At 43.6% G+C, this 72,089-nt stretch overlaps 1 pseudogene; it reads right to left on the reverse strand.

Moving 5' to 3' along the window:
- Positions 1-15,598: 15,598 nt before the first annotated feature.
- LOC124723555 lies at positions 15,599-15,716 on the reverse strand (annotated as a pseudogene).
- Positions 15,717-72,089: the final 56,373 nt, after the last annotated feature.

Genomic DNA, 72,089 nt, shown 5'->3' on the forward strand with positions numbered 1-72,089 from the left:
CATGACTCCAGGCCTAACACCACTGCGCCTCTCCAAAACGTTGGAAGAATGGGACCTCTCTCCAGGTCGTTGGAATACTTGTTGACGATGGTCATCCGGGGCAATTCACAATCGTGATTCATCACTGAATACAATGCGACGCCATTCATCAGTAGTCCTAGCACTGCGATGATTGGTCACTTATTGAGTCTGGGCGTCCATGATCTGCCAAGTACAACAACGTCGGGTGAGTTGATTTGTGCAAACTACACCCCAATACTTTGATGCAACAAAGAGTAACTTCCTGCTGGAGTGGATGAAGACTCATAAACAGTGCAACGTAATTCTCTGTATTCAAAAGCAGAACTCGTGACCTTGCATACGCGTAACGATGTGAAAAGCGGCTACACTACAATGGGTGTGGAATTTATTTCAAACTACATGGCCGCTAATGGATCACATACTGCTACACTACACAAAGAGCTGATTCAGAAGCAATTGCACCAACAATACGCCGAAAGTCAGGTGGAAAATTTTGAAGAATTTCAAAATCATGAGTATGGACCTGATAACACGATTCCTCAGTTGAATCAAGCACTGTGTCGGTAACTAAGAAAATAAGACTGCATTCTAATGTTGTACAATGTCCCGGTGCAGCAGCTCATTTAGATATCTAGATAATAACAGGGCGGAATGTTACAATTTTTGTGCATTCTGCGGTGGGACAGATTGGTAATCGAATAGAACTGCCGACTACAAATATTAGTGTAACTTGGTAACACCATAGTTAATGGTGAGCGCCTCTTCTTTAAGTTGATAATAATTGCATTGATCTTTGTTGAGAATTTCCGAGGCAACCTCAGTGGGCCTATCAGATGAATTATTTCTGCGGTGGAGTACAGCTCTAGTCTTGTAGGAACATTCATCCACAGCTAAGAGAACAAGCTTAGCTGGGTCAAAATGAATCATACAACGATGACTGAGAAACGCGTCTTCAAACGCTGAAATGCGTCCTGACATTCTGGGGACCACACAAGGGGAACACCTTTCTGGCGCAGCAGGGTCAGTGGAGCAGCCGTTTGTGCAGTTTTTACATTAAACTTCATGTAATATGTCAACCTAGTCATGATGGCCTGTAGCTCCTTGATCTTACGAGACCCTGGCACATCTTTAATTGCAGACAAGTGCGAATAAGCAAGATGAGTATCCTGTGCATTTAAGACATGTCCCGCTAACATACTTCACATACGACCAGAATCTCTTTGGATTTTCTGCCAGGTTTCAAGACAAAGTTTCGTTGTGGAAACTGTAATAAGCATCTCCCATTGAAGTCCGCGCTAAATTTCGAGCTTCTGTAAAAGATCGCCAATCTTGGGGATTTTGCGTCTGTTTAAATTTGGCATGTTTGTTTCGTTGTTTCTGCAACGGTGTTCTAACCCGTTTTGTGTACCAAGGAGGATCAGCGCCGTCGTTTCTTAATTTATTTGGTATAAATCTCTCAATTGCTGCCGATACTATTTCCTTGAATTCAAGCCACATCTGGTCTACACTTATATTATTAATTTGGAACGAGTGGAGATGGTCTCTCAATAAGGCGTCAAGTGAATTTTTATCTGCTTTTTTGAATAGGTATATTTTTCGCTTATTTTTGGAGGATTTGGGGATTACAATACTCAATCTCGCTACGACAGCCCTGTGTTCAGTAATCCCAGTATCGGTTTTGATGCTCGTTATTAACTCAGGATTATTTGTTGCTAAGAGATCAAGTGTGTTTCCACAACTGTTTACTATTCGCGTGGGCTCATGAACTAACTGCTCGAAATAATTTTCAGAGCACAATTTCGCATGATATTTTATGCGTACCTCCGGAATTAAACATGTATTTTCGCCAACATATCGAGGGTAAATTAAAGTCACCACCAACTGTTATCGTATGAGTCGGGTACGTGTTTGAAATCAAACCTAAGTTATCTTTAAACCTTTCAGTAACTGTATCGTCTGAATTGGGAGGTCGGTAAAAGGATCCCATTATTATTTTATTCCGGTTGCCAACAATGACCTCTGCCCATACTAACTCACAGGGAGTATCTACTTCAATTTCGCGACAAGTTAAACTACTTCTAACAGCAACAAACACGCCACCGCCAACCGTGTTTAGCCTATCCTTTCGGAACACCGTTAGGATCTTCGCAAAAATTTCGGCTGAGCTTGTATCCGGCTTTAGCCAGTTTTCAGTGCCTATAACGATTTGAGTATCTGTACTTTCTACTAGCGCTTGGAGCTCTGGTACATGAAGGGACTTCGGCTGACAATTGTTTCAGGAAGGAGCTGGAGTACTTTAAAACGATAGGTTTTGGAGCTGGAACAATTCTACGTGCGTTTTTACCACAAAATATTACTTCGACTCTTCATACAGCGGTAACTGTAAGTATGCCTCACGTAAATCAATCTAGGAAAAGAATATGGCCTGTCCCAAATCTGTCTATAAATTCTTCTGGTGGTGGGAGAGGAAATGAATCCAAGACAGTTTGCGTATTTGCCGTGGCTTTTTGAGTAAGACCAAGGGGAATGGCCACTAACTTGCAAAAATTGGTTGTATCACCCCAATGTTTTCCCACTGTTAAGAGTTCCTGAGCAATATGCTCATGTATAGCTTGCGGAACAGGTCTAGCATGGCAAAATCATGGTTTTGCATTGTCGTTAACATTGTGTGCCTCAAAATCTTTAGCCCTTCCTAAACCTGATTCAAACATTCACTGTACTTATTACACGAGTCAGAAGCTTTAGTAGGAGGCACTGAAACACTTATTTCAAATACATTGTCTTGTATACACAGGTTGAACAAATCAAAGAAGTTTAAACCAAAAATTTTTGTATTGTTTCTAGAACATAGTACATGAAAGGAAACACTCTTTGTAACAACACGAAAAGTTGCTTGCATACTGTCCACCCCCAATGCTGCTATGTCGTGTCCATTATATTACTGCACTGCAATTGAAATGAAAGTCGGTCTCTCATGCCATGATGACCATGATGACACTGTTCACTTGAGTGATTTTATATATATAATGTAGAGACTGATGACATTGTAGTTTGGTCCCTTTATACCCCACCCACATATATATATATATATATATATATATATATATATATATATATATATATATATGTTGTTGTTGTGGTCTTCAGTCCTGAGACTGGTTTGATGCAGCTCTCCATGCTACTCTATCCTGTGCAAGCTTTTTCATCTCCCAGTACCTACTGCAACCTACATCCTTCTGAATCTGCTTAGCGTATTCATCTCTTGGTCTCCCTCTACGATTTTTACCCTCCACGCTGCCCTCCAATACTAAATTGGCGATCCCTTGATGCCTCAGAACATGTCCTACCAACCGATCCCTTCTTCTGGTCAAGTTGTGCCACAAACTTCTCTTCTCCCCAATCCTATTCAATACTTCCTCATTAGTTATGTGATCTACCCATCTAATCTTCAGCATTCTTCTGTAGCACCACATTTCGAAAGCTTCTATTCTCTTCTTGTCCAAACTATTTATCGTCCATGTTTCACTTCCATACATGGCTACACTCCATACGAATACTTTCAGAAATGACTTTCTGACACTTAAATCAATACTGGATGTTAACAAATTTCTCTTCTTCAGAAACGCTTTCCTTGCCATTGCCAGCCTACATTTTATATCCTCTCTACTTCGACCATCATCAGTTATTTTGCTCCCCAAATAGCAAAACTCCTTTACTACTTTAAGTGCCTCATTTCCTAATCTAATTCCCTCAGCATCACCCGACTTAATTAGACTACATTCCATTATCCTTGTTTTGCTTTTGTTGATGTTCATCTTATATCCTCCTTTCAAGACACTGTCCATTCCATTCAACTGCTCTTGCAAGTCCTTCGCTGTCTCTGACAGAATTACAATGTCATCGGCGAACCTCAAAGTTTTTATTTCTTCTCCATGAATTTTAATACCTACTCCGAATTTTTCTTTTGTTTCCTTTACTGCTTGCTCAATATACAGATTGAACAACATCGGGGAGAGGCTACAACCCTGTCTTACTCCCTTCCCAACCACTGCTTCCCTTTCATGTCCCTCGACTCTTATAACTGCCATCTGGTTTCTGTACAAATTGTAAATAGCCTTTCGCTCCCTGTATTTTACCCCTGCCACCTTTAGAATTTGAAAGAGAGTATTCCAGTCAACATTGTCAAAAGCTTTCTCTAAGTCTACAAATGCTAGAAACGTAGGTTTGCCTTTCCTTAATCTTTCTTCTAAGATAAGTCGTAAGGTCAGGATTGCCTCACGTGTTCCAGTGTTTCTACGGAATCCAAACTGATCTTCCCCGAGGTTGGCTTCTACTAGTTTTTCCATTCGTCTGTAAAGAATTCGTGTTAGTATTTTGCAGCTGTGACTTATTAAGCTGATAGTTCGGTAATTTTCACATCTGTCAACACCTGCTTTCTTTGGGATTGGAATTATTATATTCTTCTTGAAGTCTGAGGGTATTTCTCCTGTTTCATAGATCTTGCTCACCAGATGGTAGAGTTTTGTCAGGACTGGCTCTCCCATGGCCGTCAGTAGTTCCAATGGAATATTGTCTACTCCGGGGGCCTTGTTTCGACTCAGGTCTTTCAGTGCTCTGTCAAACTCTTCACGCAGTATCATATCTCCCATTTCATCTTCATCTACATCCTCTTCCATTTCCATAATATTGTCCTCAAGTACATCGCCCTTGTATAGACCCTCTATATACTCCTTCCACCTTTCTGCTTTCCCTTCTCTGCTTAGAACTGGGTTTCCATCTGAGCTCTTGATATTCATACAAGTCGTTCTCTTATCTCCAAAGGTCTCTTTAATTTTCCTGTAGGCGGTATCTATCTTACCCCTAGTGAGATAGGCCTCTACACCCTTACATTTGTCCTCTAGCCATCCCTGCTTAGCCATTTTGCACTTCCTGTCGATCTCATTTTTGAGATGTTTGTATTCCTTTTTGCCTGTTTCACTTACTGCATTTTTATATTTTCTCCTTTCATCAATTAAACTCAATATTTCTTCTGTTACCCAAGGATTTCTACTAGCCCTCGTCTTTTTACCTACCTGATCCTCTGCTGCCTTCACTACTTCATCCCTCAAAGCTACCCATTCTTCTTCTACTGTATTTATTTCCCCCATTCCTGTCAATTGCTCCCTTATGCTCTTCCTGAATCTCTGTACAACCTCTGGTTCTTTTAGTTTATCCAGGTCCCATCTCCTTAAATTCCCACCTTTTTGCAGTTTCTTCAGTTTTAATCTACAGGTCATAACCAATAGATTGTGGTCAGAGTCCACATCTGCCCCTGGAAATGTCTTACAATTTAAAACCTGGTTCCTAAATCTCTGTCTTACCATTATATAATCTATCTGATACCTTTTAGTATCTCCAGGGTTCTTCCATGTATACAACCTTCTTTCATGATCCTTAAACCAAGTGTTAGTTATGATTAGGTTGTGCTCTGTGCAAAATTCGACCAGGCGGCTTCCTCTTTCATTTCTGTCCCCCAATCCATATTCACCTACTATGTTTCCTTCTCTCCCTTTTCCTACACTCGAATTCCAGTCACCCATGACTATTAAATTTTCGTCTCCCTTCACAATATGAATAATTTCTTTTATTTCATCATACATTTCTTCAATTTCTTCGTCATCTGCAGAGCTAGTTGGCATATAAACTTGTACTACTGTAGTAGGCGTGGGCTTCGTATCTATCTTGGCCACAATAATGCGTTCACTATGCTGTTTGTAGTAGCTTACCCGCATTCCTATTTTCCTATTCATTATTAAACCTACTCCTGCATTACCCCTATTTGATTTTGTGTTTATAACCCTGTAGTCACCTGACCAGAAGTCTTGTTCCTCCTGCCACCGAACTTCACTAATTCCCACTATATCTAACTTCAACCTATCCATTTCCCTTTTTAAATTTTCTAACCTACCTGCCCGATTAAGGGATCTGACATTCCACGCTCCGATCCGTAGAATGCCAGTTTTCTTTCTCCTGATAACGACAACCTCTTGAGTAGTCCCCGCCCGGAGATCCGAATGGGGGACTATTTTACCTCCGGAATGTTTTACCCAAGAGGACGCCATCATCATGTAATTATACAGTAAAGCTGCATGCCCTCGGGAAAAATTACGGCTGTAGTTTCCCCTTGCTTTCAGCCGTTCGCAGTACCAGCACAGCAAGGCCGTTTTGGTTATTGTTACAAGGCCAGATCAGTCAATCATCCAGACTGTTGCCCTTGCAACTACTGAAAAGGCTGCTGCCCCTCTTCAGGAACCACACGTTTGTCTGGCCTCTCAACAGATACCCCTCCGTTGTGGTTGCACCTACGGTACGGCTATCTGTATCGCTGAGGCACGCAAGCCTCCCCACCAACGGCAAGGTCCATGGTTCATGGGAGGATATATATATATATATATATATATATATATATATATATATATATATATATATATATATATATATATGTGTGTGTGTGTGTGTGTGTGTGCGCATGCATATGTGTGTGGAATAGAGAGACAAAGTGTTTGTCATAGTTGTGTGTACTTGTGTGTATGCATCTAAATGACTACATACTATGTCTGCTTGCAAATTGTGCATTACTATATGTACTATGCACACATTTCTTCTTGCACAATATGTATGTTTGTATACATAAATGTGTGTATGTGTGATTCTTCAGCTGCCATTGCTAGTCACGATATACTATAAATATTTGACATAAAACATTTTAATAGTAGTTGATCAGTTATTGTTGTGTAAATGTTGTAAATAAGAATCATTCTCTTCACTCTTAGTATAATGTATCTCTGTCAGTCATGATAGTGTGTTATGCTGTAAATATTGCATATCAAAATCCATAGAAATTTATCAGTTACTATTATGTAATTACTGCATGCACCACGAGGAATTATCCAAATGCGATGGAATTTGGTACACATGATGTACGTGTGCGGACTAACAAATGATTACAATTTCAGAAAAATTGAATGATTTATTCAAGATAAAAAGCTTCACAGATTGAGCAAGTCAATAACGCATCGGTCCACCTCTGGTCCTTATGGTAGCATTTATTCGTCCTCGCATTGATAAAGTTGTTGGATGTCCACCTGAGGGATATTGTGCCAAATTCTGTCCTATTGGCGCGTTATACCATCAAAATTCCGACCTGGTTGGAGGGTCCTGACCATAATGTTTCAAAAATGATTCAAAAGGCTCTAAGCACTATGGGACTTAACATCTGAGGAGATCAGTCCCCTAGACTTAGAACTACTTAAACCTAACTAACCTAAGGACATCACACACATCCATGCCCGAGGCAGGATTCGAACTTGCGACCGTCGCAGCAGCGCGATTCCAGACTGAAGCGCCTAGAACCACTAACGTTCTCAATAAGGAAGACCTTGCTGTGTCAGTATGGGAACACTCATCGTGTGCAGGGGGTCTTACCTTGCTGAAATCTAAGCCCAGAATGACTTGCCGTGAAGGGTTACAAAACTGGTCATAGAATATCATCAATGTACCTCTGTGCTGTAAGAGTGCTGCGGATGACAACCACAGGGGTGCTGATATGAAATGAAATGAAACAAAAGACCATGACTTCAGGTTGTCGGGGCATATTCTGGGTAACAGTGATGTTGATATCCTACTGCTGTCTGAGGTGTCTTCAGACATGTATTCACTTTTCATTGGGGCTCAGTTCAAAGTGAGACTCAACAGTGAAGACAATTCCACTCGACTCAGTGAGATTCCCAGCCGAATATGCCTGACACCACTGCAAACGGGCATGTTTGTGTACTGAGACCAATTATAGTCGGTTCAGGGGGCTCCATGAGCTCGGTCCTCTTTCTGTGAGCCAACTGTTACTCTTTCTTGAGATCACTGAAGCTCCATTTGCACGTGGGATCGATGATAATGATGAATCCGGAGCTCTGAGTGTTCATTTGACAATTGCTCGGCCCTCATGTTGTGTCGCCTCTGTAGGTCGACCATTTCCTTTTTGACAGTGTGTTTGACCATGGTCCACCCATTCCTGCAACATCATCGAATAGTGGCATCACTCCAGTTCATATGTTGAGTGATTTGCCAATTAATCCAACCAGCTTCTTTTATAGCTGCTACATGAACTCTCTCAAATGCTGACATCTACATATGATCACACTGTTGTCTTTGAGGCATACGTTCCTTCCAACTGAGTACATGGAATGAAAGTGGCAAAGAATTTGTGCCCTGCTATCGAAATGTCATCTGTTTACTATCCTTTGCAACTGCATGGTGAAATTGTGCTGCAGCGTCACACATTCATCCATGGGCTGCGAAAGTTTACAATTTAGCATTTTCGGTCGATATCTTTATGAACATTAATTTGCGACTAATTTGTATAACTCATTCATGATGTGTCTTTTTTTGTCTTTCAGCGTATAACATCATTCTCCTCCCCACTTAGTATGACGTATCTCCGAAATCTTTTGTTTTTCAGAAATATATTGGTACTGATAATAAACTGTTATTTAATTTGCCGGCCGGTGTGGCCGTGCGGTTAACGGCGCTTCAGTCTGGAACCGCGTGACCGCTACGGTCTCAGGTTCGAATCCTGCCTGGGGCATGGATGTGTGTGATGTCCCTAGGTTAGTTAGGTTTAATTAGTTCTAAGTTCTAGGCGACTGATGACCTCAGAAGTTAAGACGCATAGTGCTCAGAGCCATTTGAACCATTTGTTATTTAATTTGCTATGTCTGTATTGCTAATAGACCTTCTCAGCATTGAAGTTATTATAGGATGGTAGCAGACACGAAAAATTCATTTTGTAGAACATTTTATGAGTTCACAGACGAACACACACACACACGCACGCACACACACACACACACACACACACACACACACACACACACACACACACACACAATTACACGGTTTTACAGTAATGGCTAAATAATTGTTTTCTATGTGACTTGAATTCGATCTGAATCGTATTCAGGCCTATAGGTGCAATTGTATACATGAGCATTCATTCACTAAATTCAACCTTCATAGATTTTATGGCACTTACACACTTTGGTACAGAGGGAATACAGACATTGATCCATTGATCCACTTCCTCTGTATTTACACTGTGGTATGGCAATGACACAATCTATCTGTTACAGTGCACATGGTAATATATAATACAGGTCTTCAAGTTCAATAACACTTGAGGTTTTAAATGTATAATGTGTCCCATGACGTTAATTATAGCATTCCCTCACCATTTATGTCAACTATAGACACTTTACAACCAGATATGTGAAAGTCAATAGCAGTTAAGATGGGTCAAAATCGTACATCATCTTCCTCTCTATATATTCCATCATACTGCACAGGTAGTCCCACTCACACCATGAATAGCGCACTTTAGCATCAAAACACAGTGCATTTTCTGCTTCTATAGCTACTCCAAAGTCATTGTCAGGCGCTAGGTCTTCATTCACGGTTTTTCATGGCTAAACAGTAGTTTGAGGTTCTCAGATGAATACTCGCAAGTCGACACACAGACAGCGAAATCAGTCCGAGTTAGTACGGACACTTCGATTGTCAAAATTTAGTCAGTAAACTGTCGAAGTATACGTAAAATTTTTTACAAATTTAGTGCCCTTCAGGAAACTTCTCATGCTCAAATTGTTCTCGGGGCCGAGAGCTGGATGGAACTCGATATAGAAATATTTCAGATATGTAACGAGTCGTGGAACATATATCAGAAAGACAGATTAGATGCCGTAGGAGGGGGCCCGTCCATTGCAGTTCATAAAAATATTCTCTCTATTGAGACGGAACTTGAGAATGACAGTGACTTAGAGAAAGCTTTTGACAATGTTGACTGGAATATTCTCTTTCAAATTCTTAAGGTGGCAGGGGTAAAATACAGGGGGCGAAAGGCTATTTACAATTTGTACATAAACCAGATGGTAGTTATAAGAATCGAGGGACATGAAAGGGAAGCAGTTGTTGGGAAGGGAGTAAGACAGGGTTGTTGCCTCTCGCCGATATTATTCAATCTGTATATTGAACAAGCAGTAAAGGGAACAAAAGAAAAATTCGGAGTAGGTATTGAAATCCATGGAGAAGAAATAAAAACTTTAAGGTTCGCCGATGACATTGCAATTCTGTCAGAGACAGCAAAGGACTTGGAAGAGCAGTTGAATGGAATGGATAGCGTCTTGAAAGGAGGATATAAGATGAACATCAACAAAAGCAAAACGAGGATAATGGAATATAGTCGAAATAAGTCGGGTGATGCTGAGGGAATTAGATTAGGAAATGAGACACTTAAAGTAGTAAAGGAGTTTTGATATTTGGGGAGTTAAATAACTGATGATGGTCGCAGTAGAGAGGATATAAAATGTAGACTGGCAATGGCAAGGAAAGCGTTTCTGAAGAAGAGAAATTTGTTAACATCGAGTATAGATTTAAGTGTCAGGAAGTCGTTTCTGAAAGTATTTGTATGGAGTGTAGCCATATATGGAAGTGAAACATGGACGATAAATAGTTTGGACAAGAAGAGAATAGAAGCTTTCGAAATATGGTGCTACAGAAGAATGCTGAAGATTAGGTGGGTAGATCACATAACTAATGAAGTATTGAATAGGATTGGGGAGAAGAGAAGTTTGTGGCACAGCTTGACCAGAAGGAGGGATCGGTTGGTAAGACATGTTCTGAGGCATCAAGGGATGACCAATTTAGTATTGGAGGGCAGCGTGGAGGGTACAAATCGTAGAGGGAGACCAAGAGATGAATACACTAAGCAGATTCAGAAGGATGTAGGTTGCAGTAGGTACTGGGAGATGAAGAAGCTTGCACAGGATAGAGTAGCATGGAGAGCTGCATCAAACCAGTCTCAGGACTGAAGACCACAACAACAACAGTGAAACTAGGTGGACGCATATAACAGGCCTAAGTGAAATCAAGTTGTATGTTTTTACCGGCCACCTGATTCCGCTGTAACAGTTTCAAAGTCATTCAAATAAATTCCTCGGTTGGCAGCGCGGAAATGCCCGACATGTCTACGGACGAATAGACGTGCAACTGTTTAGCATGTGATCGCTCAGATAAGTCAAGGGGCTGTCAACAGTGTCTCCTCAACGACCGTTCAGTGAACGTTGCTACGTATAGACCTCCGCAGCAGGCACCTGGTTTATGCACCCATCCACACTGCTGTTCGTCGGCGACGAAGGCTAGAAATCGCACGCCAGCGTCACAGCTGGACGTCCATTGAATGGCGATAGACGACCTTTTCAGATAAATCACGTTTTATGTTCCATCAGACAGATGGCATTTACATGTACAGCGTGAATCGACTGAAAACAAACACTCTACAACAATTCTTGGAAGGATCCAGGCCAAAGGACGGAGGGTTATGATCTGGGGAATGTTTCCGTGGCATTCCCTGGGCGATCTCGTTATTCTGAAAGGCAGAACCAATTAAAAGAAGAATGCATCTATCCTTGGAGACCATGTCCAACCCTATATTCAGTTTGGTTTCCCTCGGTACGATGGCGTCAACCACCAGGAGAATGAAACATATCTCACAGCTTATAGTGTACGTGCGTGGTTCGAAGAGCACCAGGATGAGTTTAAAGTACTCCTGTGCCCATTAAACTCCCCGGATTTAAACCCAATCAAGAATCTTTGGGACCAGCGCGATCGGCCTGTACATTCCATGGATCCTGAACCGAGAAACCTAGTGCTGCTGTACACGGAACTGCTGTCGGCATGGCTCCACATCCTCAGTGACTCTCTTCCTCCTCTCTTAGCGGTCTGCACTGGTTGTTCAAGCGTTTGGCAAATGGTTACATTAATGTGACTGGACGGTGTAATAATAGTCATCTCTGGCCTAGAGAAACAACTGAAAGAACTGAAAGCAAATAACTGACCAGGTCCGGATGTAACCCAAATTCGGTTTTACAAACAGTACACTACAGCATTGGCCCGTTACTTAACATGCATTTATCGCGAATCTCTCCCCAGTGCAAAGTTCCAAGCGAATGGAAAAAAGGGCAAGTGACTACTGTATATGAGAAGAGTAGAAGAAGCGGCCCGGACAATTTCAGACCAATACACTTAACATCGGTTTTATACAGAATTATTGAACATATTTTCAGTTCTAATATGATAAATTTCCTTGAGACGGAAAAGCTTGTGTCCACGAATGAGCGCGGTTTTAAAAAGCATAGCTCTTGCGAAGCTCAGTTTGCACTTTTCACATATGATATCCTTCGCACTACTAAATAATTGTCGTGTGACTAGGGTCTCCCGTCGTGTAGACCGTTCGCCGGGTACAAGTCTTTCGATCTGACGTCACTTCGGCGACTTGCGCGTCGATGGAGATGAAATGGTGATGATTAGGACAACACAACATCCAGTCCCTGAGCGGAGAAAATCTCCGACGCAGCCGGGAATCGAACCAGGGACCTTAGGATTGACATAATGTCGCGTTGACCACTCAGCTACTGGGGGCGGACTTCGCACTACTGATGTAGGGAATCATGCAGTTTCCATATTCCCAGATTTCTGACATGGCGCCCCTCTGCTGACTGTTAACTAAGGTACAAGTATGTGGAAGAGGTTCCCAGATATGTGACTGGATTGATGATTTCCTAAGTAATAGGGCACAATACGTTGTCCTCGAAGTCGAGTGTTACACAAAGAGTATCGTCAGCAGTGGTGCCCCACGGAAGTGTGACAGGAAAAAAATGTTCAAATGTGTGTGAAATCTTATGGGACTTAACTGCTAAGGTCATCAGTCTCTAAGCTTACACACTACTTAACCTAAATTATCCTACGGACAAACACACACATCCATGCCCGAGGGCGGACTCGAACCTCCGCCAGGACCAGCCGCACAGTCTATGACTGCAGCGCCTCAGACCCTTCGGCTAATCCCGCGCGGCGAAGTGTGATAGGACCGCTATTCTTCCCTATACACCTAACTGAACTGCTTTAGTAATGCGCTGCTTCGCACAATCACGACGGTTAAATATCTAGGCGTAACGGTAAAAGCGATATGAAATGGAACGAGTATGTAAGGGTCGTAGTTTTTAGGTGAGTGGTGGACTTCGGTTTATTGGGAGAATGTTAGGGAAATGTGGTTTATTTGCAAAGGAGTTCGTATATAGGACACTAATGCGACGAATCTTTGAGTAATGTTCAAGTATTTGGGATTCACACCAAGTCGGGTTAGAAGAAGACATCGAAGTAATTCAGAGGGGGCTGCTAGATTTGTTCCAGGTACGTTCGAACAACACGCAAGTAATACGGAGGTGCTTAAATAACTCAAATGAGAATCCCTGGAGGGAAGGTGACGTTCTTTCGAGGAGTATTATTGAGAAAATTTAGAGAATTGGCATTTGAAGGTGACTGCAGAAAGATTCTACTACCGCCAAAGTACCTTTTGGATAAGGATCACCGGCTTATCCCGGCGGAGTTTCGAGTCCTCCCTCCGGCATGGGTGTGTGTGTTTGTCCTTAGTATAATTCAGGTTAAGTAGTGTGTAAGACTAGGGACTGATGACCTTAGCACTTGTGTCCCATACGATTTCACACACATTTTTTTTATAAGGATCACGAATGTAAGATAAGAAAAATTAGGGCTCGTACGGAAGCATATAGGCAATCACATTTCCCTCGCGCTGTTTGCGAATGGAACAGGAAAGTAAATGACTCGTAGTTATACAAGGTACTCTCCACCATTCACCATAAGGTGACTTGCAGAGCATGTACATAGATGTAGATGCAGACGATGTTCGCAGGCCCACGTCAGTCGTTGAACTTTGTATCAATGTGTCAGCAAAGGGGCACGAGTGTCAGTTGCTGCTGAAGCCTGTGCTGTACACAGATTGCCGCGTCTGTAGTTTCCTGCGAGCGGATCAGAATGAGAGCTAGACGCTACGTCGAGTATTGAGGTGGCTCTTCCAACTGAAAGTCCTGGTGCTGGGAAACAAGCTGGAAATTCTTTGCAGATAAGGGAACTCGGTGCGATAAGGGACATATACTTCTGATGAAATAACTAGGACGAAACATGAGGTAGGATAAGACCACTGTCGAGCCCTAAGAGGCACCAACACATTGAATGTAAGTTGTGCAATCCTTCATATACACTGTGCAGCTAAGTGCCACGAGAAACTAAGTCCCGTCCCGAGGGCAGAGTAACTCAAGTACGCCGGTCGGTGTGGCCGTGCGGTTATAGGCGCTTCAGTCTGGAACCGCGTGACCGCTACGGTCGCAGGTTCGAATCCTGCCTCGGGCATGGATGTGTGATGTCCTTAGGTTAGTTAGGTTTAAGTAGTTCTAAGTTCTAGGGGACTGATGACCACGGATGTTAAGTCCCATAGTGCTCAGAGCCATTTGAACTCAGGTACGGCGTCTGAGGCAACTGTCGAAGGAATCCCTTAGCAATACCAGCGGCTCTGCTTATATAGGCTCGTCTGATGCAATCCTCCGCGGTCACGCGCGTCTCCCGTGTCCTGTCGTCCTTCCAGAACATTCTCTCGTAGCTGGTCACGTAGCTCCAGCGTCCCTTGCCACAAAAACGCAACCTCTCCTGCTTCCCAGCGCCCTGGCCGACGTTAGGTTGTTTTCCTACATGTTCATCTTATGCAATCTTATGCATTTCTACTCACATCCGCGACCCATTCGCGACACCTCCCTCCCCGAGGGAACATTTTGTAGTGTCTGTCCTCAGAGAGTGTAAACTTTTGCTATCAATGTGTTAGCTTATGCCTCTAGCATTCGACTTTTTTATTAAATTGTAAATTTACATACATACAATAATTCCTTTCTTTTCAATAGCGTTTAAAAATCATCTTCAAGTTTACACATAGTTATTCATCCTCCACATCACAATTATTTACTCTCTTTGTATATAATTCATAGGCACAATTTTTTTTTTTTTATTTTCAAGGAACATTTGAACATTACTATCACAAGGACATACACTTTATCTAGTCTTAATAGACTAGAAATTTCTACTTTCTGTACAATCATGGGCACATCATAATTTCTCTCTATTCAAGGGCACACGAATAATTACATCTTGAGGCACACACATAACACCATCTCCATTATTACTTTAATACCATCTTATTCTTTTACCTCTTGTCTGATCTTGACATTAACATTACTGATGATCGTCTTTAGATCTCTTCCTAATATTTTGTTGGTACTATCCTTCTTTCAAAACTCACATTGCCGCTATCTCTTGCCTCATATCTGATAGTCATGCCTTCTAAAATAATTTCTTCATTTTCTCCAACTTCCCTACGAGCAGGTTGGTACCTAACCATTGCTCTACTTGGATACTGATTTATAATTTTATTTCTTACACAGAACCACTCCGTCTACAGGCCACAAGTGGCCCATCGTGACCATACGACCGCCGTGTCATCCTCAGAGGAGGATGCGGACAGGAGGGGCGTGGGGTCAGCACACCGCTCTCCCGGTCGTTGTGATGGTATTCTTGACCGTAGCCGCTACTATTCCGTCGAGTAGCTACTCAATTCGCACCCCGCGGCTGAGTGCACCCCGAAAAATGACAACAGCGCATGGCGGCCTGGATGGTCACCCATCCAGGTGCCGACCACGCCCGACAGCGCTTAACTTCGGTGATCTCACGGGAACCGGTGTATCCACTGCGGCAAGGCCGTTGCCTTTATTTCTCATACAGAGCTTTTCACAATAATCATCTCTCATACTCTTCAACATAAATTTGTAGCAGTCTCTACAACATTTACAGTGTCTGCAAATACATAAAAGGATTATTACAATTACAACACTTGAGTCCATATAACTCCAGATGGACAAACTGCTTAGTGAAAATCCGCTAAAGGCGGTCCTTTGCCGATGTAGAATTTCATTCTCCAATTCATCTAACTTATGTCCAGCTGCATTTAAGTGATCTGTCTTACAACATGTTCGACTGGCAAAATTAAGGTACGCTCTGTTATATTTTGCTTTTCTTCTTTAACAATGCAACAATCTATCTCCATATTCAGTTTTGGAACAATATCATAATTTGTTACATATGTTCTAATTATGTGCTCAGATTGTATTAACATTTGAGCACCATAACCTTTACATTTTCCAAGAAATTTCAACTTGCCTGTACCATGAACAACTGCATCCCTGGGCTCATCACCACATAAAAATGTAAGACCTTCATCTTTAGGTGCTACAAATAACTATTCGTTACCTCTGATTTTCGTCCATACGCTTTCATTTAATACTATATACCTTTGGTTACAATCTTTTGGTATCTTGGTGACTGGTTGTAGCATTCTAGCCTCACACATCTCATGATCATAAGTAGACAAAAGAACAAGTATTTGCTTACATATTATCTGAGTTTGGTCTACTTTTTTACATAACAATTGCTCATAGTTTAACTTCACGTATTGTCTTTTCGCATCATCTATTAACAGTACCTCTTTGTCTGGAGATACATATGTAAACAACTGTTTCTTGGCGTCTACTTCAACTGGTATGGGCCATATTTTATACATGTCAAACATACTGCTGCCTACCAGCAGAATGTTTAATACATAACTTAATATGTTACCAGCTACAAAAACATCAAGGTCAGTTACCTTAAGTAACTGGTAACCATTGTGCCCTGTAAGTGCTATTGGGAATCTTTTGTCTTTTATATAATCTTTTATTAATTCCAAATACCTAACTACTTGCACAGGATTAATCAAATGCGGTTCTAAAATACCTTTCTGAGCGTTTACAATTGCTGTGATTAACAAATCATATTCCCGTTCTAGTTCATTGAAAATAGACAACGGCTGAATCAGCTGCTCATTAATGGTTATCAAAATAACTGCTCTCTGTAGCCGCTTATCAGCGCTATTTTCGAACTGTATAATGATCTGACTGAGCCTTTTCATTCCTTGAGTAATTACCTGTACATTTCTGGCTATTGAGCCGACAGTTTGATTAAATCTCGTTGACGTGGCCTTTACTATTGTGACTTGTTCTCGGCTTAATCTTAACAGCTGTTTCTGTTATCCCTCTAACACATCAATTTTTTACTTCAAATATGATGCGTCATCTTCATCTACAGTTCAAAATAAAGCTTTACTTATTTTTCCAACAAAATTTAATATGCCCCGTTTTCGTATTCTCACTTCATGGCGAGCTAACTGTCCGTTTAGATTTTGAGATTTTTCTATTTTTCCGATGTGCCATTCTAATGAATGTTTCACACTGGAACATTCTGAAGCACTCATATTAAGTAAAGCGAGTCTATTCTGACAGAATATCACAGCTCTGGTAGCTAATACTTCGGTGTTTTCAAATTTCTTTTGTAACTCTAGCAAGTTAAAATAACTTACAATTCTACATGTCACACTATATAGACTGACCTTCCCCTTGTCATAATACAGTCCTGGGGATGATTGGAATTTTGTAAGGTGAAGTGCCACAGTTTGGACTGAAGTAATCCAAAAGGCTAATATGCCCATTCCAATTATCAACCGTGTCATCGCCATTCAGTAATTAGAAAAATTCTTTCAGGCGATTGGCGTGTACCGTCAGGTACTTATTCTTTCTTATCTGTATGACCACATTTGGTCCTTTAGTTTCTTTTACTATGTATGGACCTCGCCAGTGACTATCTAATTTCCATGACCTTCCTCTTCCAACACTTTCATCATACAGGAGGACTCTATCTCTGAATTGGAACTCTTTCGGATGGTGGATTTTGTCATAATATTTTATTTTTATTTTATTTTATTTATTTATTTTTCCGTGGGACCACATTAAGGAGAAGTCTCCATGGTCATGGAACGAGTCAATACATAAAATTATAACACGATTGTAGAAACAGATAAAATGAAATATAAGAAACATATTCAGGCGACACGTCGTTAGTTTAAATAAAGAAAATCAAGAATGTAACACTGGAATTTGCTTAATTTTTTAGCTCTTCTAGGAGCTCCTCGACAGAATAGAAGGAGTGAGCCATGAGGAAACTCTTCAGTTTAGACTTAAAAGCGTTTGGGCTACTGCTAAGATTTTTGAGTTCTTGTGGTAGCTTATTGAAAATGGATGCACAGAATACTGCACTCCTTTCTGCACAAGAGTCAAGGAACTGCATTCCACATGCAGATTTGATTTCTGCCTAGTATTAACTGAGTGAAAGCTGCAAACTCTTGGGAATAAGCTAATATTGCTAACAACAAACGACATTAAAGAAAATATATACTGTGAGGGAAATGTCAAAATTCCCAGACCATTGAATAGGGGTCGACAAGAGGTTTTTGAACTTACACCACACATAGCCCGAACAGCCCGTTTTTGAGCCAAATATACCCTTTTTGAATCAGAAGAATTACCCCAAAAAATAATACCATATGACATAAGCGTATGAAAATATGCGAAGTAGACTACTTTTCGTGTTGAAATGTCACTTATTTCAGATACTGTTCTAATGGCAAATAAAGCGGCATTTAGTTTCTGAACAAGATCCTGAACATGGGCTTTCCACAACAGCTTACTATCTATCCGTACGCCTAGGAACTTGAACTGTTCCGTCTCGCTTATAACATGCCCATTCTGTCTGATTAAAATATCAGTTCTTGTTGAATTGTGAGTTAGAAACTGTAAAAACTGAGTCTTACTGTGATTTAGCATCAAATTATTTTCCACAAGCCACGAACTTATTTCATGAACTACATTATTTGATAATGTTTCAATATTACACACAAGATCCTTCACTACCAAGCTGGTGTCATCAGCAAACAGAAATATTTTTGAATCACCTGTAATACTAGAAGGCATATCATTTATATAAATAAGAAACAGCAGTGACCCCAGCACCGATCCTTGGGGAACGCCCCATTTAACGGTGCCCCATTGGGACTGAACATCATTACCACTCTCAATATTGCGGAGAATTACCTTCTGCTTTCTGTTCTTAAAGTAAGAGGCGAACCAATTGTAAGCTACTCCCCTTACTCCATAATGTTCCAACTTCTGCAGTAATATTTTGTGGTCAACACAGTCAAAAGCCTTCGTTAAATCAAAGAAAACACCTAATATACCTTGTTCTTTAATTTAATTTGGGCATTATAGCTTTGCGCACACTGGTGCATAGCTTGCATTCGCTATTTTAGTTCGAGCACGTAGTCGTCATAATTATACACTCCTGGAAATGGAAAAAAGAACACATTGACACCGGTGTGTCAGACCCACCATACTTGCTTCGGACACTGCGAGAGGGCTGTACAAGCAATGATCACACGCACGGCACAGCGGACACACCAGGAACCGCGGTGTTGGCCGTCGAATGGCGCTAGCTGCGCAGCATTTGTGCACCGCCGCCGTCAGTGTCAGCCAGTTTACCGTGGCATACGGAGCTCCATCGCAGTCTTTAACACTGGTAGCATGCCGCGACAGCGTGGACGTGAACCGTATGTGCAGTTGACGGACTTTGAGCGAGGGCGTATAGTGGGCATGCGGGAGGCCGAGTGGACGTACCGCCGAATTGCTCAACACGTGGGGCGTGAGGTCTCCACAGTACATCGATGTTGTCGCCAGTGGTCGGCGGAAGGTGCACGTGCCCATCGACCTGGGACCGGACCGCAGCGACGCACGGATGCACGCCAAGACCGTAGGATCCTACGCAGTGCCGTAGGGGACCGCACCGCCACTTCCCAGCAAATTAGGGACACTGTTGCTCCTGGGGTATCGGCGAGGACCATTCGCAACCGTCTCCATGAAGCTGGGCTACGGTCCCGCACACCGTTAGGCCGTCTTCCGCTCACGCCCCAACATCGTGCAGCCCGCCTCCAGTGGTGTCGCGACAGGCGTGAATGGAGGGACGAATGGAGACGTGTCGTCTTCAGCGACGAGAGTCGCTTCTGCCTTGGTGCCAATGATGGTCGTATGCGTGTTTGGCGCCGTGCAGGTGAGCGCCACAATCAGGACTGCATACGACCGAGGCACACAGGGCCAACACCCGGCATCATGGTGTGGGGAGCGATCTCCTACACTGGCCGTACACCACTGGTGATCGTCGAGGGGACACTGAATAGTGCACGGTACATCCAAACTGTCATCGAACCCATCGTTCTACCATTCCTAGACCGGCAAGGGAACTTGCTGTTCCAACAGGACAATGCACGTCCGCATGTATCCCGTGCCACCCAACGTGCTCTAGAAGGTGTAAGTCAACTACCCTGGCCAGCAAGATCTCCGGATCTGTCCCCCATTGAGCATGTTTGGGACTGGATGAAGCGTCGTCTCACGCGGTCTGCACGTCCAGCACGAACGCTGGTCCAACTGAGGCGCCAGGTGGAAATGGCATGGCAAGCCGTTCCACAGGACTACATCCAGCATCTCTACGATCGTCTCCATGGGAGAATAGCAGCCTGCATTGCTGCGAAAGGTGGATATACACTGTACTAGTGCCGACATTGTGCGTGCTCTGTGTGCCTGTGTCTATGTGCCTGTGGTTCTGTCAGTGTGATCATGTGATGTATCTGATCCCAGGAATGTGTCAATAAAGTTTCCCCTTCCTGGGACAATGAATTCACGGTGTTCTTATTTCAATTTCCAGGAGTGTATGTTACTTCTGCTGGGTTCTTTTGTAGTACTCCCGGCACATTACACAACCTCCAGAAAAACAACTCGTGACGTGTGTACCCAGCTGCACTATGCGGTGTAGTGTAGAATACAAAGACCGCATATGGGATGCATGTATCCCAGTCAGTTTGTGCTCGATCTATGTAATGTCAGAGCGTTTCAGTTCAAGTTCTATGTGTTCTTTCTAGCGCTCCATTAGTCTGCGGATGGTAGCAAGAGGTTTGAATTTTATCTATGCCCAACAATTTGCATACTCTTCGCATTGTTTCACTAACGAAGTTGCTGCCCATATCACTTAGTAATATGGATGGTATGCCGAACTTCAAAATGATCTTCTCTACTAGCACTCTTGCTACCGTTTCGGAGTCTTGTTTCTCAATAGGTTCCACGACTAGAAATTTTGTTAGTATGTCTTGAAAAGTAAGGATGTACTTTTTGCCTTTGTCTGTGGGGGTTATTGGACCAACAATATCAATGTCACACTTCTCAAACACATGCTTAGGGGTAGTCGTAATTTCCATGGGCATTTTAGTTATGTTATGTGTAATTTTATTCCTTTGGAAGCTTTCGCATTTGCGAATATACTGCTCTATATCGGCTTTGATGCCTTCCCATGTGGAATATTTTTTTATTCTTTCATAAGTTCTTCAAATGGTTCAAATTGCTCTGATCACTATGGGACTTAACATCTGAGGTCATCAGTCCCCTAGAACTTAGAACTACTTAAACCTAACTAAGCTAAGGTCATCACACACATCCATGCCCGAAGCAGGATTCGAACCCGCGCCTAGAACCGCTCGGTCACACTGGCCAGCTCATAGGTTCATCCTATCCCCTGATGACCACCAATTGGTGAATCATGAAACTGTTTAAGGATTGTATTCTTCTCCTCTAAACTCAAATTAGCGGCCGATTCCTGCACGGCTGCCTTTTTTGTGACGGCCTGTGTATCTTTGCTTTCCACATGGCCTGAGTGGTTAGCCACGCTTATTCCCTTTCTGCAGCTGGCTCTTTTACGTCACCACTTGCGACCTCAGAGACCGTTCTAAATTACTTCTCATCCCTGGTGTTCCAACTGTTCAGATTATCTGTTCCTGACTTCTTTCTGTCACGTATCTGTCGTCATCTGTCTCGGACGTTGCACTCAAATTTCGTATTCTGGCTTGGTCACCTGTTACCTGGTTTCGTTTACCACTTTTATACAGAATTTGGTAGTCATATTCTTCAACTTCCAGTCTGAATTTCGTTAACCTTGACGCTGCTTACCCACGTTAATGGCTTATGGTCTGTGCAAATTGTAAATTTCGACCAAACAAGTACGGTCAAAAATATTTCACTGCCCAACATACTGCTAACATTTCTCTCTCTATGGTGCTATGTGATCGCTCAGCCTTATTCACTGTTCTTGAAATATATGCTACAGGTAAATCATTACCTATTTTGCCTTGACTCAAAATGGCTCCAATTGAGCTTTGGCTAGCATCTGTGGTTACTGTAAATTCCTGCCCAAAATCTGGATACTGCAATATTGGGGGATTTATCAGTTTCTCCTTCAACTGATGAAATGCTTCCTCATGTTCAAATGGCTCAAATGGCTCTGAGCACTATGGGACTTAACATCTATGGTCATCAGTCCCCTAGAACTTAGAACTACTTTAACCTAACTAACCTAAGGACATCACACAACACCCAGTCATCACGACGCAGAGAAAATCCCTGACCCCGCCGGGAATCGAACCCGGGAACCATGGCGTGGGAAGCGAGAACGCTACCGCACGATCCTCCTGTTCCATTCCCCAATTATATACTACTCCGTTCTTCAACAGTTCGTAAAGGGGTTTCGCAATTTTACTATAATTGCTTATAAAACGCCTATAATATCCGCTGAGTCCGTGAAAACCTTTTAAATGTGTAGTAGTCTTTGGCTGTGGATATTGTCTCACTGCTTTGATGTTTTTTGGACCTGGCCTTAATCCTTCTGCTGTAAGAATATGCCCCAAAAATGTCACTTCTCTACGTAAGAACTCACACTTGTCAACTTGTAATTTTATATTATATTTCCTTAGTCTTTCAAATGTTTCTTCAAGTCAACTATTGTGTTCTTCCAATGAGGGTCCAAATATTACTACATCATCTAGGTATATAAATACCTTTTCTTCCTGCAGTCCCATTGACACTGAATTCATTTGTTTTTGAAACGTACTTGGGGCTGTCTTTAGACCCATTGGCATCCTCTTATACTCATAATGCCCATAGGGCGTACTAAACGCCGTTTTCTCTTGATCTCGCTCATTTAATAGCACTTGATGGTACCCTTTAGCTAAATCAAGTGTCGAGAAGTATTTTGCCTTTCCTAGTCCATCTAATATCTCGTCTATTCTTGGAAGAGGATACACATTTTTAATCGAGATCTCATTCAGGTGCCTATAATCGGCTACAATTCGCCATTTCTGTTTCCCACTAGCATCCATTTTCTTAGGAATCATCAATAATGGGAAATTCCATGCACTCTTGCTTGGAACTATAATATCGTCTTTGTTGAGTGGTACTTAAGATAGGTAAATAAATAGTGAAATCAATGTGAAGTGAAGTCGAAAAACTTAGTTTAGTTTAGAAGAGTTACACACTGACAAACAGCGTGCAGAGCAGCAGAGGCAATGACCGCTTGCAAGTCAGCACGTTCAGGAGAAGCCATCGCCCTCTCCACATAAGCGGAATCTGTCGAATCAGCCATCAGGGCATCGCCCGACCAGCTCACGTGTTTTGTGGTCAAAGGCCCTCGCCTACATTCCAAGAGCCAATGACCGACGTTAAGAAGATTCTTCCAGGAGATTTTCAATGTGACAGAAGAGGCAATGACCGTGAAGTCGTTCACCTCCAGTGAACTGAAGTAAATAAATACGCGAGACGCTGTGAGCCCGACAGTAGTTTTCAGTTCAGTTCCGGTGCTGAAGACCGTCATACAGGAAGAGACTACATCGTACACACAAGCACCAAGTCCGCCGCTGTAATGGAATAGCAAGCAGCAGCCTCGCCGCCAGAAGACAGAAGTTAGAAGGTATTTCAAGACTGATTTTTACGTACAAGGGTGACTCGTGAGGACGGGAAGGAGATGGCCTCACATCAGCAGTCACCTGTGAGCTGGTGATGAAGATCTGACAGCCGAAGACTGGCAAGCTGGAGTCGGTTGTTCGAGTCCAGGACACTGGCCTTCCCCCGATGCGCCGCTCCGCTGGCCGACGCACGCGGTCGCATAGAGAAGAGAAACACTGGGACGCCACATCCAAGGTATCACCATCCGATTCACGACTTCGTTCTCAATAATTAAACGGGCGCGTCTCCAGTCAACTGGGCGAAACAGCGACACGAGATGTACACCGCCAGTCGTAATCAGACGCCGCCGTTCACGCAGCAGAAGGCTTCGCAAACGACACAGCTGCCGCTCTCCCAGCCAGAACAATCCAGAAAGGAAACCATTGTACAAATCTTTCAATAAAAGTTGTCTTATGTAAAAATGCTGATTCATTCTGCCTCATACCCGAGCCAAGGAAGAACCTACCCTGCCCACATGTGGTTAGGAGAGAAAAAGTAATTTATTTAGTGTTTTTCACCCTGACATAATGCTTGAAAATCAAATGCCCCTTGGGGTAATGCTCATCCTGACAATTGACTAGCATCAAAAGAGAAAACCCAGTTACATCTTGCAACATTTTATCAATTCCTCTTGCAAGCCCTCTTTTTGCCTCTGCGTTATTCTGTAGGGCCTTGAACATATTATTCGGCCTTCTGCTTCCGGTATTAAATTAATTTCATGTTTTGTAATGCCTGTATACGTTAATTTAACTCCTGGCAAATGGAAGATATCACTATATGCCATGCATATTTCTAAAATGGCATTCCTTTCTTCACCATTTAAATGTTCAACCCTCAGGTTTTCCTTTAACTTACTAGGCCGTGACTTCATTTCAGTCTTTTATTTCTTCACTTGCTGTACATTATACACCTCCTAAGCTGGCACTTTCTCTGTCATTAATACCGGACACTTCGTAGATATTCTCTCATCCGTTGTGTATAGTACACTTGTACCAGCGCTACTGGTACATAAACTCCTGGATTTATTTCTTCGTTAGGAATAATCACCTCTGATTCATTCCTTACATTGACTTAGATTGTAAGAATTCTTTCTTCTCTAGGGCTCATTACTATTCTCTGCCCCTTTTGTTTCACTCTTGCGGTTTCCCATCCGCACTGACTTAACCTCTGTGCCACAGTACCAACCGTAACCGTATTTTCGCACTGTTTCGCACTTCCTGCTGCCATCGAACCGGCACCCCCCGTGTTCGACCCATCTTTTTCTTCTCTCGCGGCTCCAACCGTATCTGAACTGTTGACTCTCCAAATCGCAGATTCTGCCGCCTTCGAACCGGCCCCAACCGCGTTCGTTACATGCTTACTTCGATTCACAGTTCCGACCGCAAACGAACGTTTACACTTTTGTTTGGCCACTCCAACTGCCTTCTCACTACGACAGCTATCTCTCACGGCTACCGCCGCCATGGAATTGGCTCCAACCGTGTTCGATCTGACTTTTCTCGGTTTTGTGGCTGCGACCGCAACTGGACAAGTACATCTCTTTTCCGCGGCTCCTACCGCTCTACCATTATAACTGTTTCTACAGAATTCCCTCCCTGTAGACTGACGTTCCCGTGCCATTCTTAACTCAATTCGCCTTCCACGAAACCATACACATTTTACTCCATAATCAATCACGGAACTCTGTCTTGTTAGGACATCTCTCCCTAGCAGACCTCCAAACAGGAGATCTACATCTGTCCCTGTAACATGAACTGTATGTTTTACAAGCAGATCCCTTACAATCTGCAATTCCAACTCTATTGAACCTTCAGTCTTTGCTACGATATTAGTGATCCCCCTTATCCTAATACTGTCTCTTGGGTTACATTTCCCAGTCTTCCATAAATTTCCCTTTTTTACTAAACTTATTTGTGTCTCACTATCTATTAAAAACTTCATTGGATTTCTTTTTCCTTTGGTGCACCCTAACACTCTAAAATCGTTTCTATTTGTGCAGCCTACTGTAAACACCTTACTGGATGCGGCGCAATGCTACTGCCTCATATTCTTTCATTTCGTCTACCATGGGCATTCGTTCCACTGTCTTGCGTGTCACTTAAATTCTCTATATATCTCCGCCAGCCTGTCCGCCCTTTCCTGTTCGAAGTTCGCTAGCCTGTCTGTATTTTCTTTCTCTTCCAGTCTCTTTCTATCCGCGTCTTTTTCGAAAACTCGTACACATCTGTTTGCACGACAGCCTTTCGCCATGTGCCCTGGTTTTCCACATATGTAACAAGATGGACTTTTAGTCATATGTCTCACGGTAGGCTTCTCTTTAGCCAACGCTATCGTGCTTTCCTCCGTAGCAGCAATGTCAACGGCTTCACAGAGTTTCACTAATGTTTTGATTCCGTCGTCATAGAGTCCCTGTATGAACACTGCTCCTCCTAATTTCAACACTAGCGCAATATTCCCAGCCAGTTCAGCTTCTGTCATCATACCTCAGATGGCTTCTCTAAAATGATGTTGTAACACATCAACGCGTGAGCCCCACTGTGCAATGCTTTCACATCTTCCCTGACGAGTTGCAAACAGGTTACACGCAAAGACGCTACGGTCGCAGGTTCGAATCCTGCCTCGAGCATGGATGTGTGTGATGTCCTTACGTTAGTTAGGTTTAAGTAGTTCTACGTTCTAGGGTACTGATGACCTCAGAAGTTAAACCCCATAGTGCTCAGAGTCATTTACTCGCAAAGAAGTTTCAACAAGCATAGCATGTACATCGGACCAAGTGGTTGTCAAGTCTCTAACTAATAACTTACTTCTAGCCGCACCCCCTATGCGCGCCTTGACAAACTTGAGCAACACACCGTGATGTTCAGGGACCACTAACCCAAACGCACTATCAGAGTTGTCTAGAAACTCGTTCAGCTGAAATTTATTACCGTCAAAAGGCTGAGGCAGCGACTTTAATGCATCACTCAAACTAATGTGTTGCCTGATTGGTAATGATTGCACAGTATTATTATTGGTTGATTCTGCCTGCCCTGACTGCGGAATTTTGTACCAACAAGATATGTCTTACCTTATTAAGTGTCTTTGTAGTCTGCACTGATTCGTGCGCCGCTTCTCGTTGCTAGCGTCGGCTCGCAGCCACGCCTCCTTTGCTGCCTGCCTCGGTCGGCAGCCACGCTCCTCGTTATGTTTCCAGCAGCTGACGGGCCTCTGCGGCCCTCCCGAAGGCTGATAACGCCGCCTCCCTGTCTGGAGCTGCGTACTGTTTACGCCTCGCCGTCGACCGCTTCCAGCGTTTGAGACCGTGCCGTGACGGACCTTCCCAGCCCGTCAGAGTCGTCCTCTTCTTTCTTCTCGCCGTCGACTGCTTCACGCGTGTCGGTTCAAGTGGCTCTGAGCACTATGGGACTCAACTTCTGAGGTCATCAGTTCCCTAGAACATAGAACTACTTAAACCTAACTAACCTAAGGACATCACACACATCCATGCCTGAGGCAGGATTCGAACCTGCGACCGTAGCGGTCTCGCGGTTCCAGACTGTAGCGCCTAGAACAGCACGGCCACTCCGGCGGCTCCCGCGTGCCGAACCCGCGCCGTGACGGACCTTCCCATCCCGTCAAAGTTGTCTTCTTCTTTCTTCGCCTCAGTACGTACCTCATCTCAGTTTGATTGCTCAAAACCGTCAGTCTTTTCCTGACTTTGGGCTGAGTACTGCCAGAAGTTAAAGTCGTCCTACACCTATTCCTCAAATCCGTGGCCTGGCTAATCCTGTTACTGTGTGGAAGAACAGTAAGTCTAAGGCTTCCAAAAAAAGCCAGGAACTGTTAGAAGGGATGCCCGATTTGTGCCAACCCCACACCTGGAACCAAGAAGTTGGATCGTCTGTCGCGTCTGCAGTTTCCTGCGAGCGGATCAGGATGGGAGCTAGACGCTAATTGCAGTAAAGAGGTGGATCGTCCAACTCAAAGTCCTGGTGCTTGAAACCAACTGGAAATTCTTTGCAGATAAGGAAACTCGGTAGGATAAGGGACATACACTTCTGATGAAATAACTAGGACGAAACATGAAGTAGGATAAGACCACTGTCGAGCCCTAAGAGGCACCAACACATTGAATGTAAGTTGTGCAATCCTTCATATACCCTGTGCAGCTAAGTGCCACGAGAAACTAAGTCCCGTCCCGAGGGCAGAGTAGCTCAGGTACGTCGTCTGAGGCAACTGTCGAAGGAATCCCTTAGCAATACCAGCGGCTCTGCTTATATAGGCTCGTGTGATGCAATCCTCCGCGATCACGCGCGTCTCCCGTGTCCTGTCGTCGTTCCAGAACATTCTCTCGTAGCTGGTCACGTAGTTCCAGCGTCCCTTGCCACAAAAACGCAACCTCTCCTGCTACCCAGTGCCCCGGCTGACGTTAGGTTGCATTCCTACATGTTCATCTTATGCAGTCTTATGCATTTCTACTCACATCCGCGACAAGATGTGTTCTTGACCATCCACATTCAAATAGGTGACGCTCAGAGTAACAATAGGCTGTAGATTCCCCCCCTATGCCTCTGTGGGGCGAAGTGATGTCTATTTCTGGAACACTTCTGGTCGTATTGTGCCCCGATATACGTGAGGGCGAATCATCGTGTTGAACACCCACGGTAGACAATGTTAGCCTCGGAAACGCAGATCTTGAATAATCTCGTATATGATATGACGATCACAACCGATTCACTCTCGATGTGCCGCCATGTTCACTTCACACTTGTCTGTAACAGTCTGCTCACATATCGTGGCTACACTAGCGCCATAAACTATATCTGTCCGCAACATTCGGATGTCATACACGACATGCCACGACCCGCCTCCATAGCCGAGGTCGCTCAAGAATGCCGCTGTGGTGACGCTTAACTCGGAGATAATCATGTTCGAATCCTGGTGGTTAATCAGATTTTCACCGCCTGTATTGGCCAGCAAGGGGAGAGGAGGTGATGAACTAAAGTTCGTATCGTCAATCTAGCGCCAGTGTCCTGGATTAAATTTCAAACCCTACTCCGCAGTGTCTTACGAAGTGAGACTGTTGACGGTGACCCGTCCATCGGATGGGGACACTGATCTCAACTGCGCTCTTGTTGCTATTCGAGATGAATAGGCTATGTACCGGCACAGGGTTTCCCTCATCGTCATCATACATTACTAAACATAACAACACAGTGTACATACATTCATCACACTCACCTACATTGCACAAATCAACATACGAGACAACTCACACACAGCCTCAAGTATAGGGGCCAATGTGCACGGAGGAAGAGCCCTCTTTCCAACGGGCGGCTCAATTCACCCTGTAGGATATCTCAGCCGACAATGTCGTGCGAAATTTACCTTCATATGGGATAATCCTTCCGGTACTTTTGGCTACGCAGTGTAGGTTGCCTTATTGTAAATACTATATTTTCTCGCGTCTTAATCACCTCTATGTGCATTATGCAATCGTTAGTTTCAACACGAATATTGTGACCTTCGTTTACGTGTTTCCTCTATGCATCTGGAGTACTAAAATAGGGGTCGTCTATTTTTCTGCAGCATAGTGTGTCATGTGTGCGCTTGAGTCGAGTGGAGAACTCAGACAAGCACACGTACGATGTGATATTTGTGTTTTGCTCATTAGTTACACTACTGGCCATTAAAATTGGTACACCAAGAAGAAATGCAGACGATAAACGGGTATTCATTGGACAGATATATTATAGCAGAACTGACATGTGATTACATTTTCACGCAATTTGGGTGCATAGATCCTGAGAAATCAGTAGCCAGAACAACCACCTCTGGCCGTAATAACGGCCTTGATACGCCTGGGAGTTGAGTCAAACAGAGCTTGGATTGCGTGTACAGGTACAGATGCCCATGCAGCTTCAACACGATAACACAGTTCCTGAAGAGTAGTGGGTTGGGTTGTTTTGGGGAAGGAGACCAGACAGCGAGGCCATCGGTCTCATCGGTTTATGGAAGGACGGGGAAGGAAGTCGGCCGTACCCTTTGAAAGGAACCATCCCGGCATTTGCCTGGAGCGATTAAGGGAAATCACGGAAAATCTAAATCAGGATGGCCGGACGCGGGATTGAACCGTCGTCCTCCCGAATGCGAGTCCAGTGTCTAACCACTTGAAGAGTAGTGACTGGCGTATTGTGATGAGCCAGCTGCTCGGCCACCATTGACCAGGCGTTTTCAATTGGTGAGAGATCTGGAGAATCTGTTGGCCAGGGCAGCATTCGAACATTTTCTATATCCAGAAAGGCCCGTACAGGCCCTGCAACATGCGGTCGTGCATTATCCTGCTAAAATATAGGGTTTCGCAAGGATCGAATGAAGGGTAGAGCCACGGGTCGTAACACATTTGAAATGTAACGTCCACTGTTCAAAGTGCCGTCAATGTGAACAAGAGGTGACCAAGACGTGTAACCAATGGCACCCCGTACCATCACGCCATGTGATACGCCAGTATGGCGATGACGAATACACGCTTCCAATGTGCGTTCACCGCGATGTCGCCGTACACGGATGCGACCATCATGATGCTGTAAACAGAACGTGGATTCATCCGAAAAATAATGTTTTGCCATTTGTACACCCAGGTTCGTCGTTGAGTACACCATCGCGAGCGCTCCTGTCTGTGATGCAGCGTCTTGGGTAACCGCAGCCATGGCCTCCTAGCTGATAGTCCATGCTGCTGCAAACGTCGTCGAACTGTTCGTGCAGATGGATGTTGTCTTGCAAACGTCCCCATCTGTTGACTCAGGGATTGAGACGTGGCTGCACGATCCGTTACAGCCATGCGAATAAGATGCCTGTCATCTCGGCTGCTAGTGATATGAGGCCGTTGGGATCCAGCACGGCGTTCCGTATTACCCTCCTGAACCCACCGATTCCATATTCTGCTAACAGTAATTGGATCTCGACCAACGCGAGCAGCAATGTCGCGATAGGATAAACCGCAATCGCGACAGGCTACAATCCGACCATTATCAAAGTCGGAAACGTGATGGTACGCATTTCTCCTCCTTAAACGAGGCATCACAACAACGTTTCACCAGGCAACGCCGGTCACCTGCTGTTACTGTATGAGAAATCGGTTGGAAACTTTCCTCATGCCAGCAAGTTGTAGGTGTCGCCACCGGCGCCAACGTTGTGTGAATGCTCTGAAAGGCTAATCATTTGCATATCACAGCATCTTCTTCCTGTCGGTTAAATTTCGCGTCTGTAGCACGTCATCTTCGTGGTGTAGCAATTTTAATGACCAGTAGTGTAAGTAACTGAAATAATCGTTGCAGATGAAACCCGTTGCCTGTAGGTTATCTACCTATCTTAACGTCCATCGAGTGGCAGCATAGTTTAGCATACCAACGGTGTGCTATGGTTTTACTCCAGGAGATTCTGCAGAGAGGTCCGAAATTTAATTCATGGTATATGAGCTTTGTCTGGTGACTAACTGTAACCCCGTAACTCTTCTCATTTCGTTGACCAATTACTGCCAGCGGAAACTTCTTCCACCTCCGAGAATTCGAACTAGCTCCCTCGGGGTCAAAGGTCACCGTACTAGTAGCACATGTTAGCTACCTCGGATACGTATGCAGTTACGTCTGTGCGTCAGGTAATATATTTGTTGTTTGCTACACGTATTACTTAGGGAACAACAACTGCATTCTAGCTGCCTGAGAAATGAACCTTCAATTGGATAAAATCAGTTAATCGCAATAGATAGACATAATGATTTTATTACTAGTAAGGACGAAATTTTGTCTTTTGTCAGAACCTACTTCAACTGCTTGAGTCGTAAAAGGAACAGAGGCTCATACTACCTGATCTCTTTCCTAAATACCACATTTTCTTCCTGATGAGGTGCGGTTTGCTGTAGACTGCTTGAAAATTGGAGCTACTACAGTCTGCGACAGCGTAACTAATGATAAGTTGAAGCTTGTGACAGAGGAAACGATAAAACGGTTTGTCCAACTTTCAGTTATTACTTTCTCAGTGGCTGCGTTCCAGAAATATGAATAACATTGAATTATTATTATCCTTGCACTATTAATGTGCGAAGTAACTGTGTTAAAAAAAATAAAAACAATGACATAAACAATCCAGTGTACAAACACCTATCGCTGTTTACATTATTTTGAGTGACTAACTCCAACTTTTACAAGAAAACGCGCCTAAATCCTTGACTGAACAAATAGCACATACTTCAATAAATAAATCTAAGGCTGCTTACCAAGTGCGCGTGCTAACGCGCGACGTATCGAGCGCTACCGCCAATAAATATGGCGCTCTTTGACACAGCGACATCTGTCTAACAACGAGACCACCCGCCAATCGGATTTTAATATTTTTTTGTGTTTATAGCATGTGAAGTTCAGAACTCAAATATCAAAATCCCAAAGCTGCTGGAAGCAACTTTAAAAAATTCTCGAGAAAAAAGAATTTGAAGTTCTTCAAGAAATTTTAATTCACTTAAAATTAAGCCACGAGCCACGTTATTCGCTCTGCAGCGTTGGAGAAGCGTATTCGGGTAATCACGAGCTCTCTGATAAGAATCTCGCGATGGTCTTTTTTCCATTTTTTAGTTTGAGTACCTACATCATTTAAATATAAAATTCATGAAACATATGCTGATCAAACCGTATCTACTCATATCACACACAAAATTCCAATTTTCATTGCTCATGCCAATTCTTATTCATCGGTATTTAATAAATTTGTAATTTTTAAAAAATTGAAGCCACTTTTTTAAAAGTCGTTTATAAAATACTGATGATTAAGAATTGGTATTTGCAGTGCATTCAGTATTTATTTAGAAAAAGGAAAATGTGTATTTTTCATAAAAATAATGAGTAGTATATATTTGATGAATTTTATGTTTAAGTGATATTGATATTCGAACTGAATGAAAAAAAAGGAAAAAAAATACTGAAATTCTAACCAGTGATCCATTGCTTACACATTTAGTAGTCTCTGACGCTACCAAGTGAACCACACTGTCCATCAGGAAGAAGCATCTCAACTTTAGTAGTTCTTGTTCCTCGCAAGTCTTCAAAGTCGATTTTCTCGAAAATTTTTAGAGTTGCATTGACTGCGTTGTCTGATTGGTATTTGAGTTCGGAACTTCACGCACAAATAGATATAAAAAACTGCAAAACTCCGATCGTCGGGTACTATCCTTGTGAGAAGCACTACTCCTCTGCACCTTTCGTATATGTTAATGATCTAGCTGGAGGAAGAACTGTCAGGACCTCAACACACACCCAGTGGTTACCAATAATTGCCGGGAAAGGTGCTACGCAAAACTGATAAATGGGAAATCAGCTATCTGTGCCACTCTATTTAACGGTCCAGAATTCCTCTCGACAACATGAAACTCGCAACCGCCTTCTGCATCTAACACATACAGCGCCTCTTAGAAAGAGGCCAGCCACCAAAGAGTCGTATGCAGGCAACCTTGAAAACGTTATAAAATTGTTTTATTGCACCCCTCACGTAGGCCATTGAGTGCGTAGAGTAGATTCCTACATGTATTCTTGATATCGCACGGAGTTCGCTCTAAGGTCCCTTATTGTTGTTAATATATATTAAGGCCACTCTATATTACTAAAGATACTAAGCTAGTTCTTTTTTATGATGATACAACTAAAGTAATCATATCCAACAAACAAGAAGTATCTGAGGAAATTATAAACAGTGCCTTTCAGAAAATTATTAAGTGGTTCTCTGCAAAAGTGCTCAGACTAAATTTTGAGAAAACACAGTACATACAATTATGTACAGTAAATGGCATGACTCCATAGATAAATACAGAATTTGAACAGATGTCTGTTCCTAAGGCAGAATATTCAAAATTTCCCTTTGTGTGCTTTGATGAGAACTGAATTGGGAGAAACTCATTGATGATCTGCTGAATCGTTGAGGTTCAGCTACTTATGGTATTAGAGTTACTGCAAATTTTGTTGATAAACATCAGTAAATTAATCTAATATGCTTATTTTCATTCCCTGCTTTCATATGGCATCATATTTTGGGGTAATTCGTCATTAAGAGAAAAGAGTATTCATTACACAAAAGCGTGTAATCTGAATAATAGCTGGAGCCCACCCAAAATCGCCTTGCAGACATTTATTTAAGAAACTCGGGATATTCACAGTACATATATTCGCTTACGAAACTTGTTATTGATGTTGTTGTTGTTGTGGTCTTCAGTCCTGAGACTGGTTTGATGCAGCTCTCCATGCTACTCTATCCTGTGCAAGCTTCTTCATCTCCCAGTATCTACTGCAACCTACATCCTTCTGAATCTGCTTACTGTATTCATCTCTTGGTCTCCCTCTACGATTTTTACCCTCCACACTGCCTCAGAACAAGTCATACCAACCGGTCCCTTCTTCTTGTCAAGTTGTGCCACAAACTCCTCTTCTCCCCAATTCTATTCAATACCCCCTCATTAGTTATGTGATCTACCCGTCTAATCTTCAGCATTCTTCTGTAGCACCACATTTCGAAAGCTTCTATTCTCTTCTTGTCAAAACTATTTATCGTCCATGTTTCACTTCCATACATGGCTACACTCCATACAAATACTTTCAGAAACGAATTCCTGACACTTAAATTTATACTCGATGTTAACAAATTTCTCTTCTTCAGAAACGCTTTCCTTGCCATTGCCAGTCTACATTTTATATCCTCTCTACTTCGACCATCATCAGTTATTTTGCTCCCCAATTCACAAATAATAGCAAACTGCATAGCTACAACACTAGACGAAAGGATGATCTTCACTACTCTGGGTTAAATCTGACTTTGGCGCAGAAAGGGGTGAATTATGCTGCCACAAAAGTCTTTGATAATTTACCAAAAAGCATTAAAAGTCTGACAGATAGCCAACCAGCATTTAAAATCAATCAAAAGAATTTCTAAATGACAACTCCTTCTGCTCAATAGATGAGTGTTTAGATATGAAGCAGTAATTAAAAAAAAGGAATTATATTCTGTAAAGGAAACTTATGTTAAACTGACACGTTCCACATCTTGACGAAATGTCGTATTCATGATCTATGGAACAAGTATTAGCAAAGTAATGTAATATCCCTCAACTATAATAAAATTATCAAGTTTAAAGCGTTGGACGTTAAGATTTACCACGAATCCTCCTCTCCTGGTCCCCACGTTTCGTTAGAACAGTAAGAGCTCCGACAACGTCCCGTGTATGAGAGGGTTACTGAAGACGGAGCACAACTCAGCTAATACCAGAGTCAAGTTTGGTGCGGATGCTGGCGAGAGAAGTGGTCTTTAGATAGAATATTACCAATGTATCTGTGTTTAAATATTTTCTGTTTCTCGTTCTCTTGCAAAGTGGTAAATTCGGCGCTTCATTTGGAAGATGATGGTAATCAATGATTTCCACTTATATTTCGCACTTCTCTGTGTGATTTTTAGGGTTGCGTGAAAATTACATACCACATGTATCAAACGAATCTGTTAACGGTCTCAGACTGACGAACAAATTCTGTAACGTGATATATTTTTTACGTAAACATAACGAAAAAGGCAGAAAATTATGCAAAATTTACTCCATTGTCCACATCTATATTCGTACTCTGTAAATCACTGTGAAATGGATGGAAGACGATATTAAGCTTCATACCTCATGTTTAGAATTCTTCCCACACCTGTCGTGGGAATAATGATGCTTAGGGGATCAAGTATATTCCTCGATTTTCCACTAAATACATTATCTTGAAATTTTATAGATAGCCTTTTGCGGGATGGTTGGCGTCGATCTTCAGGCTTCGGCCAATTCATATCGTTCGGTATTTTCCTGGCGTTCTGCTGTCAGTGAAACAAATCCCCCACCGTCTGTACTGCTGTTCTTTGTCTATGTTCAGTATCGTGAATGTTATAACTCATTGGTATTACCAATTCAGACCAAACATCCCCAGTAGCATAAAAATGGTTTTAATGCTACAGTTCTGTAAAGGTGGTTGGCTGCACGCTTCCTAATTAAACCTGGCTTGACAGGACGATACTTCAACTAAAATATGGTAACACAATAAGAAATAACCAGTAACATTTATTAAGAGTATGTTACAAAATGGTACTTAACTTCTGGTACAGTATTATGTGTGGCACTTGATGTCGTAAATCTAATACAATAATATCTAGATAAGTTTGCCGGCGCGGGATTAGCCGAGCGGTCCAAGGCGCTGCAGTCATGGACTGTGTGGCTGGTCCCGGCGGGGGTTCGAGTCCGCCCTCGGGCATGGGTGTGTGTTTTTGTCCTTAGGATAATTTAGGTTAAGTAGTGTGTAAGCTTAGGGACTGATGACCTTAGCAGTTAAGACCCATAAGATTTCACACACATCTGAACATCATCTAAGTTTGCCGTTTCTTCGCAGTCTAAGATATTGTCACAGTAACCGATAATTATGATGCAAACACTCTTGGTTGTTCTATTACTCTGTAAATAGCGAGTACTAAGCCGGAATGTAGTCTTGCAGCAACTTTACTGAGCTGGTTAAAGCCACTGCTCAACTGGATTGTCCAACTACTAGTTCAGAACTGTCAGGGTGCCTGCAGCACGTCGTGTTTTGTGCCTGTTGGCAGAAGAATTTCCATATCCGCCAATACAAGCTGGAAGCAATGTAGGCCGTTCTTGATTACGCTCTCTTTGACGTTTGTCCGCGCTATCAGCAGACGAGTATGACGTGCTGAAGAACTTGATGAAGGAGCGGGAAGAGGTCCAACTTAGTCATTTCCATTTGGAGGATACTGTTTAGAACTGAGAGGCGCCAGGTGAGTGTTCGTGCAGATGTGATGGCGATCTGTCGTGGTATTTGTTGCGTTCCTCTTGTTGTTATTCCTATTTGTTGTGAGTCTCACACATGTGCCTAGTGTTCATTTCATTTCACTTCTACACGAAACACTGAATTCAGATATTTATATGAGTTAACGGCCTCCAATTGTAGCTCATTGATATTATAGTCATGCGATATACTACTTTTCAGCGGTTTATAAAGGCACAATTTTACATTTCAGTACATTTGAAGTAAGTTGGCGATCGTTGCACCGTTAAAATTTTAAAAATCTACCAGCATATTTGTGCAGTAGGAAAGGAGCCTGTTTATTCGGCGTTTTCATTTCTTCCAACCATATTATGTTTGCAGTAGACAGTGATATTTATATTTGCTATACTTTACGTGAATCTGCTACAATCAGTTTCGATTAATAGATACAAGGTTTTATAGCAACCTCCTTGCTGGGTCACTGATGCAATTTGACGTGTCTGATGAGTCAGATTGCTTTCGACCAGTGGGAATCATTCGCGGGTTATAGCCCATGTGGTCATTCTTGTTTCAAAGAGCATTCACGGTCAGTCCTTTATTTTCGAGTCTGAGGGCTGTTCAATAAAATAGCTGCGTTTCACGGTAGCGAAGATGAACAAGTGCTCATAGCTCTGAAAGTATACATTTTAGTGCCCGTATTTACTAGACACTTTTTTCTTGGTTAGGTCCATACTATCATCTCTGAAAGTAGCCCATCCGACGATCTTAGGAGCCGTCGTACTAGTACAGCTCTCTGCGAGGCACTTAAAGGTGGTTCGCAGAGCATCCATGTATATGTACGTGTATTTCGTGCCAGACGTATGCGACAGAATATCGCTTGTAACTTTCGACTCGTTTGTTTTCGAACCAGGGTCCCTCACTGATACATTTACCAAACTCCGAATGTTTATAACATCATCACATAATCACTACTGAGCGAAATGGCACAGTGATTAGCGCACATCTGTCCGGCCATTCTGACTCAGATATTCAATGTTTTCACTGATCAGTTAAGGCGAATGCCAATATGGTTCGTCTGGAAAGAGGAGTGTCTGTTTCTTTCCTCATTCTAGTTCCACCCGAAGTGTGCTCAGTTTGTAATGCCAAATGCTCTTTTCGTATTTTCTCGGGTACTGAAGCAACGAGTAAGCATTGTTAAACTGCATTTCGTGAGATACAGCAGGTACACTGAAGAGCGAAAGAAACTGGTACACTTGCCTGTTATCGTGCAGGCCCACGCGAACACGCAGAAGTGTCGCAACACGACATGGCATGGACTCGACTAATGTCTGAACTAGTGCTGGAGGGAATTGGCACCATGACTACTGCAGGGCTGCACATAAATCCGTAAGAGTGCGAGGGGGTGGAGATCTCTTCTGAGAACCACGTTGCAAGACACCCCAGATACGCTCAATAATGTTCGTGTCTCTGGAGTTTGGTGGCCAGCGGAAGTGTTTAAACTCTGAAGAGTGTCCCTGGAGCCAGCTTGTAGCAATTCTAGACATGTTGGGTGTCGCATTATCCTGCTGGAATTGCCCAATTTCGTCGGAATGCACAATGGACATTAATGGATGCAGGTGATCAGACAGGATGCTTACGTACGCCTCACATGTCAGAGTCGTATCTAGACGTATCAGGGGTCCCACATCACTCCAACTGCTCATGCCCCACACCATTACCGAGCCTCCACCAGCTTGAACGGTCTACTGCTGTCAGAGACGTATCAGGGGTCCCACATCACTCCAACTGCTCATGCCCCACACCATTACCGAGCCTCCACCAGCTTGAACAGTCTACTGCTGTCACGCAGGGACCATGGATTCTAGAAGTTGTCTCCATACCCGTACACGTCCATCCGCTCGATACAATTTGAAACGAGATTCGTCCGACCAGGCAACATGTTTCCTGTCATCAACAGTCCAATGTCAGTGTTGACGGGCCAAAGCAAGGCGATCTAACGACTGTGCAGACACTTGTTGTCTTATATAGTCGTTGCCGACAGCAGCACCGTATTCTGCCTGTTTACATATCTCTGTATTTGAATATGGATGCCTATGCCACTTTCTTTGCCGCTTCAGTGTATAAACAGCACGTAAGAAACATTACAGTGCTTACATGTTATATACTACGCGCGTTTTACCCTCGCCCTTCCCCCCTCCCTCCCTTCGCTCTCTCTCTCTCTCTCTCTTTCTCACTCTCTCTCTCTCTCTCTCTCTCTCTCTCTCTCTCTCTCTCTCACACACACACACACACACACACACACACACACACACACACACACTGAAACGTCGCACCTATTTACACGGCTGCAGAGTTTTGCAGTAAGTTTTAATCTGTCAGGTCAAGTTGCATTGGAGGCTGGTAATGAAGCCTCCAGCCCCAGCCGTTGTGTAGTCGGCTGCTGGCGACATGATGCCATCTGTCGCGGTGTGCGGACCGTGAGAACTGCTCTGTGTGGAGCATTATTCATCTCACCTAAGAAACTAAATAACTATGATAAATATGATCTGTTTGTTTTCAAATTTGCTATAGGAACTTTTATAATTTAGAAGAACAGTGTGTAAAATTTTCACGAAGATAACTTGAACAGTTCTGAAAATATAAAAATCCTATTAAAAAAGTATTTAACCGACACTTAGTGAAGTAAATTCAGATAGGAATCATGACAGTTTAAGTTTCTTTGTCGTTTGAAAATAATAACAGCACTCTCACTGCGCACAAGCTAGTTTTAAAGAATTTTAAATTTTTAATAATTTTTTCGCAAGGAAAATAATAGTCTAAAAGTTGATATTTATATTTTGCTTTAGGATGGGAGTAGATGAGAGTGAATGTGAGCGTATATGTGGGGACATATGTCAAATTTCAATTTTATAATGTATTACACCATCCGTAACTAGCAAGTGTTACGTAACCAGGGTGTCCTGCAAACGGTAAATCCCCCTAACTGGTGGATGACGTATGTCTAGGAGCGTTTGCTTTTGTAATACGGCATCAGAAAGATAGTAAGAGGATACGTAGTTCTAAAGTAAATTTCAAGCATAGTTTCCGTTTGATTTTCGTTTCGTTTGGTTTTCTGGAACATTTTGTGAAATTTTGCAATATGAAATGACGTAGCTGCATCTGCGAATGCTGATTGGAGCAAAGCGGTTTGCGTGCGAAATTGCTCATGAAAGGTTAATCTGATTAGATGATCATTTTGATCAATCAATGAGAGAGAAGTTTGTCCCGCGTAATTGAGTGAGTTATATACCCTGTGAGCGACGGCATTCAGTCAGTCGTGGACTCGCTGTCGGACGAGAAGGTCATGTTAAATGTGTCCGAAAAAATTATCCGTAAGATTAAGAAATGACGGTTAAATCGCGCTCAGTTTATATCGCCGTGCTAGCAGATGCAATTACGGACATTTCGGTGAAGTTTTGAGGGGTTTTGGAATGTTGGTTGCAGAATAAACCGCGTGTGAAACAATCGGCCTTTGTGAATATTCTGCGTGGTGTGTTCCATATACATGTACAGAACATTTTGGCGAGCATCTTCTTTCGAAGAATCCACTGAAAAGGACCGAGTGTGAACTCGTTTTGTAACATTGTGTTGCCTGTGTGAATCTCGTAATATTTCGTGTTGGACTTAGCACATTCCTGGCTATCTTACGTGTGATATAATCTGCACGAACTAGTAGTAGATGTACTACCAACGTAAATGTGGGCTTGGTGACACAATAAATGAAAGGGACCGTAATGAAACATCACTATCTACAAACAAACATTTGCAATGAAGGGAGGACGCACCCACTTTGCCCGTTATTAATAGAGATTTACAGGTTTATCTTGTTACTGGAGTTACGCGGACTGTGCAGTCGTAAGTATGAACGGTGGTTTCCTTCAACGCTGCTTTTCTCATCGTCTACATAGTACCTACGAATGCAGAGCAACGGGTGGTGAATGGACACTGTACTGAATTAGGTGGACATAAAATAAATCGCAAAACGAGATCCGCAAAACCCGCTCCGCCGCAACAAACACACACACACACACACACACACACACACACACACACACACATACACACGGGGAGAGAGAGAAAGAGAGAAAGAGAGAGAGAGAGAGAGAGAGAGAGAGAGAAGAGAGAGAGAGAAAGAGAGAGAGAGAGAGAAAGAGAAAGAGAGAGAAAAAGAGAGAGAGAGAGAGAGAGAGAGAGTTGTGATAGGAATGAAGAGGAAAGCAAAGGTATGAATGAAGGGAGATTAGAATTAAAACACTGGCATGCACGTTCTCATACAGCTTTTATGTATTTCTCTTAGCTTAATCAAAATTAACACAGATATGATTCATAACGTAAAGTAAAAGGTCATCTCTGTTCAACTGAAGGATAAATGGTATAAAAATACACTGGCAATTTGGGTCATGAGTTAAAACTCTCCCTTCATTCTGAGAGTGAGCTACGTTGTTTCCTAGAGAAAGTTCGTAGTATTAGTTTAGCCCGTTCGGTTAGTCGAGTGGTCTAACGCACTGCTTTACGGGCGGGAAGGCGTGCCTGTCCCCGGTACGAATCCGCCCCGCAGATTAGTGTCGAGGTCCGGTGTGCCGGCCAGCCTGTGGATGGTTTTTAAGGCTGAAATGATAAATTAAGACCTTAAGCTGTCGACAGGCGTTGATATACATCAATGGGGACAGTTGAAACTGCGTGCCACGGCCGAAACTCGAACCCGGGACCTCTTGCTTACATGGCAGACGCTCTATCCATCTGAGCCACCGAGTGCACAGAGGAGAGCGCGACTACAGGGATTTATCCCTTGCATGCTCCCCGTGAGACCCACATTCCCAACTTAATGTCCACATACTATACTCGTAGTGCCCCTGGGCATTACATTCGTTACTCGTGGCAGACAATCTTACCGAGTCCCGTGAGAGTTCGGGCAATGCATGTGCATCCAACACAGAAGAAGAAGGTCAATGGCCGGGTAGCCTTAACTATATGGAGATGGTATCTGTTCTTTCGGGCCAGCCGCTGTGGCTGATCGGTTCTAGGAGCTTCAGTTCGGAACCGCACTGCTGCTAACCCGCAGGTTCGAATCCTGCCTCGGGCATGGATGTGCGTGATTGTCTTAGGTTAGTTAGGTTTAAGTAGTTCTAAGTCTAGGGGACTGATGACCTCAGATGTTAAGTCCCATAGTGTTTAGAGCCAATTGAACCAATTTGTTCTTTCGGACATGTCCGAAAGAACAGATACCATATTCATATAGTTAAGGCTAACCGGCCATAGACGTTCTTCAGTGCTGGATGCACATGCATTGGCCTTCTTACGGGACTCGGTAAGATTGTCTGCCGCGGGTAATGAGTGTAATGGTCAGGGGCACTACAAATGTGTGTGGACATTTAGCTGGGAATGTGGGTCTCACGGGGAGCGTGCAAGGGATAAATCCCTGCAATCGCACTATCCTGTGTGCCCTCGGTGGCTAAGATGGATAGAGCGTCTGCCACGTAAGGAGGAGATCCTGGGTTAAAGTCCTGGTCGGGGCACACATTTTCAACTGTCCCCGTTGATGTATGTCAACGATTGTCGGCAGCGTAGGGTCTTGATTTAATTATCATTTCAAACAAGAAAAAGTTGAATCATCATGTAACATTCAAGTTAATCACTGTCACTTTTTATCATATGTAATAATAATAATAATAATAATGTTGAGTACGACAAAGATTAAGTTAAACATTGAACACTGGGTGAGAAATGTCATTTTGAAATATTGTAGTAGATTATGTTATTATGGGCGCCGACTGTGGAGACTTTTGCATGATAATAAATGTTAGGGGTGGCAGTTTTTGTTATGGACGGTGAACATCAGTGAAGAACTTTGATTTTGGTCTGTTATAATGGATCATTTAATGAATAAGGACTGTCTGGGTTTCCTTGAACAATAGATTTAATAGCAATTTTGAAAGTAGAGTGCTACTCGTGAGTGGGATAGGTGAAGAATTGAAATGCTGTATTACCTGAACATTTCATGAGACGAAGCAGGAGCGGCTCGTAGTTGCCATACTGGGGACGGCTGCGATGTTTAACGATTAGAACTACCCTAGACCTCGGGCTAGGCTACAGATCAGTCTGTCACCAAAACCAAGATTTCAGGACGGGAGGGGGGCGGGCAATATCACGCTCTAGACAGACGTTAACGTAATGTACCTTCTTTCCGTTTCATAGCCAACAACTAAATAACATGAGAAGATAACTCCCAAAATAAAATCTATATTTAACTTGTTTATACCCCAACGTCACATTTCCCGACAGTTAACCACAACAAATCGCACTGAAAGGCGGCTTTTGGAGAGATCTTTAATGTGATGTGCGTTAGCTTCCCTGCATGCTTAATGTTTTTGGTATTTTCATCTCCAAACTTTAGACGTTTAATGTCTTGTGCGCACGGTGTGAGTTCCCGTGACGAAACAAAGATGTTTCCATGAAGTCATGGACCTTGCACTATGATTGGCTGACATGAGCAACCCGACCGTACGCCATGGTCATTTCCATACCGTATTTGTTCTTGTGTATTACAGTAACATGCATTTTAAGTGATGTAGCGCACCGGCCGGAGTGGCTGAGCGGTTCTAGGTGCTACAGTCTGGAACCGCGCTACCGCTACGGTCGCAGGTTCGAATCCTGCCTCGGGCATGGATGTGTGTGATGTCCTTAGGTTAGTTAGGTTTAAGTAGTTCTAAGTTCTAGGGGACTGATGACCTCAGCAGTTAAGTCCCATAGTGCTCAGAGCCATTTGAACCGTTTTTGATGTAGCGCGGGCAACCTCTCAGCTTTATTGTACATTGCCCTGTTAAAATTGCGTGTCCACCCTTGCCAGCATTTACACTGTTTTTGTTCTTAATTCTTGTTCACATCGGGTTTGGCCGCTCCAAGTTCCTTCTCTTTAATTCTAACCGTATGATCTAAAATTTTACCTGATAAATTGCACATTAAATTAATATTGCTTTGTTTTCGAACTCGTGGTATGCTACTGTTGTTCGCAAGAAAGTGAAACTCACTAAACTCATGCATAATACAGTTACAAAAATAAACTTGCTAATAACGCACGTTACTCGCAGTCAGTAAGAAAAGAAACTGAAGTAACGGTAAATATTTCACGCAACAGTTACATTTCGCTCGCTTTTTCCCCTAATCATTCATGAAACTCTCGCTAGGTGGGACACTTACATTACCGTACTCTAGATCACTCTGGCAAGTCATTTGGAAACTTATTCTAATGGTGACTAGAACAGCCAGTTCCGGAAAGAAAGAAACTGTCTAAAGCACTATCAAAACAATAACACTAAAAGTCGATTAAAGATGCATCAAAGCATAGTAAATATATACACAGACATGGATCTGATAACGAAATTTTAGCAACTCTGTTAATTCCCTTTTTATTTAACCAGTGGAACGTGAAAATTGTATACAGATTGGTAGGACACGCTTAGGCTGAAACGCCAGAGCCTGGGGGACGCCCGTAATAGCTGTACTCCGAAGAGGCAACGCCCCCAGACCACTACTACATAGAGCTAAGCGAGATTTCAAGGCGCGCCCTTAAGACTAGCGACTACCTGTTGGAAAACATCGTGTGATGTTGCGTATCAACAATTCCAAAAACGTTGACCGGCATTATTTAAATCCATATGGGAAATATGCGAAGTGTGTTCTAATAATTTAAATTCTGTAATAAATTACTGAGAAATTTATTTTAATACAGATTTTGGGGCGGCTCCGCCTCAGAACCTGTAATTACGAGCCGCGCCTGACGTGTCAGCACTATAAAAAACCAGCTCATGTTTTCAAGTAGAGTTTGTGGAGCATTGGAACTGTTGGAAATTGTGATGAACAGAGAGTGGCAATTAATTGCCACGCCGCGGATGTGATGATAGAGTATTATGCGGAACTGAGCGCGTGTAGGTGGACTGCGACATGCGAGCGGCTTCGAGTGCGGCGGTTTGAGGCGGCGCATTACCTGGAAACGAGAGGCCTGCGGCAGGCAACGCTTTATTGAGCACTTCGCTTAAAAATCGGTGGCAGTAGCGGCGCGCGCGATTGACTTTGGGCACGGCGAGCGGAGGCACAGTATCGGTAACTGGAGAGGGTTTGGATCTGTGCACGTGCCTTCAAATTCGAGACAGCATGGAGGCAACGCCTCAGTTTGCAGTGATTAATGCAAGTTGTACTTACAACTTTATTATTAAAGAACTTAACTTTGAAGTAATTGTAAGAGAATTTCATCTTGCAATTTTAGGATGTATAACTTTTGTGCTTCGCTAACAACAGCTATTATAATTCAGGCAGGATAAGATTTGTTAATGAAAATTCAGGTGATATTATCCTACAGGAAAGAGTTACTGATAATGAGAATAATATTAATGAATTAGTAGGCAATGAATGTTATACACTACTGGCATTTAAAATTGCTTCACCAAGAAGAAATGCAGATGATGAACGGGTATTCATTGGGCAAATATATTATACTAGAACTGAAATGTGATTACATTTTCACACGATTTGGGTGCATAGCTGAGAAATCAGTAGCCATAACAACCACCTCTGGCCGTAATAACAGCCTTGTACACCTGGGCATTGAGTCAAACAGAGCTTGGATGGCGTGCACAGGTACAGCTGCCCTTACAGCTTCAACACGATACCACAGTTCATCAAGAGTAGCGACTGGCGTATTGTGACGAGCCAGTTGCTCGGTCACCATTGACCAGACATTTTCATTTGGTGTGAGATCTGGAGAACGTGCTGGACAGGGCAGCAGTCGAAAATTTCTGTATCCAGAAAGGCCCGTACAGGACCTGCAACATGCGGTCGTGCATTATTCTGCTGAAATGTAGGGTTTCACAGTGATCGACTGACGGGTAGAGCCACGGGTCGTAACACATCTGAAATGTAACGTCCACTGTTCAAAGTGCCGTCAATGCGAAGAAGAGGTGACCGAGACGTGTAAACCAAAGGCACCCCATACCATCACGCCGGGTGATACGCCAATATGGCGATGACGAATACACGCTTCCAGTGTGCGTTCACCGCGATGTCGCCAAACACGAATGCGATCATCAAAACGCTGTAAACAGAACCTGGATTCATCCGAAAAAATGACGTTTTGCCATTCGTCCTTCCAGGTTCGTCGTTGAGTACAACATCGCAGGGCCGGCCGCGGTGGCCGAGCGGTTCTAGGCGCTACAGTCTAGATCCGCGCGACCGCTACGGTCGCAGGTTCGAATCCTGCCTCGAGTATGGATGTGTGTGATGTCCTTAGGTTAGTTAGGTTTAAGTAGTTCTAAGTTCTAGGGGACTGATGACCTCAGAAGATAGGTCCCATAGTGCTCCGAGCCATTTGAACCATCGCAGGTGGTCCTGTCTGTGATGCAGCGTCAAGGGTAACCGCAGCCATGGTCTCCGAGCTGATAGTCAATGCTGCTGCAAACGTCGTCGAACTGTTCGTGCAGATGGTTGTTGTCTTGCAAACTTCCTCATTTGTTGACTCAGGAAATGAGACGTGGCTGCACGATCCATTACAGCCATGGGGGTAAGATGCCTGTCATCTGGACTGCTAGTGATACGAGGCCGTTGGGATCCAGCACGGCGTTCCGTATTACCTTCCTGAACCCATCGATTCCATATTCTGCTAGCAGTAATTGGAGGTCGACCAACGCGAGCAGCAATGTCGCGATACGATAAACCGCAATCGCGATAGGCTACAATCCGACCTTTATCAAAGTCGGAAACGTGATGCGACGCATTTATCCTCCTTACACGAGGCATCATAACAAAGTTTCTCCAGGAAACTCCGGTCAACTGCTGTTTGTGTATGACAAATCGGTTGGAAACTTTACTCATGTCAGCACGTTGTAGGTGTCGCCAACGGCGCCAACCTTGTGTGAATGCCCTGAAAAGCTAATCATTTACATATCACAGCATCTTCTTCCTGTCGGTTAAATTTCGCGTCTGTAGTCTGTCATCTTCGTGGTGTAGCAATTTTAATGGCCAGTAGTGTATTTTACTGTATTTAAGTGAATGTCATGAAGCAGCTTTCGACGACCCTTGCGCTGTTCCACGGCTCCTGATGTCAACTACAGGCTACCTCTGGCGAATTATTTAAAGGATAAGGACTTTTATTTCTTCTGTAATTGCTGTTGTGACCGTGCGTCGTGTGACGCCACGCCGCAAATGAAAATGGTAGTCTAACCAGGAACTAGACGAACACGTATCAGTCTTCATTCAATTAAAATCGTCTTCTATGAGATACTGTTCCTCATTTTCGCTAACAAGAAGCAGACCCAAGGATAATTTTGGATGTAGAATTTTGAATTCTGTTCGTGGGAAAAAGTTTGCAATTTTGTGAAACAAACGAAGTACCAGTTAATCGATGTTCACACAGTTCGTCAGTCTCTGGTGGTACTCTCTCTTTTCATGTACACTAATAAGCTAAAATATATGACATCGCGACGTTGAATGCTGCCTAGTAGAGTTGCGGGCTCTTGACGCGGTAACAAAAGATGTAAGTGGAGCCGAAAAGGACAGTGACACTACCACTAGTCGCTATTCAAGAATTTTCACAGAACCTGGGGTTCGGAAGCTTTTCTGCTGTCTAAAGTAGTATAGATGGTGAACCGTGGCACGTCTGCCGGAAGAGCAAAATGTTGGTGCACGCATAAGTCTTTCGGAGCACACAGTTCATCGTACATTGTTGAACATGGAGCTCCGCAGCAGACAATCCCTACGGGTTCACGTGTTGACCCAACGATATCGTCAATTACGACCGTAGTGGGCTCGGGACCATCGGGATTCCACCGTCGAGCAATGGAAACATGTCGGCTCTTCGGGTGACTCACAAAAAAATGGTTCAAATGGCTCTGAGCACTATGGGACTTAACATCCATGGTCATCAGTCCCCTAGAACTTAGAACTACTTAATCCTAACTAACCTAAGCACAGCACACAACACCCAGTCATCACGAGGCAGAGAAAATCCCTGACCCCGCCGGGAATCGAACCCGGGAACCCGGGCGCGGGAAGCGAGAACGATTGAATCACATTTTTCCTACACTAGGTTGATGGTCATCTCCACTAACACCGTTATCGAGGTGAACGGCGGTTAGAAACGTGAAGCACACCACGGATACAGTCTGTTGGGAGCAGTATTATGCTATGGGTGACATCATCCTGCGCTTGCGTGGTACCTGTGTAAGTAATCGAAGACACGCTGACAGCTGCGAACCCCCTGCATCGCTTCATGCTTGATGTCTTCTCCGACGGCGATGCCATCTTCCAGCGGTATAATTGTCCGTATCTCTGAGCCACAACCGTGCTATAGTGGTTTGAGGTGCATCTGGGTAGCTGTTGGGCTCCATCACCGCGTGCGCAAAGCGGCGGCTCGTTATTTACGCGAATTACGTGATCTGTATGTTGACATTTAATGGCACATACCTCCACAAACCTAACAACAAACTGTCGGATCCCTGATACGCAGAATCAGGGATGTATGTCGTTCCAGAGACGGAGAAACAAGCTATTAATCAGGTGACCATAATATTTTGGTTCGTCAGTGTACATTTAGGATGAAACCTTCTTCCGATAAGGCTTTTCAGAATCCATAAGCGTCTAAACAACTGTCGATAGTTTGATATCTTTATCTGAATTTCCTTAATATAGCTTAAATACCTATGTACTCTCCAGATAAGAATCGCAGTTAGAGGTAACACTTTCACTAATAATCGAGATAATGCGTGTTAAAATATAACGTCTGTATATGTTAGAGCAGGCTTGAAAAAATAGCGTGAAGCATACAACAGTCAGGTTCGGTTTGCATAAGTTTTTTCACTAAAGCTTAATTACCACTAATAAAACAACTTAGATCACTCGGTACAGCTCACATGCACTGAATTCGGAACTTCCATAAGACAGTTCTTTGGTTCCCTTTTAAAAAACTTTTTATAGTCAAGATCGCATAAATGTTTATTTAATTTCGGCAAATGGTTTGGACAGTCTTTACTATCATCTTCTGATCTTCAGAATTTTTTGTTACAAAACGTGTTCAATATGAGTTGAAAAATCACAGTATGTAGTTAAATGTACGATAGTTGTTCCTAAAGTAATGCCTCCTATTTTTATTCATCGAAACTACAGGAGATACATAAATCACAACAGCACAGCTAAACAGAGCAATATTTCAGCTACAGCTGACATTTTTCCACATAGTCACCACCATTCGTTATGCACTTTTGCCAACGATGAACCAGAGCCTGCACACCGCGCTCATAAAAATCAGAATCAGCTGATGCTAATAACTTCCTTACAGGTTTGACAACAGCATCCGAGTCTCGAAAATTTTCGCCATGTAGTCCATCTTTCAGAGACCCAAAGACAGGGAAGTCCGAAGGCGCTAAATCAGGACTGTATGGTCGATGTGATAAGACAATCCAGCCAAATTTTTACAATGAGTTGCGTGGTCGCAAAACTGGTGTGGAACCTGGTGTTATCATGTTGCAGGTGAAAGTTGGTGTTCTTCTGTGGCTTTACCCCGGAAATTCGGGCTTTCAGCTTAATCTTCTTGTAGCGTGCTGAACTGACGATTTCCCCGGGCTCCAGGGCATCTAAAAGAATCACACCCTCGCTATTCCAGAGGACTGTGAACATCACTTTGCCTTGACCGAGAATTCGCACGTCACCACTGCATGTACTGTATTTTGGGTCCCGGCTCGTGGTGGTGACACGTCTTATCTCCGGTGACGGAGAAAATTGTCCCTTCAGCTTCATAGTGGTCCAGCAGGTCCTGACAAATTTCCATTCGATGAATTTTCTGTTCTCCTGTAAGCATCCGAGGGAGTCATCTCGCGCAAACTTTGCGATAAGCAAGATGTTCCAACATTGTTTCCAAGGCATTACAGCCGACATTCAGCTTTGCACACAATTCTCTGGTCGTTATACACCAGTCGGCACGGATGAGTTGATCAAGACGCTCTCCATTACAAGGGATGTCGATCGGGCCGTGTCTTTCATGTACACCCTTTTCACCACCCTAATAATGTCGTACCCATCGCCCCACACTGCTCATGCCTATTGTATCGTCTCCATATAGCTTTAGCAAGCGTCGACGGATTTCAATCGGCTCAGTTTCTTCAGTAGTTAGGAATTCAATCACACATCGCTGTTTTACACGCGAGCCCATATCAGATTCCATTTTGCAATACTCCTCTGCTGGTACCAAATACCAAAGAAAAATGGAACCACCTGCAAATGAAAGAGTATCGTTCAAGCATTAGCACTACACCAGCGACTTCTGGCGCGGACATTCGGAGTCATCGCAAAAAATAGGACGCATTACTTTCGGAACGACTCTCACACAGTAGCACATTTCTATACGTTTTCTTGACATGTTCCATTCATTGATGATCCACCTTAGATGGCGTATATGGAAAAAATGGATGGCACTACCATCCAGTAGTACCATATACGCTTTCTAAGGTGTATCATCAATGAATGGAACATATCAAGCGTGACAATCATCTGCGAGTGCTATTTGTACGGACATGGCCGTGTATACAAGGTACTTTTTGATTATGAACGTTTTATTTCTGGCAATAACAGTCCGAAAGTTCCTTGTACACATGGCCGTGTCCGTATAATACATAATGTGCTACATTTTTTGCGCTGATATGACAACTTTGCGGGAGGTTGCAGCTTACAGTGAACAGCTTTTCTGACAAAAATTCTGAAGGTTAGAAAATGGCAACAGAGTCTGTCGAAACCAATTGTGAAAAATAAAGAACTATTTCTGCAATCTTGGCTATAGAAAGTTTTCTACCAACTAAAAGAGTTTGATCCTTCCCGTTTCTCAACACAAGAAAATTCAATCAAACTGATTCCCTTTTACTATTAATTCACTATTAATGATTGCTAGATGAGACTCTGAAATTCTGAAAACTTCCTTTAAATTTCAGTACCTGATGAGAGGCACCCACGTGCCTTGCTCATACTGTGGCATCAAGCAATCAGGCCTGCAAGATGAGTGGTCTGCCAAGCTAGTGGATTCATTCTTATTTATCGAGTAACATGAACTGTCGTACTCACAATTAAGTCACTAATCAACCTCCTGTATGAATAATACGCAACGGAAACGCAAGCTGACTATCAGTAATTTACAGAACTCTGACTGTTCACTACGCACTGGCAATACCACATTTTCTTTTTTCTTTTATTTAACGGCTTTTATCAACACGTGGCCACCGCACTGAATATGAATGGCGCACACATTATAAATTCGGGACATCATGACAACATACAATTCGAAGGAAAAGTCCACCAATCTTTTTCTTTTCACTATCTTATTTATTCCGATAAATTCTATAACACATGAGAAATTCCGCCAAGTGGGCATGGCTTTACATTGGTGATTCTCTACCTTATGGTCTCGTAATTATTTAACGCTACAGTGCACTTTCTGGATAGGATGGTGGATCTTTTATTATACCTCACACTTCGACTCTCACAATCATCATCACGAAACTTTCCTCCAGACCGAGCGGTACCGAAGGAACAAGCATAACCCACTAATCTTTTGAAACTACCTTGCTACTCTCCCATGCAAACCACACATACCCAAATTACATGACATACACCACACTACAACATGGAATACAATACAATAAATAGTCACAACACTATCACTTTCAGCTTTCCCACTTCAATTAGTATTTATCCCAGTTTCACACGACACTGCCCCACTTTGTAATTCTACTTTGCTGCTATGAACTCTGGAGATATATGCACGTCTTCCTGTGCAATGCAAGCCAAGTGGCGTTGCTGGATAGACGGCCGACTCACCTTGCTTCTCTCTCAGAGTTTGAGTCTAGCGTCACACGGAATCATATCCCGCAAAGTAATATTAAGAACATATTCATCACACACGCGAGTCCTCAACTGATACCAAGGACGAGTACTTCTCTTTATCCTTTGTCTCATACACAGATTGAGACTCATACAGTACTCACCACGTGGAAGTACTCGTCTTTAATTTCAAGTCATGCACACGCCATTTCTCAAATATTTCAACTTATGGTACACACGCTATTTCTTAAATATTTCAACTTATTGTACACACGCTAGTGATTCAGCTTAACTTAAGCACACGGAAGTATTTCAACTTATTGCTACACGTGGCTTCATTGTGACCGTTGGTCACTTCCGAAGATTACTACGATCCCATTAATATTACCTGCCTGACATTTAATTCTCCCCACAAAAGTTCCTGATATAGAGAAATTATTATTTCAAACTACTCTTAAATATTCCACATGCATACCATGCCTCCACTCTTTTGTCTTGACGGAGCACACCCAAGACAGGTCTTAACAGCACAAGATCCAGCGGCAGAGTGCTGAAACATGGCCGTTCTTCAGGTCATCTCACACCTCTGTCGAGGTGGGGGAAGACCATGCTACCGTATTGATCAGCCACATTTCAGGCACTCAAAGCTCCGGTAAGTTTCATCCCTTTGGTTCCACCAAAGGTGGCTAAAGGATCGTCTCAAAGATGATCATATATTCACATTCACTATCTGCGGTTAGCAGACGACCATACATTCATTCATTTCACAGATCTCACCAAACTGGATGTTGGGATTTATTTTGTGGGAGTGCACATGTGATCAATTAAATAAATAAATTGTCATTCTTTCCCACACTGGTATCTGGCTTCACTGTATTAATTGAAATTGAGTTATTATTAGAAAAAATATGTTGTTCTGACAAAAATAATGAAGTATGTTGTAGCTATTTTCAATGTCGGGCGGTACTGTACCCTTTCATTGATTGCATACTGACGTGTTAAATAATTATTCAAGTCTATTCACTATTGCCCGTCAGAGATATTATTTTCACTTCCGATCAAAGACAATGCGTAATAATATTTATTGTCATTATACTTCCCTTTAGATTCTTGAAGACTTTATATGAGCTATGGGAATTTCCATTAAAGTTGTTTATCGAATCTTCCTGCAATTATAAACCCTTAAAATTAAATATCCTTGTGTTTCGTATCTCTCCTATCCGAGATGTCACAATACTTCTTCCGAGGAATTCTCACGTGAAGGAAATCTCCCAACAGACACCTATATGGTACAACATAACTTTTTAATGTTCAGTATTAGACATCAGACAATAGTATTTACAGTTTCATAGTTTATTTATTAGCAAGATATTTCAATAATCTCGACAACTATTTCAGGTAGTCTGCCGTTCGCTAGCAGTCGGCTGGACGCCAATAGCACCCGGTACACCCGGTGCCGCGTCGTCAGAACAGCACTAGAACACCTTGCTTGTACATGAACGTAGAGCATGAAATGAGGAACAGGCATAGCATTTTTTGCACATCGGTTTGTATAATGCAAAATTATAGCACCTTTTTACACTCGCCTGGCGCTACTCAGCGAAACATATCAGTGTTTACCACAGTTTATCATAAGCAATAGACTTCGTTGAGTTAAATGGGGAACAAGAGGTTAAGAACAATGTAAATCATGTTGAATCAACAAGATTATCCAATAGTGACGATAAGATTAATGTTGGGACTCATGAAAAACCTGATCTTTGAGATATATTACAAGCATTGAGACAGATATCAGAAGAACACAATAGGCAGAATGCTTTGCGCAGGCAGACGGAGCAAACTGAAAAAAAAAAGGTTCAAATGGCTCTGAGCACTATGGCACTTAACTTCTAAGGTCATCAGTCCCATAGAACTTAGAACTACTTAAACCTAACTAACCTAAGGACATCAGACACATCCATGCCCGAGGCAGGGTTCGAACCTGCGACCGTAGCGGTCGCGCGGTTCCAGACTGTAGCGCCTAGAACCGCTCGGCCACTCCGGCCGGCTAGTAATATCATAAGCAAGCATAGTATATGGTAGTTTTCCCAGTAGCCTTTGTCAGTTAAGATCGGAACCGGGTTACCTCTACATTAATGGTATTGCATGTGTATCGGGCGTTATCTCATTTCGATTGTTTCGTTTGCGAATACGATCAGTGTCGTACTAGATTTCCCTAGAACCGGAAGCGGTGAACCGTCTAGAAACTGAGTGACGTTTTATAAAGCGGCGCGTCATCTACGGAACACTTTTGTTCTACATCGTTACCCGACAGTCTGTTACTTACAAATAAATGGTCTTTATAGCAAAACTGAAGTTGTCAATGTTTGACTCAGGTGTTATTCAAAAATTGTCGATTCTAACGCGGAACACAGGTAGGTTGCAGTAAAAATTTAAAAAAGAAATGCTGATTTATCATGTAGCGATAGAAAACACAATTTCCTAAAAGAAGCCGAAAGTGAAAAAAATACATAACAAAAATCGCTTCAATACTTCGTCGTGCTTATATAAAACATCTTTCTGTTATTCATAAACAACTTTCGCACTTATCAGTAATGTGATAGGAAAGTCTTTCCTTTGATCGTGATGAAGAAAGTTCTATTGAGTACAAAATAACAACAATAATTATATGAATTTTTTATGATTGTGCATGTAAACTGTAATTGCATCAATAGTAATTGCTTTGGTTACACAAAAGCGCAGAAGTTACGTGATTAATCAAAAGACTACCTAACCGTAGCTTTGGTAGAGCGCAACTATAGATATGATGATAATTTGGGAAAGAGTGAGGCTCAGAATTGTTAATTAATATCAGATGTAGGTGTCGTAAATGAAAACATGAGAACAGAGGTGAAATACGTGGGAAAATGTGTTGAAAAATGAAAACAGACTAATATTAATGCTTAAGTAATGTAGATCGGAGTTAATTGTTGTGTAGACGAGGAATACGCAAATAAACCGCTTTCTAAGGGAAACAATACCGTTTTGGACATTGTAATCCAGAATGATGATTTAGATTTCCATAATAAAATGGAACTTGACCAGGTCCAAGAAAAACATTAATGATGTAATTACTGATCAAATATGTTTGTCTATCTGACTGGAAAAAGCCATCATCATTCGAGGTAGTGAAGCCTAAAATACAGAATTTCTTAAAACTTTAGGGAAGATATGGAATCAAGTACATACAAAGGCTCTGGAATGTCAAAACGAATGGAGGAGACGGGATATTAAGTTACCTGATTACCATGTAGGACAGTGTGTGACGTTAACGAGCTCACACATCACAAAGGTAAACACGAAAAAATATTCACTCGCTGTAAAGCCGCATCCTACATGATTGAAATCACCTGCCCAGTGAACGTGAAGCTACAACGTCCTGTAGATACAACAGTTGTCCAGGTTGGGCATATCTGTCAATTATTGGGTTCTCTACTGCCATTACTGGTGTCAGTCCAAAAAAAAGTGGGGACAAGGTAGGGTTCAGCTCACATAGACAGGAAGGAATAATGTAGTATAAATTTTTAGGTTTCATTAGATGCATCATATGATTGGTTTTGTTTTTATTTATATATAGGTGTCTTTTGTTTGAGAGTGTACCATAGTCTTGAATGGACGCACGGAAAGTATGAGTGTTAATTAGGAGAGTAAAATGTGTGGATGAATTAATTTCTTGTGGTACACGCAGTTGAGAAAGAAAAAACGAATCACTCAACACACGAACATTACCGCACTTGTCTGCGGAGTGGGATGGTGGTTCCTGGTGTTGAGAAAGAGGCGCCAGCTGGGAGGAGTGCGACTAGTGGTGTGGGCCACCAATCTAATGTTTCTCGGGAACCAGGCGCGGCACCCGGAAGAAGCTCCAGTCATCCTTCAGTCTCTGTAGTGGCGTTGTTTGTCGACAAGAAGCTCGTGGGGTGGTAAGACAGCCTATTGTTGATGTGCAGTATAGTGTGGTACGATGGCAAGCAAATGTACAGGCTCTGATTCTATTGTGGACCGAGCCATAAGACAGGTAGTTGGCTGTCCGAAGACAGTAACACTTGGTCTTATCTAGACCGAAAAATTGCAATACAGGATACTACTCTTAGAGTGAGTCCAACACTCGTGGAGTCATCTGATCAGTGTGCCATTTGCAGGGGGGCATGGGGGGGGGGGGATGTCCCCCCCTATGCATCAGACCATCCACTTTTCTGGTTTTAGTTTATGCATCCCAACCTGGGATGTTTATTTCCCACGCACTGGAGTAAAACTTTACATATTATTTAAATTTGTGGAACCGAACACTGAAAGTTTACTATTAATACTGTTAATATGTTTGCTTATTATTTTGAAAAAGTGTTATGTAGTAGTTAAGCATTTCAAAACATTTATAACAATGACAAGACGACGCACGCCACATTTCCGTAGCATGCCACCATGTTGCAAGACGTCGCCCCAGTGTAAACGAGGCCTTAGAGCCAGGTCTGTATTGTATGGTGGATGTGATGTGTTGTGTACGAAACTAAAACCTCCAATCAGATTCAAACGTCGTGTCATCCTGCAGCAAGATAACGCTCGCCCACATTCTGCCAAACGGACAGCCGACGCAATAAAGAAGTTGAGATTCGAGGTGCTGGAACATCCATCATACAGTCCAGACCTGGCCCCAAGCGATTTTCACATGTTTGGACCCTTAACGGAAGCACTACACGGAAGAAGATTTGAAAGTGATGAAGACGTCATTGTTGCGGCGCAAAATTGGTTACAGATGCAACCGATAAAGGTATTTTCTGATGAAATAAACTCGTAAAACGTCGGGAAAACTGCATTGAAGTCCAGGGAGGTTACGTAGAAAAATAACGCATGTTTCAGTTTTCTATCATCAGAGTAAGTACAGCTTTTCACAAATGTGCCTTTACTTTTTGAATTCCCCTCGTATACCTGTATGTAGATGATTTTGTAAATAAGCTTTACCTATAATGCACTTTTAAAGATATAACAAGGGATGGCTTTCTGATAGTGCATTTCTGATAGTGCATACGCGTGAATGGTGAGTTTCGGCATTAACATCTATTTATAAATAACTGTTTAACCATTGGTAACGCCACCGGTCCAAGCTAGTAACATATATAATTATACTAACCCCCTAAGACATCATCCCCCCCCCCCCCCCCCACTGGTAAAAGCACAAATCGCACACTGCATCTGATGGATGTTGAAACAAGGATAGCAGATCGATCAACGTGGCCGATCGCTCGGAACTGCTCTCCGTAGGAGAGGAGATAATCACCACAAACTGCAGTCCAGCAATACCCAGCACGGAACTGCTTTGGGCGTGCAGTCCGGCCTGATATAGTGAGTTATGCGAACTCGTGCAGGAACTGTAAACGACGTCCGTCATAAGTGCGCCTGAAGAGGTCTCTCCGAAGCTTGGAGCCGCCACTGTTAGAGCACGCCCTCGTCGTCCGGAACCTGCAGTTGAAACCCCATTTCTGCGTCACCGCTGCGCAGCGCCGTGCTGTCTCCTCGGTCAGCCGCCAACGGGGTCGCCTGTCCCGGTGGGAATCCGGGGTTGTGTCCACCCTCAGCTGACCCAGAGCTGTCCGCCACGCCAGCCGCCGCCTTTCTTTCCTGCGCTGAGCATGTAGGCGGCACGCGCCTCTGAGCCGCCGGGGAGAGGGGGGGATGTGTCGTGACTGACAGCCGCCTCCCTCAGGCGTTTCGCTGCGGCTCGGCCCCCATTTACTTCACACCGACCACCCTGTAGCGTCAGTTCTCGTCCATCAGTCACTCGCTGTTCCCAGTACCTGACAACACTTAAGTCCTTTTGTAAAGTGTGCCTCCCCAAAACTTTTCACAAAAACAGCATTCAGAATTCGTAAAGATCGTATTTTGTACAATCAATAAAAATTAAAAGAAATAAATATTTACATGAATAGAACTGTTACCCTAGTACAATACAAAATTCTTATACTCTGTTGAGAGACTTTATAATTAATGCTTATTGTAAAGAATAGTGACTTCACCTATGGGCCCATTGTTAACACCAGGGTATGTGTCATCAAGATAAAGAGAGGCTGAAGTACGCTAGCCATAAGTCTAAAATCCTATATGTAATCCCAACTATGGCCTACCCGTCACTGGAGCATGCTCACATCTACTGGTGACTAACTTCACTAACTACGCTATCTACAGGCGCCACTGCACGTCCCTCGCCATCTCTGATCCCAGAGGCCAGATGGATCCCTGAAACTACTCAAGACATGGCGGCCGCACGCAAATACACAATGAACACATATTAGACGAGATAAAATTAGCTGCAATTGTCTTAGTAATGGAAATTAATAAAAATACTATATGTAACTCACCGTCTACACTCGTTTACCATACATACTCCCCCGTCCTGCCCCGCTGAGACAACTCGATGGACGTTGCTGTCTCTGGTGTGGCCGATACCCTGAGTTGGTCGCTACTCATCTGAGATGGAACTGGATGTACTGACACTTACGTTGGAAAATTTTGTAAGATGGCAAGAACTATGCCCCTTACATGAAGTCATTAAAGATCACCTAACTCACGTTGAGCGAATAGTAGGGCTGAACAAAATGACTGACAAGGCACAATGCATCTTGTAGAGGGTATAGTATGGACGTAGTGGAATAATTAATGTCGGGTGATGGTTTTAAAGTAATTCACACGACATGAAAACTTTGTGGAAACGAGTCGATTTACTGGACGCTAGTTTACCCCAGGGAAGTATTTAGAACTGACCGTGGCCGGATGGGGAACGGCGAAGGGAAGCTACAATTGGCAGCTTAGGACGGCTCAAGCTCTGAGAAAGCGGTAACGCGGTGCGGCCTCCAGCGGCCTTAAGATGAGTGACAGCATGGGTGGTTGACCCGACCCCATGCTGATGTACCGGGAAACAGACGGAGAACTTTACTCCTGTTGATAAATGTCCGTCATCCCGTTTTCTGTGAAACATGCGAGAAAGCCGCGCAAAGCTACGGTGGAGCGGTCAACAGAGATCAAAATATGCGTGTTCGTGACTATAGCAACTTCACGGTGAATTCACGGTCCGCACAGCCTGAAGTAAATTAGGTGAAGAGCGACAGCATGAAATACGCCGGCCTCCGATGGGAACGTAGGACCAAGGAATTTGAAATACTCTCCTGGGAGTCAGAATTCCGGAAAACTTGGTGCTTCTGCAGACGCTAATCTTGATGGGTGACCTGGGAGGAGCTATATAGCAGAAGTTGAGAAGAAGGGAAATTTTGTGGGAATTTGTTCACTTCCCAGAGCAGTCATTGGTCGGCACTGGGAAGTGACGCATAATTAACGCGACTTGCGCTGCAATTGGCGTAAGTGATTTTGCTGGAGGGGAAACCGAGGCGAAGAGCGAACTGTGAGGAATCTCCGTAGAGATCTTCCGTTCCCAGCTTGCCTAGAGTGCGGACGTGGCGTTCTTTACTCAGCTTGCCTGAGAAAGAGTGAGCATCTCTGCAGTTTAGGACTTAGCAAATGGAACGATTGAGCTTGGAGATAGAAAGTTTTGGTTCAGCTATGTACTGAGCAAGATAGCTAGGAGTGAATAGACGAGCGCAGCCTTGCAGCACCACGAGGTCGGCCGACGTCCACACAACGACGCCGCTCCGCCACGCTGTGTTCGGTGATATTGCGCCCGCTCCGGCCACTGATTAATTTATTGGATCACGTCGGCAAGGTTTCCACGAGGGTTTCATGGGCCGTGTATTGTAGAATTCTTCTCGCACTTCGCATTACGCCTGGGTCAGTCGATAGGAATTACTTTTTTGAGTTATTTATTACCACTGCCTGATAGGAGAGTCTTGTAATGTGATGATTGAAGGTCGGGAGTTTAAATAAATTTGTGCTAATCGACTGCATCTGTTTCAATCAAGTAGTTGAAATCCCAAGTCACTTTCTTAATTAATTTTATGTTCAACATTTGTATCTGGTGTTCAATAGCGGAATATGACATCAATGTGCACCCCTTTTTAATTAAAAGTGATCAGTTCTGAATAAATTAATGTCAACACTGCCACTGCAGTTCAATCAGGAGTCACAGGGCCATATTCCTTTTTTGCGTTATCCGATATTGCTGCAGTTTTGCACTCTCTGTTGATCTGTTAGTCAATTAGTTGGGGTGAACACACGCCAAAACCAGCTAAGTGACGGGTGAGGTGTAAAAAAAACACGACAGACTTCGCAAGTTACCATGCAAAGACTCTACCTCTGTAAACAAGTTCTCATAAATATCATACTTTTAGACTTTTCTTGTGGGATAGATCTCACACCGAGACACCAATTACCGGACTTGTTGAGGAATTCCATACGTTCTGGATTACACCGCTCATACGATAAATCCCGACGGCTGCACATCTCCATACACGTGACGTACCATCGTACGAGAAACTCGCCACACTCCAGAAAGGTTGCGCCCAGCAGCAGCGGCATGGGCGGGCACAATGGCCACCTTTGTATATCCGCCTCCAAACCCTAAGTGTATAGTGCAACGCGCTGTGGCGTGCCCAACGAAAAAAAAGAAAGGTTGCAACACTGCAATTGTGTGCCCATGAGACCAGTGACAGCCGCGCGGGATTAGCCGAGCAGTCTGGGGAGCTGCAGTCATGGACCATGCGGCTGATACCGGCGGAGGTCCGAGTCCTCCCTCGGGCATGGCTGTGTATGTTTGACCTTAGGATAATTTAGGTTAAGTAGTGTATAAGCTTAGGGACTGATGACCTTATCAGTTAAGTCCCATATGATTTCACACATTTGAACAACACCAGTGAAAAATACCGCGAAAACAAACAAATGGTGCAACGCTGTAAGGCGTGTCCAGAACATTGTCGATATGCATCCAGTAGGTCTTCCTCAACAAAGACACAGTAATAGGTATGATGTAAGGACAAAACACACATGAAGATGGAGTCTGTGTTACCGATGACTCGGAAGAGTGGTGGCTCCCCCATGTAACGGAAAAGTCCGGAAAAGCGAGTTTGACTGGCACTCCGCTCTCAGAGTTAACCAATATCGCGCAAGATCATATGTCGCTTCGTAGCCCCTACAAGTTACACACGTACATGCTACAGAATATAAAATAAAAACAAATTACCACATTTAATGTCTAATATCTACACAAGAGAAAGATTTTTTCCAACCCAGTCTATTTTACAAATGTTTCCCTTTTGTTTCACACAAAGGAAACACTTTTCTTTTTCAATAGGAAAACAACGTTTTCGCGCTCCTTACCTTTCAACGTATGTTGACGGCTCTGTCAGAGTATTTGTGCGGATTTTCCCCGAGCCGAATCCGCACGGTCCTGGCTTCAATCTCGCCCTCCATTTCTGTTTCGGCGATTGGAACTCAGGTTAGGACCACGTATTTCCATTGACTCGTCCCACTGTTCATCTGAATCTCTGCGCCTCCAGCTCGCGTCGTACTGGCGGGCATCGTTTTGTCTCTGCGAGTTACTCTGCCGTCCTGAATTTTGCCTCCCATAGTCCCGCTTTCTGGATGTTCCATCACGTTCAATCCTCCTGACATTGTTGTTGTTATTGCGCGGTGCTCCGCGAACGTCACCGTTGTAATGGTTATATTGCCCTTTCCTTCGCTCATGTGCTGCTTCTTTTTCAAAAATTAGCTCCAACTCGGGCAGAAGACTTTTGAATGCTTCAATATTCGATCCGTACTTTCCTACAAGCGCTTGCTGGTAGTTGTTTTGCAGTTTCGCGAAACATAACTTAATTATTTCAACGTCACTATGTGGCACATCAAGAAACTGATTCTTTTTAATTAAAGCCTCAAAGAGCTTCGTGGGGCTCTTGTATCCTGACGCCTCCAGATCCGGACACAAAATTATTTCCTGTTTTATACGATCTTGCATTTCTCGCGACCAATACGTTCCGAGAAACGCGTCGGTGAATTCTTGGTACGTTCGGCATGTACCAGCAACACAGCGCATTTTCTCAGCTGCCGTGCCCTCGATGTGCCCGCAGATAAATTCTAATTGTGCTGTCAATGGCCAAGATATTGGTAGCGTGTTAGAACATTGTGACAGCCAAATTTTTGGGTGAAGTGAGCCTCCATTCTCCCGGAAATTTTGGAATTTGAGGACCGATAAAAAGTGTTTGTAATCAAACTCTGGCTCCTCCTGCACATTTCTAATGGTTCTAGCATCAAACGCACCCGTCCGTTCCACGCGAGCTGACATCTCCTGGTGCGTGCTGTGACCACATAGTCCTGCCCCATACTGATACTGGAACTTGGTAGTAGTAGCAGAGAGCAGAGCTTCCGATGAGAGTCGAGTGCGCAGCAGGGTGTTATGGTTAGGCAGCAACTGATGGCTGGATGACCACACACACCACTGGGACACCGTCGTCAACCTCTGTTCAGAAGTCTTGCGGAATGAATAATAGTATTACTGTTTGAGCTCTCCAGATTCGGTGCCTGTTAAGGTGCTGATAGGATGTAATCCACAGATCTGGCACATGCCATTCTGGAGCAGACGCTACCATCGTGGCTAATAATGGTGTTCGCACCATTACACTGTGGTGAAAGACAAATGTAGCCTCACACATTCCTGCAAAAGTATCATAGATGTTGTGCATAATGTACTATAGGAAAAGGCGTTACCTGTAATAAGGCTGAAAGGGACAGTTCGGGAAAGAAGAAACATCTGAAACGATAATGAAACAAAGTAACGACTGGATGCAATGAACAGTTTGAGATGATGATCTGCGAGAAACACGCAACACAAACAATGGAGTGGAAGTCAAAATCTCCGTCCACATCCACTTGTACATACACTTCTTCGCGTTATATATTATTGTGTTGCGTAACTGTTGAATTATAAGCCGACCACGATACAGTTTTGCAAATGATTCATCTCTGTAAACCTTATATTGTATAAAGTGGAGCATGCTTAACACAAAAGTAGTAATGGGAAACGTTCTGCAGCAACACGATATACAGTCAACACATAACATTAAAGTTGCATAATGTAAATAATAACAGGTATGATTTAAATTGTAAAATACGGCACCAATTACGTAGTGTTTTATCCTTAGGACTATGAATTTCTAGAAATTACTCTCATTATCAAGTGCAAATATTTACATAAGTATTTTGTGTGCTGTTTGCATAGGTGTTCTTCTGCCTCTGTTGTACTGTAGTTATCTTTGTGAGGTTATAGGGTCTCCTTCATTACGCAGAGATCCGCACACACGCAAAACTTCACTCACACTTTATGTGTGCGGATTGCTGCGTAATGAAGGAGGTACACTACCCTATAACCTTAAGAAGACAATTACAGTACGAAAGATGCAGAAAAACACGCATGCAAACATCACACAGAATATTAATATAAATACACTGAAGATGAAAAAATCCAAACATCAAAAAAGAATTATGTACAGTAATGAAATTTCTGGAATACGTTTGCCTAGGTAACATATTTAAGTGATTAACACTGCAAGATTACACGTTAATGTAAGTGCAAGGTAAGCCATTGCAAATGTGAAATGGTAGTACATTAATTACCGGTGTAACCAGCAGAATTTTGAACGCAAGCATGTTCAAATTGTGTTCAAGTGTGTGTGAAATCTGATGGGACATAGCTGCTAAGGTCATCAGTCCCTAAGCTTACATACTACATAACCTAAATTATCCTAAGGACCAACACACACACCCATGCCCGAGGGAGGACTCGAACCTCCACCGGGACCAGCCGCACAGTCCATGACTGCAGCGCCTTATACCTTTCGGCTAATCCCGCCCGGCGAAAGCATGTAAATTGGCATGAATTGTGTTGTACTGGTATCGGATGTCAGTTTGTGGGATTGAGTACCATGCCTTTTCCATTTGATCGGTCAAAACAGGGACGGTTAATATTGTTTGTGGATGACATAGGAGCTGTAGTGCGATGAAGTAGCGTATGTGCTCGGATGGACACAGATCTGGTGATCAAACAGACTAAGGCAACATGTCGACAGTCTATGGAGCAACTTGGGTTACAACAGCGGCATGTGGGCGAGCGTTATCCTGTTGGAAAACACCCATACGAGTGCTTTTCATGAATGGCGGCCCAACAACTCGAATCACCAGATTTACATACAATTTTCGTGTTTTACGAAATCGCATCCCAGACCATAACTCCAGTTGTACGTCGAGTGCGGCTAACATGCAGACAAATTGATTGCAGGCCGTCAACCAACCTAATAACCAACACATGGCCATAACCGGCACAGAGGCGGAACCAGCTTTCATCAGAAAACATAACAGACTCCCACCCTGTCCTCAAATGAGCTCTCGCTTGACACCACTGAAGTCGCAAATGTTGGTGGTTTGAGGACAGTGGAATGCACTCTATAGGGGGGTCTGGCTCAGAGCTGTTCTCGAAATAACCGATTGTAACAGTTCGTTGTGTCAGTGTGGTGCCAACTGCTGCTCAAAGTGCTGCTGCAGATGCAATACGATGCGTCAGAACCACACTCCAAACAAAATGGTCTTCCCTCTCGGTAATGCCACGGTGACTACCACTGGCAGCAGTCATCTACAGTGGCTACATTCCTGCCAAGTCTTTCTGCAGTATCGCAGCAGGAACATCCAGCTTCTCGTAGCCCTATTACATGACCTGATTCAAACTCGGTGTCTTTATCACCTCAATGGCACGCTTAAGTAAAGTCAACTTACCACATACAGTGTCAAAGACAACTAACGCTCATGATCGTTAGAGCGTGTGTTTGAAGCAAACCTGATTTGCATCTTCGTAGTGGCGCTACTAGTGCCACTCCTATGTGACTGGCGCGGAATTTGAGTGGAAATCATCTTTCAGGTTAGAAACCCGCCTGCCAACTTTCGTTTGTGCCGCACAACTCCCTCTTGGTGTTGTGATTGTTTTTTTCCGTCAGTGTATTTGCATTTGATAATGAAAATAAACTTTCGAAATGAGTTGTGCTATGCATGAAAAAGTACGAACTGGTTCAGTATTCCTGTATTGCGATCATGAATGACGCTGTTCCAGGCTTTCAAAAATATCAATGACGATGAATGAAATTATAATAAAACTTATGTTGCCATAGTGTAAGCTATACAGCATGTTTGAGGACCACAGCGGAAAAGTTTATATGACTTATAGGCCACACAGGAACATTTTACCTTTAAACCGGTGTTTAAGAGTTACATGCTTGAGACATACGTAACGTTCTGAGAACTGATACCTACGATTGTACACAAACTACTTCTGAGTAAGGCCATCTTTCAACAAATGAAATTGGGTGTTGCCATGAGCTTCACTATATACTTAAAGTTCGCGGCAGCGACTGTTGAGCTTCATGTAAGCACGGCAGCATTCCACTTCAAGTCATAAAACGCATAACTAATTCGGGCAATCAGCTCCACTCTGCTGTAACGCACACCACACGCTTGGTACACCGCCAAAGAAAGAAAAGCAAGTGTTGTTAAATCAGGCGAACGCATTGGACATATGACTAGTTGTACTCGCGCTATCCAAGCGGACAGTTAGCTGTGCTTGCACATAAAGACAGGAACGCTCGTGGGTCCCACGTTAATGGAGGCAGAGGCTGCCGCGCACCTTAAGCAATACTGTGTATGTAGCTCTGTGAATGTTGCAAGTGTGGCGTCGTCCGAAGAACGAGGTCCCATTTCCAGGCTGGTACGTCACGATGACGCCACAAACTAAAGGCAGCCGTTTCCAGACACTGCAACGAATGAGAGACGTCGGGGTACACACGCCCTGAAGAGTTTCCGTACGCAGCTGCTGTCGGAAGCTTGCTTACGTCTGTATTCACGATACGATATTGCAGTGCATGTAATGTTAAAATGAATAATGCAATGCACGTCCGAAGGAATAGGCACTGCGGCGACTACAACCATTATGAAATATATGAAACGTATTCGCGCAGCTGCAAATACGGATAACCATCAATTGTATTTCGGAATGACAACAATGAAAATTTGTACCGGATGGCGGACTCGAACCCGGATTCAGCGCTTTGTACAAGCAGGCGCCTTAACGGCTTTGGCTACCTGTGCACTACTCAGCAGCAGAACCAAACTTTCATATGTTGTCGTTCCTTCGTCACAACCTGTACTCACACACACATTGTGTAATTCCCGTACAAGAGAGGAGGTTGTAACTAAAGGTCACTGCCTGGTATCGGGGGATGCATTCGTAAGATCAGTGCCTCTGTCGCTAAGAAGAACGTTGCAATGTTCCTTCAGACTTGTATACGTGTCTTCGTTCCCTTATACAGCTAATGGTTGTTCATGTTCGCCACTGCGAATGTACACTCCTGGAAATTGAAATAAGAACACCGTGAATTCATTGTCCCAGGAAGGGGAAACTTTATTGACACATTCCTGGGGTCAGATACATCACATGATCACACTGACAGAACCACAGGCACATAGACACAGGCAACAGAGCATGCACAATGTCGGCACTAGTACAGTGTATATCCACCTTTCGCAGCAATGCAGGCTGCTATTCTCCCATGGAGACGATCGTAGAGATGCTGGATGTAGTCCTGTGGAACGGCTTGCCATGCCATTTCCACCTGGCGCCTCAGTTGGACCAGCGTTCGTGCTGGACGTGCAGACCGCGTGAGAAGACGCTTCATCCAGTCCCAAACATGCTCAATGGGGGACAGATCCGGAGATCTTGCTGGCCAGGGTAGTTGACTTACACCTTCTAGAGCACGTTGAGTGGCACGGGATACATGCGGACGTGCATTGTCCTGTTGGAACAGCAAGTTCCCTTGCCGGTCTAGGAATGGTAGAACGATGGGTTCGATGACGGTTTGGATGTACCGTGCACTATTCAGTGTCCCCTCGACGATCACCAGTGGTGTACGGCCAGTGTAGGAGATCGCTCCCCACACCATGATGCCGGGTGTTGGCCCTGTGTGCCTCGGTCGTATGCAGTCCTGATTGTGGCGCTCACCTGCACGGCGCCAAACATGCATACGACCATCATTGGCACCAAGGCAGAAGCGACTCTCATCGCTGAAGACGACACGTCTCCATTCGTCCCTCCATTCACGCCTGTCGCGACACCACTGGAGGCGGGCTGCACGATGTTGGGGCGTGAGCGGAAGACGGCCTAACGGTGTGCGGGACCGTAGCCCAGCTTCATGGAGACGGTTGCGAATGGTCCTCGCCGATACCCCAGGAGCAACAGTGTCCCTAATTTGCTGGGAAGTGGCGGTGCGGTCCCCTACGGCACTGCGTAGGATCCTACGGTCTTGGCGTGCATCCGTGCGTCGCTGCGGTCCGGTCCCAGGTCGATGGGCACGTGCACCTTCCGCCGACCACTGGCGACAACATCGATGTACTGTGGAGACCTCACGCCCCACGTGTTGAGCAATTCGGCGGTACGTCCACCCGGCCTCCCGCATGCCCACTATACGCCCTCGCTCAAAGTCCGTCAACTGCACATACGGTTCACGTCCACGCTGTCGCGGCATGCTACCAGTGTTAAAGACTGCGATGGAGCTCCGTATGCCACGGCAAACTGGCTGACACTGACGGCGGCGGTGCACAAATGCTGCGCAGCTAGCGCCATTCGACGGCCAACACCGCGGTTCCTGGTGTGTCCGCTGTGCCGTGCGTGTGATCATTGCTTGTACAGCCCTCTCGCAGTGTCCGGAGCAAGTATGGTGGGTCTGACACACCGGTGTCAATGTGTTCTTTTTTCCATTTCCAGGAGTGTATTTCATGAGCGGGCCGCGGTGGCCGTGCGGTTCTAGGCGCTGCAGTCCGGAACCGCGGGACTGCTACGGCCGCAGGTTCGAATCCTGCCTCGGGCATGGATGTGTGTGATGTCCTTAGGTTAGTTAGGTTTAAGTAGTTCTAAGTTCTAGGGGACTGATGACCTCAGATGTTAAGTCCCATAGTGCTCAGAGCCATTTTTTTGTATTTCATGACACTCTGTAAACATCACCTACGACGACAGCATCAGACCCAGCTGACACCTAACAGAACTATTAATCAGAACAGTATGCCAAACTTGGCATACTGTACATTGGGAGATGACTATCATTCTGAATTGTTAGTTATAGTGTTCAGCAACAGTAACACATACACAGGGACATTCCTTCGAGTATGGATTATTTCCTAGTTAGCATTTCGCACTGCTCAAATTTTAAGAAAGTCATCTAATATTCCGTGTGTGTTGTATTATCAACTCGACCTCCTCTAGAAATAAATCTAAGCTTGCTACGACACATTACATTGGCGACGAGGATGCATGCAGGTGTACTCCAGTGTGGTGCTCCGTCCTCCATATGCCTCACATGGTTCCCACTCTTGTCCGAGGGCTTAGTATACCGGTATAAACGACGGCAGTAATAATTGTATCTATTTGTGTGTCCTATAGAGTGTTTAACCGTGTCTGAGCTCTCAGGAGCATTGTCTCTGACCGGAGTTATTTAGTTTCAGACGCAGCAGACAGAACGACTACTGCTCACTGTACAACAGATTAAAACTTTACAAGCAGCTCCATAACAGGTTGCTGTGACCACGTTCCGCCAGTTTAATAGTGAAGAGGAGGAGTGGCTGGAATACTGTGCCCAACACGAAGCACACTTTTCGACGCACAATATTAAAAGTATGGCGCGCATTGCTTTCTTTCTGTCAATGACCGGAGCCGACCTGTGCCCAATACGCATAACGTTGTTTCCCGACTCTCGTCCAGAAGATGATAATTATGAAAACACGACGAGTATTTCAAGACACAGGTGCATGTCGCAGCGGTGACATTTACATTTTTTCGTCTAAAGAAGCAGATTAACAGTCTTTAAAACAGTGGGTTGCTGAACTGAAAGGGTTACACAGACACCGCAAAATGGTTCAAATGGTTCTGGGCACTATGGGACGTAACTTCTGAGGTCATCAGTCCCCTAGAACTTAGAACTACTTAAACCTAACTAACCTAAGGATATCACACACATCTATACCCGAGGCAGGATTCGAACCTGCGACCGTAGCGGTCGCGCGGTTCCAGACTATAGTGCCTGCAGCTTCCAGTGTAGTTGCAGACTGAGTGTAAATGTCATAAGAATTATCAACTGAGTGTCCAGACAGGTCGAGTTCCTTGGGACTATACGTAATTACGTCATATGGATTGCAGCCTTTCACTCAGTTGATGAATTGTCTGTAATCTTGTAAAGCGACTTGACATCAGCCTAATCTGGTTTTTCAGACTGGTAGTGGAATCGGTGCATGTGGAGTTTGTAGATGTCCAGAAGACACATACCGACATATATAGGCTTCGTGAACTCGACTGCAACCTTAGACATCTCCACGGCGACTAGTCCTTCATCTAAAATTTTGCCGGGTGATGTAATCTCTTGCGCCACAGCGCCTACCCCAACGGTGAACTAAATGAATTGTGCGATGGTTTGTAACATTCTCCATTGTTTTGTCGAAAACTCAATTATTCGTTAATTTACAAAACTCTGTATCAAAAGTACAGGTCGCGAGTGTAGTCTCTTCGGTATTTACATCAGTATGACGCAGACTGAAGGAGGCGCCACAGGTGATCCTAAGACGTCGCATCCCCAACCTAGGACACTGCTGGAGGTTTATATAGCGTAGAACGTATCTCTGCTCATCCCACAGCATTTGCATCAGTTTTGGGGATGGAATCATTTCGTAGGACTAGGTTCACCGGACACAGTGGCAAGTCGCTATGATCGTCATACACATTGGTGCAATATTTCAGATCTACCACTATCAGCGCCCAAATCTCCGTTCTTATCGTGCATTCCGACGATTCACTCCTTGGACAGCCATCGGAACCTTCCAAACGATAGAGTTTGTTGCACGACATCTTCGTAGAGATTGTTTACATACAAATACAGGATGTAAGATGTCAGTCAAACCGTCAGGTGACTGTACTCCTCCACACTCGGTTGTGGGTTATTCGCTCTGGCATACATGTGGACACATTGTCAAAGTCTCTGCAAACCGTGCTTCGAGAAAAAGCAACATACCATCATCAGTCAACAGTTCAATGTTGGTCCAAGTCTTTTTTAATATTAAATCCCATGAAAGCCCCTCTGCAGTGTAATAGAAGGTAGGATCCATAGTGCATGTGCCCAGGCATACACTCCAGAATATACTTCACATTCGTAATGGCAGTGCCTGTGAGTTTGCTGGTAAATATCGTTATGTCGGTCAATGTGGTTTCGCACAGTATCTACAGCGAACCCAGATATTTGTGTAAGAAGACCCCCTTCTTCGTTACAAGCTGAAACTTTGCATCGTCGGGATATGAAGCTCTGGTGATATGCATATCCACCAAACACAGTTTCTGAAGAGGTGTGTGCATCAGCAGTAAGTAATCCAAGAAGTGGAGCATTATTCTTGGCGTAATTCACTTGGAGAACGAAATGTATTTTTTAGATCACCAGGTATGATGACAATGACCTTATCATTCTCCAAGCTGAAATAATGCAAGTGCTCAAAGGAAAGTGAACATCACACCCACTCAAATTATGGAAGAAGACGGCTATGTGTCATGGCAGATTATACTTCATGTTGCAGGCATTGTGAGCTGCACTTCAAACCTTATCCGTTAGACGACAGTGGTATCTACATGGAGTTCCAACTTTTCTATCGGATAGCAGCCCACAAATATGACACTTAACTGCCTGCTTGCACGAAGCATCATTCTCCAGCGATTTGTCAAGTAGGATATTTTTCCTATATAGCACGTCAACATCCCACACAAGTTTCTTGACTCAAAGAGCTTCCACCTCGCAATATTATCCCTGATGTAGAATTTGAATTTGCCATGACTGAAATCATATGAGCATACGAGGTGATACACTGCTTCATACGGTACATGTAGTTCTGTGCAACTGCTATGAGAGGCTATGATATCACCTTCACAACAAGCCATAGGAGCTAATAAGCAGTCAAAGTTAGCGTACAAACCAAACGGACAGTGTCCCTGGTGATGGGCGTTTTTAAACTTTTATAACTTTTTATCATCAGTAGGCATTTCCACAGTTACCGGTTCCTGGCATGAGCAATGAAACAGATGCCTTTCTGTATATTCCTGCTGAGTAAAAGAATTGAGACATCTGCAGCAGTAGCGCCGTTATTGCTTAGATTTACTCAGTTGAGAAGAATGTAGATGGGACATATTCTCGATCCATCGATCCAGACATAGTAATGCTTCTCACCTTTGGAGAACAGCAATAAATCTATGTTTTTAGGACACTGGCCTGCTACTTTGGAAAATTAGAGGGGTCCAACTACTTTACACTTCACATTCCTCGCTTGCTTCTTTTCTCATCTACACACTGACATGAACTGCACAATTAGGGTACTGCCTCTCGAACTTTGAGAGATCTGTGATTGTGAATGACAGTGACACGGTTCTGAAGTTATTACGCGCACGATATCTGACAGCTGACAGTGAAACTGGACCGCCGCCCCCACCCCCCTCCCCCATTAACATGCTAGTACACATCAAGATGGAGTACACAGACACCGCTGAGTTCCTTACAAGACTCTCTTTCCTCCACATCAGAAAAATACTTTAGTATTACCCTCTCGGTAAAAGTTCCATACCACTCTGCAATTGACTCACTCCACAATACCACACCAAACTTCCCCAAAGTTTAAGGGTGCTTTTCTCTTCAGCATAGTTACTTCCATCTTTGGAGAGGCCCAGACAAGATAATGACACAGACATCGATGGCCACAAGAACGATAGGTCCAGCGGTGGTGTTGTTGCTCGCACCCATCTGTCCTCGAAAGTCAATGTGCAACAGCAATCCTGCCCTTGACCCCATTTTGCAAAGCCAGCAATACCAGATCGTCAAGTAATTCTGAAACACACACATCACAGCAGTCTATCAGTCTATATGTACCATGTCAAATTACGCAAAACACACAGCCAGCCACCCACCCACCCACCCACCCACACACACACACACACACACACACACACACACACACACACACACGTGTGCGCGCGCCAAAAAAAAAAATTGTTCAAATGGCTCTGAGCACTATGGGACTTAACATCTGAGGTCATCAGTCCCCTAGAACTTAGAACTACTTAAACCTAACTAACCTAAGGACATCACACACATCCATGCCCGAGGCAGGATTCGAACCTGCGACCATAGCAGTCGCGTGGTTCCGTACTGCGCGCCTAGAACCGCTAGACCACCGCGGCCGGCGCGCGTGCGCCAGTATTTTTCTTTTTGGCATACGCAGTCCAGTGAGTCCCGTATCCGTGCACAACTTCTAAATTGACAATCCCTCATTCTTTGGATTTCTACATCATCTTTGGCAACATATCCCCTATATACACGCTGTGAAATCTTAGAATTTTCAGTTTTCTGGCTATTTTAAGCAGATCTATGTTTGTGAACGGTCTGTCTGGTAGTATCGCTATGAACTTTTCTTTATGAATAGCTCAAGCCCTTCAATTTATGGTTTGAAATATAGCCTTTTACCGATAACTATGGCCTCCATTGCTATATTATATCTTTCGGTTTCCTTCGTTGCTTCTTAGCGTGTCATGCATTCTTTACTGCTTGAGTTCGAGCAG

Source organism: Schistocerca piceifrons, chromosome X, assembly GCF_021461385.2.
Source record: "Schistocerca piceifrons isolate TAMUIC-IGC-003096 chromosome X, iqSchPice1.1, whole genome shotgun sequence".
NCBI classification, from domain to species: domain Eukaryota; kingdom Metazoa; phylum Arthropoda; class Insecta; order Orthoptera; family Acrididae; genus Schistocerca; species Schistocerca piceifrons.